At 42.7% G+C, this 52,232-nt stretch overlaps 2 protein-coding genes across 2 annotated transcripts; one reads left to right on the top strand and one right to left on the bottom strand.

Annotated features, from left to right (window-relative positions):
• Nucleotides 1-13,198: 13,198 nt before the first annotated feature.
• Nucleotides 13,199-35,495, top strand: cybb (cytochrome b-245, beta polypeptide (chronic granulomatous disease)). Its single transcript, XM_075477342.1, has 13 exons — nt 13,199-13,334; nt 14,250-14,342; nt 16,884-16,994; nt 17,077-17,161; nt 17,622-17,770; nt 25,892-26,073; nt 27,093-27,225; nt 27,315-27,407; nt 28,757-29,010; nt 31,297-31,459; nt 31,993-32,139; nt 32,229-32,353; nt 34,460-35,495. Exons 1-13 carry the CDS (start codon nt 13,290-13,292, stop codon nt 34,575-34,577), a joined length of 1,698 nt encoding a protein of 565 aa, XP_075333457.1. The 5' UTR covers nt 13,199-13,289; the 3' UTR covers nt 34,578-35,495.
• A 3,959-nt stretch (nt 35,496-39,454) lies between these two features.
• LOC142391313 (dynein light chain Tctex-type 3-like) lies at nt 39,455-43,379 on the bottom strand. Its single transcript, XM_075477081.1, has 5 exons — nt 43,226-43,379; nt 42,648-42,689; nt 41,809-41,932; nt 40,771-40,848; nt 39,455-39,945 (listed from the first exon to the last, which is right to left on the bottom strand). Exons 1-5 carry the CDS (start codon nt 43,259-43,261, stop codon nt 39,872-39,874), a joined length of 354 nt encoding a protein of 117 aa, XP_075333196.1. The 5' UTR covers nt 43,262-43,379; the 3' UTR covers nt 39,455-39,871.
• Between the last annotated feature and the right edge of the window lie 8,853 nt (nt 43,380-52,232).

The raw sequence follows: 52,232 nt of genomic DNA, 5'->3' as shown, positions 1-52,232 counted from the left end.
GTAGTATGCAGTATGTAGTATGCAGTACGTAGTATGCAGTATGCAGTATGTAGTATGCAGTACGTAGTATGCAGTATGCAGTATGTAGTATGCAGTACGTAGTATGTAGTATGCAGTATGTAGTATGTAGTATGTAGTATGTAATATGTAGTATGCCGTATTGAAGTATGTAATATGTAGTATGCGGTTTCGAACACAGCCAATGTCTGGATTTATCAGGCTAAAATACTCCTGAAGTGGTTCAGACGGCCTCTTCACACCACTGGGGCTTTGACCCTGCTGAGGATCTTTGGGATGTACAGCGCGGAGAAGAGGCAGAAATAAACGTTAATCAGAGCTGAAGGTCGTCCAACAGTTTGACCTTTCCTTGTGCATCGTAGATTTTCCCGTCTAAGGACCATGGACAGCTCATGTTCATGCTTTGAGTCTTTAAAGCCCGACATGTTGTAAGAAAAAGAATGATAAAACTGTTTTGTGTCGTGGCAACTTTCCATTTCTCAGTTTTTTGTCACGCCCATGGGATTTTCCCCATGTTTTTAGTTTTGTGTTTTATCATGTTTTAGGTTGTTTCATGTCTTGGTTTTTGAGTTCACGTTTAGTTAGGTTTTTTCATTGTTTTTTCACTCACTCAGCTCATTAGTTTCACTCACTTCACCTGTGGTTTCCCCATCAGCTGCACTCATTCACAATCACCCAGTTCCCTTTTAAGTTTCCAGGCTCCCCTGTTTCTTTGCCAGATCCTACCCGTCAATATCCCTCATGCCATGCCACGACCCCACGTCCAAGTTAAGTATTTATCCATGCTATGTCAAGTCTTTTGTTTTGTTTTGTCGCAATTATTATTCCAGTATTTATTCCACAGTTTTTTGATATCCGGCTCAGCCGCGCTTTTTGTTTTGTGAATAAATCTCAGTTATTGCTTAACACCTTTTGGAGTCTGCGTCCGTGTCCTACCAGCCCACCCAAACCTGACATTGTTACACATATTCGACTCGTTTTCACTGAGCTTTTGAACGGCTCAGGGAAACTCTGAGACAAAAGTCAAATAAAAGGAGTTTAAAGAATCCAAATAACCCAATAATCTAATTAAAACAGCAATGGGTGTTTCTACAGGAAAAAGTGTTATTCATACGTATGATTCCTCATGATGCCTTTACATACAGCTGAGCGTTAGGGCTCATTTCAGACCTTAACGCCTGAATTTATATAGCTGTATATAAAAAAATGTTTTGTGTGTGTTTTAGCCTTTAAGTAGATGGTAAATAATGCTGAGATTATTATTATTATTTATTATTTGGTAGGCATCCTGGTCAGTTTGGTATGTTTGGTATGTAATTTGGTATGTTGCTTATTTGCGACACCAGGCATAATGGTCAATAATAAGATAACAACAACACAGTAATATAACAGTGAAAAAACAATGTTTTTTTATTCACTTTTTTTTTTTTTTTTACATATTTATTTATATAAAGGTTCCTAGGTCCGTAGTGAATGTGGACTAACCGGCATTGGGGGAATAAAGATTCTCTCTCAGCTGGTTGATTGAGTCGGTTTGTAGCATATATGCGACAATACGTTAAGGGGTTAAATCTCACCTCTGAATGTTGTATTTTTGGGTTTTCCCAGAGACTCAAACACTGGCGCAGTCCTTTTTCTGAAGCTGTTATTTGGCCATCTGTATGCTGGGTTAGGGCTGGGTTAGTTAGGGGTTAGACCCTCCAAAGCTGCACGGATCTGAAAGCGCTGCTCTCACTCGATGAGTTTTAATCATCCGGCTGTAAATCCCCTGTTCATGATGACCACTGCGATGTGTGAACTGTTACTATCAGTGCTCTGAGCTGCTGTCTGCCTGCCAACTGAGCATGAACCAGTGTTCATTCAGCTCGTGTGAAGAGTCACTTTGTGTTTTGCTGCTCAGCTCGAGGCCTAATGCAACTATTCCACTTGCTCAGCCCCCCAACTCTGCTTTCTTTGCTCTCAGCTCACAACACTGCAGAGTTTTTAAAGTTTAAAATTTAGCCATAAGTAAGATAGATAACGAGTTTTAATGGCCAAATTTACAAACTCACGCAGGATTTAAAGGTTTAAATGTGTGGTCCTCTTCATGTTGGTGCTGAGTCATTCTTGGATGTGTCTCTCGGGTGTCGGGGGGGCTGACGACAGAGAGCGGCGGACTCAAAGTTAGATCATGTTTTAGGTTCAGGTCTTGTTTAGTTTTCATGTCATGCCACCCTCTCCTGCCCTGCCATCAGCCTCACGTCCCTCACCTGTGTGTTCCCCATCAGCTGCACTCTATCCCTAATCACCCTCCACAGTATTTAGTTTCCAGGTTCCCTCATTGTTTTGTCAGATCCTTAACCGTCGTCCACACTCCAGGTCACAGTAAGATTGTATTTATCCATGCCAAGTCAAGTCTTTTGTTTTTTTGTCACAGTCTTGTTTTGTTCACAGTCATGTTAAGATTTTTGATATCCAGCTAAGCCGCGATTTTTGTTTAAACCTTTCTTGTGAAAATAAATTAAGTTTTGATTTCCAAGGATCTGCATCCGCATCCTTTCTCCTCACACCCACCCTCCTTTTGACAGAAAAACCAACAGTGTAAAAAAAAAAATCAATTTCTAAAAACAAAAATCAGTGGAAAAAAAAATCAACATCTAAACATTCAGTGGAAGTTGAATTTTTTTCCACAGAATTTTTGTTTTTAGAAATTGATTTTTTTTTTTTTTTTTTAACACTTGGTTTTTCAAATTCAAAGTCTGATTTTTGATGCTGTAAAAATTAAATATTAGAAATTCGTATTCACTGCACAATTCGTACATGGGTAATTTAAAGTGCCCCTTTGAATTACCTACCTAGTGGATGAGTCCACAAAGTCCCTGCCGTGGTGGAAAGGTCTCGGCTGCAGCGTCTCACACGTCTGAAGAAAAATCACTTTGTGATTACACGTTGGGAAATGGGCCGTGATGTCACAGCAGCAGATTTAATGTAATCTCCTTCCCTCAGATTAGGAGGGAAAAATCCCTGGAGGGCCTTTTGTCTAAATTACCCCCAAACTGAGTGTTGGTTTCCCCTTCAGGCTCTGAGGCAGGTTTCATTCAGCATATGCTGCTGTGCTCCGGGCTGAAGGTCGACCCGCTGTTCAGACTGCAGGAAATGCAGCGTGGAGCAGAGTGGGATGAATGATTTACCTCCCAGAAGCTCTGCACAGACTCCAGCATGATCCCATCAAACCGGGAGCAGCAGATTCATCACTATTCATGAGCGAATTCGTTAGTTTTCTGCACATCAACATTAAATATCTCTCCCACAGCTGAAAAACTCGACTCAGCTCACGTCTTCTGATGAAAACTCGAAGACGGTTTGCAGAATTTGATCAACTTTTAAAGTTAAAGTGTGTTTTTTTTGGATTGAAATTGGATTGTTTCTGTAAACGTTTCTCAAAACGGCTTGATTTTACATCAATAATTCAGAAACTAAATATGGATCATTTTCATGGTTTCACTGATTTTATGAACATTACTATCAACGCGAATTATAAGTAAATTGACTTGATAAAATGTGGTTTTATCAGTAAAACGTACTGCAACAAGATTGTGTTAGACGGATATTAAGAAGCATCACACGTCTGACGCGGCTCCCCGACCAGCTCATCCTCATTACAACCAAAGGGAAGTAAAGGTGGGACAGGAAATAAACTAAAGATGCTGAGACACAGAGTGATGAGTGTAGAAACTAGGGCTGCGCTACGATTAAAATGTTTAATCTAATTAATCACATGATTTCCCTGATTAATCACGATTAATTGCATTTGTACGCAGAATCCCAAAATGAATCCAAAAGTAGTGTATAGCTTTTAGCATTTAGCTTTATTTTAAATGTGCTGCCATATGAATGAAAGTGCCATAACATTTGTTGTGCAAACACACTTTTAACATCAGCATCTTTCTGTAGTTTTTATGTAGAAGCCTCGCTCCACTGTCTGTTTCCTTGAATGACTTGCTGCTATCAGTTGTGTGTTTTGCCTTTAAGTGATATTTTAGACTGGAACTACTACGCTGAGAAGACAATTCAACTTGGCTGTGTTTACAGATGACTTTGGTTCTGTCGACTCCGCCGTCTGGAAGAACTTTAACATGAAAACGGCCGAGTAAAAGTTCCGTACCCTTCTCCATGTTTGGTGGATCCGCCGATTACTTTCTTTTCCTGTTCCACAGCAGCAGACTTTTACTAAATAAAAGCCTGTGAGCAGCAGACTTTTACAATAATAAAACATGGGTGGTCCGTGGCGTAGTGGGCTGAGCAGGCGCCCCATGTACAGAGGCTACAGTCCTCGCTGCAGCTGGTTCGAGTCCCGCATCGGACGGCCCTGTGCTGCATGTTGTTCCCCCTCTCTCTGCCCCTGCTTCCTGTCTCTCTGAACTTTCCATTAAAGGCACAAAAGCCCCCAAAAAATAAATGAATAAAACCTGCGTTAATGCGCGATAAAATATTTATCGGCATTAAATAATTACCGAGTTAACGTGATAATAACGAGTTAACTCGCCCAGTAGAAATAGATCTACATGACGACGTCAGCCCTTCATGCTTTTTTGTTTCAGCTCACGGCAGGAAAAGTGTGAGTGTGTAGTATTGGACTCATTCTGTCACATCTCCTGTGTGCTGCTCTGCCATTAAACTTCAATCCTGTCCGGTCTGAATAAAACATTTATCCACTCTGGCTTCCTCAACCATCTGTCGCCGGGGTAACACACAACCATACGAGACGCGTGATTCGTGCATGTGGACAGCTCCGCAGGTCAGACATTTACAGAGTTTTCCCCTCTTTTTATGCTGTGAAATTAACTGATGGAGGTACAACGATCCGTCCATCTTTCATCCCGTGTGTGATGGAAGATTAAACAAAAATGTACAGGGTAAATATGGGTAATACAGGGGTAATACAGGGTAAATACAGGACAAATATAGGGGTAATACAGGGGTAATACAGGGTAAATACAGGGTAAATATGGGTAATACAGGGGTAATACAGGGTAAATACAGGGTAAATATGGGTAATACAGGGGTAATACAGGGTAAATACAGGACAAATATCACAGGTTTTTTATCTTAAGGTCACAGGGGCTGGCCGGTGCTGTGGTGGTTAGCAGCATCGTCTCACAGCAACAGGGTTCCTGGTTCAACTCCCACCTTTCTGTGGGAGTTTGCACGTTTCTCCCCGTGTGTGCGTTGGTTCTCTCCGGGTGCTTCCTCCCACCGCCCATAAACATGCATGACAGGTTAACTGGTGTTTCTACGTGGTCCCTTAAGCCCGATTCGCACGGGACTTGTATTACCTATGGACCCCCCGTAATTCGGAATAATTGCGGAAAATATGTCTGTGTCCTGTGCGAATGCGCAAGGTCCGTGATTTGTGGGGTAATAATTCCGCCGCAAATTACCTACTGTGTTTCTGCGAGCTTCGGGCTGGTGTCTATCCCAGCTGCCATTGGGCGACAGGGGCGCACCGTGGACAGGTCGCCATCACAGATTCCTGAGTATATGACAGTCTGGCACCAAGAAGCACGGGACATCTGCTGTGGGGGAATAACAACATCATCACTGCCCTAATAACAACTCTAAATCGGGCTTTAGAGTGTGTGGTTGTTTGTCTCCGTGTGGACCGGGTGATGGACCGGGTGATGGACCGGCGACCTGCTCAGGTGATGGACCGGCGACCTGCCCGGGTGATGGACCGGCGACCTGCTCAGGTGATGGACCGGCGACCTGCCCGGGTGATGGACCGGCGACCTGCTCAGGTGATGGACCGGCGACCTGCCCGGATGATGGACCGGCGACCTGCTCGGGTGATGGACCGGCGACCTGCTCGGGTGATGGACCGGCGACCTGCTCAGGTGATGGACCGGCGACCTGCCCGGGTGATGGACCGGCGACCTGCTCGGGTGATGGACCGGCGACTTGCTCGGGTGATGGACCGGCGACCTGCTCGGGTGATGGACCGGCGACCTGCTCGGGTGATGGACCGGCGACCTGCCCGGGTGATGGACCGGCGACCTGCTCTGGTGATGGACCGGCGACCTGCCCGGATGATGGACCGGCGACCTGCTCGGGTGGTGGACCGGCGACCTGCCCGGCTGATGGACCGGCGACCTGCCCGGGTGATGGACCGGCGACCTGCCCGGGTGATGGACCGGCGACCTGCCCGGATGATGGACCGGCGACCTGCTCGGGTGATGGACCGGCGACCTGCTCGGGTGATGGACCGGCGACCTGCCCGGGTGATGGACCGGCGACCTGCCCGGGTGATGGACCGGCGACCTGCCCGGGTGATGGACCGGCGACCTGCTCGGGTGATGGACCGGCGACCTGCCCGGGTGATGGACCGGCGACCTGCCCGGGTGATGGACCGGCGACCTGCCCGGGTGATGGACCGGCGACCTGCTCGGGTGATGGACCGGCGACCTGCCCGGCTGATGGACCGGCGACCTGCTCGGCTGGTGGACCGGCGACCTGCCCGGGTGGTGGACCGGCGACCTGCCCGGGTGATGGACCGGCGACCTGCTGGGGTGATGGACCGGCGACCTGCTCGGGTGATGGACCGGCGACCTGCTGGGGTGATGGACCGGCGACCTGCTCTGGTGATGGACCGGCGACCTGCCGGGGTGATGGACCGGCGACCTGCCCGGGTGATGGACCTGCGACCTGCCCGGGTGATGGACCGGCGACCTGCTCGGGTGATGGACCGGCGACTTGCTCGGGTGATGGACCGGCGACCTGCTCGGGTGATGGACCGGCAACCTGCCCGGATGATGGACCGGCGACCTGCTCGGGTGATGGACCGGCGACCTGCTCGGGTGATGGACCGGCGACCTGTTCAGGTGATGGACCGGCGACCTGCCCGGGTGATGGACCGGCGACCTGCTCGGGTGATGGACCGGCGACCTGCCCGGGTGATGGACCCGCCTCTCGTCCGATGACAGCTGGGAGAGGCTCCGCCCCCCCGCAGCCTCACAGTAGGATTAAGCGGGTACAGAAGACGGATCATATCATAGATGGCATGTGAGGCCCCTGAACCAAACACAGTGACATAGATAGAAATAGAAAACATAAAATTTAAGCTGACACACCAAAGAATGGTGATGCATAAAGTTAATTTCTGAAGGATGTTCAGCAACTTTTTCTGTGAGGAAGTTCATCATAGATACTAGCGGTGGAGCTTTAGAATGTTAAAACAAAGGAAAACAAAGTGCGTGCCGGACATAATTCTTTGTTTGCACGGCTTAATTTGAGAATAAAACACACATTGTGTATTCTAACAATCCCATTTACTGTGACCCCGGGCTCTCTAAGATCAGCCAGATGTGCAGCGTGCATCACAGTCTGGGCACTGAAAGTGAGTCAGACAGTAAGGTTTTCAGTGATTCATACATCTGAGAGGTCTCCTTTAATGAAAAGAGTCCTGATTAATCTCCTTCCACCGTTCATGAGCGGTGCTTCTGGCAGTTTTTCTGTGCCATCAGAGTTTGAATACGAATTTCTAATATTGAATTTTTACAGCATCAAAATCAGACTTTGAATTTGAAAAACCAACAGTGTAAAAAAATCAACATCTAAAAAAATTTTTCCACAGAATTTTCTTTTAGATGTTGCATTTTTTTACACTGATTTTTGTTTTTAGAAATTGAGTTTTTTTACACTGTTGGTTTTTCAAATTCAAAGTCTGATTTTGATGCTGTAAAAATTCAATATTAGAAATTCGTATTCAAACTGATTCAAACTTTGTTTTTAAATTGATTTAAATGATTTTACTTGTTTCTCTTTATATTCTTTTATGTATTTTAATGCTTCTTCCACTCCCTGCTGCAATGCTTTTATTTTATGTAAAGCACTTTGAACTGTTTGTACATGAAATGTGCTACAGATAAATTTGATTTGATTTGATTTGATTTTGATTTGATGGCACAGAAAAACTTCCATAGCTGCTGTTCTGCTTCTGCTGGCTTTGTCTTCGGTCAGATGACGTGCTGCTTCCTGCTAGGTGGCAGTAACACACCAAAATAGCTTCTGATTAGCACATGCACTTTGAGGTTTAATCCTCTTTTAGTTGGGACAATACAGAACTGAGTGCAGTGTGTGGAACGTGCACCAGAATGAAAACAACAGGTTCCACAACAGGTTCAACAGAAGCTGCCCATCTCGCTGTCATTTCTGTGCTCATTTCCAGTGGAAAGGAGAGCTTTTTCTAATTCCTACCCCATGCCCGGCATTTCAGACTTATCTCCAGCCACAGTGATGTAAGCCCCATTGTTAAATCCCAGAGACAATCTGCAGTGATCTGATGGTCGATAATCCTGAGTGGCAGCCCCGGCTCTGAAGTGCTGGCAGTCTTCTTAAAGCCAGATAAAAACTTATGAAACGTATGGCTTTGATTGCACTTTAATACTTCTGTGAATGTTGTGGAGGGGTTTTTATCAGAAATGTTTTCTACTGTCCTCAATGAGAGCTCAACAGTCCTTTTAGGCTTATTTAGACAACTCTGACCATGTTTAAATCCAGGCTGAAAACAGTTCTGTTTAGCTGTGCATATGACACCTGAAAGTATTTTATCTACACTCTCCATTTTTAAATGAATAAATAAATTTTTTTATGTTTTTTTATTTTTATTTATTTATTAAAAAAATTACTATTATTTTTTTATGTAGCTGTGAAGTACTTTGAATGACCTTGTGTACGAATTGTGCTCTACAAATAAAATTGCCTTGCCTGATTTGGCTTTAAACTTTAGGTTAAAGGTGTGTAACTGCCAACCAGAAATAGCTTTTCTAATGATCATTTCTTTCAAATTAAATGTAGTAAAATGTCCAAAAACAGGTCTTTACTTCCATCCATCCATTTTCCATACCCGCTTAATCCAGTGTAGGGCGACGGGGGGGGCTGGAGCCTATCCCAGCTGCCACTGGGCGGCAGGTCGCCATCACAGATTCCTGAGTATATCACAGTCTGGCACCAAGAAGCACGGGACATCTGTCGCGGGGGAATAACAACATCAGCACTGCCCTAATAAAAAAACAGGGCCACACAGCCATGCTCACTCCTAGAGTCAAGTTAGAGTCACCAGTTAAGCTGACAGGCGTGTTTTTGGATGTTCGGAGGAGGCCGGAGAGAAGCCACGCATACACGGGCAGAACATGCACACAGAAAGGAATCGAACCCGGAAACCTTTTGCTGTGATATTTGCATCCACTCTCTGTGACCAAACCCTCGTCAGGACCCCAGTTATCATCATCTCCATGTCCAAAAAGAGCCCAAAAACCTTCGTCAAACATTTGCTCTTTGAAGGTGGCTCAGGCGACCTGATTCCTCCAAAAAGACCAACGGGCCTCTCCAAAGGCTTAAAGAAACCGTTAGAAATCATTTAAAGATTGGACCTCCTAACAGGCACCAACAGCCTTGGTTTGGCTTTGCTCAAGAGCCCCCAGAGGAGTGCTGTGTGGCCCCCAGAGAGTCCCTACAAAGCCTTTTATAAAGGAGCCAACGCTGCCCTGACAAAGAGAAAAACTTCTAAAGTCAGTCCAACACGCCAAACCATGAAAACAATTAAAGAACATGAATAAAAGCTCCTCGAGCCCCTGAGAGCATCCTCTAACACCCCTCCTGATGCCCATCACGTCCCCTGAAGAAGACCATGTGATGCACCAGTGACTTAGCATGAAAAATGCCGCGTCAGCAGGTATTTCACTGTCACTTTCCCTAAAACATAAGATCATCAGACAGTCTAGCTCAGAGATACTCACTGTGCGGCTCCTCAAGCTCTAACCGGCGGCTCGCACTCGCATAGCAGCTTATAACAATATGCTAACAATAACAATACATTTTTTCAAATAACCTACAGCGAATACTGCACAGTATTGGGTATTTTTATTAAGTTTGCATTTTTGAAGTATTAAAGGTGATAGAGAATGGTTGAATGGGGCATTAATCCTTGTTGGTTGGGTCTGTAATGGCTCAGAACCTCCCTAAAAGGCTCTCTGAAACAGCTGTTACTGCTGGGTTTAGAATGCGTCGTTTGCCCTTATTGGTGTCGTTTCAGAGCTTATCTGGCAACCTCATTATGAAATGCAGGTAGGTGTTGGCGCTATTCGGTTGCCGTTGCTTGATTGGCTGCCCTTGCTCTCACTGAAAACAGAGCTATAGAGTAATACACTGACTGGAAAGAAAGCTCATTCCCTTTAGATGAACAAGCCAGAGCTAACGTGCAATTCTTACAACAGGAATATGGCACAACACACATTTAAAACAAAATAAAATGTGATACTTACAGGCTGTACTGATTGCTGGGGTTGATTTTGTTCAGAATCAGAATCAGAATTTGTTTTATTGCCATTGTTAGTGAACAGTGTTCACTAACTAGGAATTTGCTGCGGCGTAAGGTGCAAACATGTAACATAGGATATAATGATAAAAAATAAAGAATAAAAATATATGAATATAAAATGTACAAGGTGTGTACAACACCGACAGCCGCGCCTGTTACGGTGTTTGCTGCTCGGTCTACACAGCAGGCAGTGATACGAAGGGAGAGAAAATAGGGCCAAGAGATTGTGAGGTCTGACTTTTTCCTGGAGAACCATTTTGTGATGCAAATGTATTACTCTGTTGAACGCATATTGTTTTGAGAAGCTAAACGCTTTATTTTTTAAACCCCAGCCAACTAGCTGGACTACCTTCATCAACACCAAAACGAGGCTGGAACTCTGCTCACAGGACGCAGCAGGGGGTAAGAACATGTTCAGAAATGATGCTGCTGATATGGGATGTCACACAGCTTCATGTCAAAAGAGGTGAACTGTCCCTTTAAGGTAAATGTGGTCTTAATTGAAAATGTATTGGCTGTGTTGTTTCTTTTTTTGTGGGATGTTTTATATGTAGAAATGCATATTTGCAAAGGGGACTTTAGTATGTTGTGGTAAAAGTGGGTCTAACCTTGATTTTGCTGCCAATCTTGTGAAAAGAATTTCCAGCCACTTTTGAAGGCACAGAAAGCTTTAATTCGGAGGCAGCCGCCGCCGCCTTGCTGGTCGGAGCTTTTCTACCCTGTGATTCTCGCTCTTTTCTGACAGAATTACATCACTTTTCAGGTGTTTCCCTTTCTGCAATCTGACTTGAAACAGGAAGCATGTAGAAATAAATCTTCTGCTTCGCTTCACATTTAGAAATGTGCCACTTCCTCTGCTGAAATTCACAATGTCCCCATCGACTCTGTAGTTCCTCCTCGCGGGTCACCTGGCCTCAGCGAGCACTTCCGGGCGCCGCCGCCGCTCTGCACAGCTCAGAACAGTCAGACGTCAGACTCTTTCAGCCCCTCTGACTTTAAAACAGAGGCTGTCTCTATCTTAAGGCTCACACTTAGAAATACATCCATTTAAAAGTTAGAATAGCAGGTAGATGACCACACAAAGCCTGGAAATAACTCTGATTTAAAGCCAACACACTGGAAAAAATCTGAATCTTACCAAGTATATTTGTCTCATTGAGTATCTCATTACACTTAATATAAGACACAACTGCCTAACAAGCACCATTTCAGCCAGATATAGGGACTTGTTTTAATACAATACATCTGGAATATCTTGTTAAATGAAAAAGTCTTGAAAACAAATTGTTTTGAGTCACTTATCATATGAAACATTTTCATTTGAAGAAGTTTTTAAGCTAATTTCAAGATCACTTTTATCTCAAAAGTCCTAAATATCACATCTTATTTCAAGAAATCTTGACAAGCCGATTTTCACTAGTTCCATTGGCAGATTTTTTTGCTTATTTCAAGCAAAAACTTCTTTTATTTGTTGTTATTTTACTTATTTTTGGAGGGGCATTCTTTCCAGTGTAGATCCTTCCCTGATGTCAGATCTCTGTTAAAAGTAGTCCTGGCATGAAAACAGCTCTCACACTAACAAGGAAAATGCACCAGCTGCTAAACTGTACATTATGCATTTGCTCATCATGATTATATAACTTTAACATTCTGCACAGCTTTCTTTTTTCGGCTTTTTGTCCTGTGATGTTACTCAGTGTGACAGCGGCCTTCTACTCTTATCCTAATCCTCACCGTGGGGCCCAATGACAATGTAAAATAACACTATTAAAGCTTAAAATACGTATAAGTGACAAATAAAAAGTCTCAGAAAGAGCATTAAAGCGCGATTAAATTGGACGGCCGTGAGATCATGGTGGAAATGTCAATTATTTGACTGATTTCATCTTTTCCTTTCCTCACTGTTACGTAAATGCATTTATTATATAATATTATTATTATTATTATATATTTATTAAGATGTATGCACGGACATTTCTGCAGGTATTTAGATGCACTGAAAAAAACAACTCATAAGATTTATTTAAAAAACCCTCTGTAAGTATTTGCACTCAAATGATTTAAGTTATATTTAATGCTGCAATATCAAGTAAATTTTACTTACCATAAAACATAACAGTTTTGAAGATATTAAGTAACATTAACTTAATTACATCTAAGTTTTAAGTTATATTTATTTAAACAAATGAAGTAAAGTCTACTTGTTTTTCACAGGCAGGAACATCATTTTACTCCAAATTTTAAGTACATTTTATATATCTGTAGTATTTGCTGTTATGAAGTCACTTAGTAGATTTTAACGATTCAGAGTAAAGTTTATGTAGTATTTCTAGGTTTATGTACATACAACTATTAAACATTTAAATTGTATGAGGAAACCAAAGTAAAACTTACTCTTCCCCCATAATTCATGTGTTACGTTAATAAAATGTTTAATTTTACTTAAGAAGCTCGAGTTCTTACTGAATATTAAAAATACAAGGCAGAAATTATGACAGTTACTCTAATAGAGTTTACTTTTTTCAGTGTGGATGTATGGAAACATGTGCACACGGTATATAAATGGATGGATGGATGCCAGATAAAATGCCAGTTTTCCTCACTAAGGGAGTCAGCGTGATCACATTTAAGCTTCACTTCCATTTAGCTGAGTCTTAAATAAACTATAAATAAACATTAAGCGTCTCATTTACACCCAGAGTCTGATTATAGGCTCACATGTGCGCAACCTGGTGAATTATGGAGGCGGAACCATCGACCCTCCCATGAATAAAGCATGAAAAACCACTTCCTCGTTGGCTCCTGACAAAGGCTTTAAAACAAGTGATGCTGTCCTTACCGCCACTCTTCACTGTCCTCCTTCACATCCTCTTTCTCATCACAGCGACCCGCTCGGCTTTCAGGAGCTCTTCTCATCATGGGGAACTTTGTTGCCAACGAGGGGCTCTCCATCTTTGTCATTGTGAGTACTGTCGTGCTTCAGTTCTTCACTTCTTTATCGCCGTACGAAACGTGGCTGTAGATCCAACTTCTGTTTATTTAACTCAAAAGTCCATTCTTTACAGCCTGCTTCTTGTTTTACTCTGACTGTAGGAGCTAATTGTAAAGTTAGTTTTTGTTTTTTTGGTTCTAGTTGTAAATTTAATTTGCTAATTATGAGTAACTTTATTTGATTAATTCAGTGCTTTATTTAGATTAGATTTTTTGCTAATATTCTTTGTTAGTTATTTATTTAGAATATTTTTGGTAATTGGGTCACACTGGGCACCTGGAGTCCCAGCATGCACCTGGGTGGGCCGATGGTTTGTTACCAGGGAAAAGGAGAGAGCAGCAGGTTTTCTTTGTTCTTTCGTTTGTTTTATTGTCTTGAAATAAATCATCAGAAAACGCAAGAATTCATTTTGGACATTCGTCTTCTTCTGCCTGCATTAAACCACATCCCCCATGGTGCATCAGGGGCCTTTTGATTTAGTTTGGTTTAAAGTTTAATTGTTTTTTTTATGGATAAATGCCACTACACTGACATCATTGTGGGTTTTACCTGCATTATAGAGGACTGTCTCCCTTTTAAACACTTTTATTGCACCTGGATCATTTTTAGGGTTTTTTCCAAAAGAAATAAAGTCAGACGTACTTTGCTTTAAACTGTTAAACATGCTGCGCTCAGCAGAAAGTTCACTTTGAGGGTGAGGAGGCAGAAACCTTCAGTTTGGCCTCAATAGGCAGGTAAAAACACACGCTGATTTAGACTATTTGCTGCTGGTATGGCTGGTATTACTTCACATTAAGATGTTATTTTGTCCGCTCTGGACTGATGCTGTGTCCTGAGTCACATCTTTAAAGCAGAACCTGCGTGTGTTTTGGCTGTTTTCCACAGCTGGTGTGGCTGGGAATCAACGCGTTCCTGTTTGTTCATTTCTACATGGCCTTCCTGGTGGAGAGGTGGTTCTACACCCGGGTGCTGCTCGGGGTGAGTCCAACCTGCACCTTCACTTGTACCGACGGAGGGAAGAAATCTTTTGCTCAGAAGCACATGAAACGTGTGAAAAAGTGGCTTTTTCGTTTCCTGACTCCCGCACACCGACAGAATGAATCTGCAGCCCGTCCACTTCTTCACCTCCTTCCTCTTTTATCAAACTCAAAGCAGACACCAGTTCTGAGCCAGGCACGAGGGTATTTCAGGGTTTTGTTGATTTTGTTGGCTCCACGAAATGAGAGATTTAACACTTCTCTTCAAAATAATCATCAGTAATTTGCCTGCTTGTGTTCATCTCTGGACTCCAGATGTTACAAGCTCTCATGAACACCTGCAGGCATGGGCGTCTTACCCGCTTTTACAGCAAGATGATTTCACCCCACGGTTTGCCCACCCTCTTAGTGCACCAACATACAAAATGGAGCGCACCTCAGCCCCCGTTACGCTGCACGAAAAGGCCTTTGGTCAAACTGAACGGACATTCGTGCTGAACAATTAAGCCCATATGTAATTATATTTCATACAGGTTCTGGTTTTGGATGGTCCAAATGAAAATAAAAAAGAAAGAAGAAAGAACTCTTTAGAATAATTCTTTCCAGATTTGAGCAGTATAAGTAATGTAGTTTCCATACAGGACCTAGTTTAGGGTGATCAGAATACCAAAAATGCAGTAAAATGGCCCTGTTCTGCATTTTCACAAATCAGAAAAAAGTTCAACAATTCCAAACAAGGTTTTAATGAATCTACAGCCTCTTTAGAATAATTCCATCCAGATTTGAGCAGGATAAGTATTGTAGTTTCCATACAGGACCCAGTTTAGGGTGATCAAAATGCAAAAAATGCAGTGAAATGGCCCTTTATGCCCATCCATTTAATTTGTGAATCGGATGCCAACTTCAGTGTCGTGTCTCTGGGCTTGATGTGGCGCTCATGTGCCCCCCCCCCCACATTTAAAATCACTGCCCCCCCCCTGCCTGCAGGACAACAGGCAGCACGCCACATGACTAACTTTATATTCCTGTAAACACAGCTTCTGGTATGAAACGAGTCGGTTAAGAACGATTACCATCGTAAATACTCCTTCTTTTCTATTCACCGTGATTCTCGCTTGTTTTTGCTTTAAACAGAAGCTCAGACAGATATCTTCATCCCACTCAGATCCTGCGTCTGTGAGGCGGGTTTCACAAATCAAAGGGAAGTCGGCCTGATGTGAAAGGTCGAAGCGGCGGCCACAGCTGGCTGCACCCGCTCCGCACCAGCAGCTGCACATCTGGCCCTTAGATTTAGCAGAAGTGAAACATTTCAGCTGCTTTGCTTTTCCTTAATTCAGATGCGATTAGATTAAAAGTAGAGAGGAACAACGTGTGTCAGGGTTCAGGTGTGAGGTCAAAGATAAACCCTGGTGTTAGTGTGTGAGCTGTGGCCAGGACAGACGGTGAGGCGCAGGCTCAAAGAGGGAGTCAGAACCTGCAGACGTCTGCGGTGCACACACGGACCCAAACAAAGTGTAAAAGAAGGAATAAGTCGGCTTTAACTGGCCTGAAATAAACAATAACTGGAAATTTGCTGTTCCTGCGAAACAGCAGTGAGAATGCTTATGAGCTGAATGGGGATAGCTGATTTTTGTGTACTACCAAACTTAACATTGGAGTTAGTCAGAGAATTTGAGAGGTTGATCTCGGTTCAAGGCTCATAGCTGAAATTCTGTAAATGTGAGCTCTTTAGTAGTTACATTGGCTGAAAGAGGACAAATGTTCCTACATTTTAAGGTTTAATTTGTTTCTCTAAGTTAAACTGTATGAAAGTTAGAGGAATTTGTTCGAAAAAATGAAAAATTTTAAACTTATCAGCACGCACTCAACTGTGTGCTCATTCATAAAAACCAAGAAGGAGCAAAATGTTCATGTTTTTGAAACTGTCATATTTAAAAAATTGGCTGAAGGTTTGAAAAAGCTGAAACAGTTGGTAGTAGCTGAATGTCTTGTGACCCATTTAAAGTTTGAATGGTGTCTCCAGCTGAAAGCATGCAGAAGTAGTTAGGTTGGAAAGAGGAAGATGATTTGGAAGAGCTGAAAGCAGTTTCCATTCATTTGAATGACGGGAAAATTTGAATAAAAGTTGAATATATTAAAAAGTGTAAAAGTTAAAAACACCAAAAATGATAGCAGGAATCTGCTGACAGAGCTGAATGTTTTGATACCAAAATCGTGGAAACAGCTGAAAGTATGCAGGAGTAGTTAGGTGCCGAAAACTGGGGGAATAATAATAATAAAGAGAAGCAGGAACTTAATAGTGAGAATACCTTAAAGCATTCTCACAAAAAGCCACCGTTACAGTTACAAAAAGGAGACAGAAATCCCTGTTCTACACCCAGCTGATTGCTCCTTTTCTGACTGAAATGATCTTAATCTGCAGGGTACATTTACCCTCTCTGCCTCTGTTAAACTCTGCTGATGGTTACGCTTCCATTTGATAGAAAGCGGTGAGGAAATGTCCGACCACATTAACACACACTGCTTTTTTTGGGCCCCGCAGCATGCTCTCTCCTGGGCCAGAGCTCCTGCTGCCTGCCTCAACTTCAACTGCATGCTGATCCTGCTGCCGGTCTGCCGCAACCTGCTCTCCTTCCTCCGGGGCTCCATCCAGGTATCCATGGAGACGCCTTCATCTGCTGCTTTGGTTGCCCACAGCTCTCCGATTTAAGAACGAATCCTTTTTTTATGTTCAGTACTGCAGCAGGACGGCGGCTCGACAGCTGGATCGAAACATCACTTTTCACAAACTGGTGGCCTACATGATCGCCTTCCACACAGGTACACTGGAAGAAAAGCCCCTCCAAAAATAAGTAAAAAAACAACAAATAAAAGACGTTTTTGCTTGAAATAAGCAAAAAAATCTGCCAATGGAACTAGTCAAAATTGGATATTTAAGACTTTTGAGTTAAAAGTGATCTTGAAATTAGCTTAAAAACCTCTTCAAATGAAAAAAAAAAAAGCTTGTTTCATGTGAAATATGACTCAAAACAATTTGTTTTCAAGACTTTTTCACTTAACAAGATATTCCAGATGTATTGTCATCAAACAAGTCCCTATATCTGGCTGAAATAGTACTTATTAGGCAGTTGTGTCTTATATTAAGTGTAATGAGATACTCAATGAGACAAATATACTTGGTGAGATTTAGAGTTTTTCCAGTGTACCGAGCTCTGATGAGACCAGGCTGCCTGGGTTAGTGTGAGAGTCTTAACCGTGTCTTTTTCCCTCGCTCGTGCAGCCGTGCACATCGTTGCACACTTGTTCAACTTTGAGTACTTCATGGACGCGCAGCTGAATGGCAACAGCAGCCATCTGCCCTTCGTCCTATCTGAGATCGGCACCGGGGACGGGGCCTCCTTCCTGAACCCCATCAGGAGCAACGAGACGGTGAGCCGAGGCTGAACTTCTCCTGTTGCTAAACTTTGTGAAATCCCAACTGCTTATTGCTAAATGCGGCTTCTATGAGAAGTAATACTGAACTACTGTGGAGTAATACTTCCCCTTTTTGTCTTAATTCAGGGTTGTTTTCTTTTGAGTAACTTCTCTGCAGACACATAACTTCCATATAACAGCTTTCTTTGAAATTCACAGCACATGAATGAGATAAATGGATCTTTTTCTGCCATAAAACCATTAAAACTCGCAGATTCTAATCTTTAACATTTAATAACGCTGAGCAGCAGCTTTGGGTGAAACTGTTTTCTGAAGTTTTTCTGATTTTAAAGCCAAAAAATTAGGGCTGGGCAACGATTAAAATGTTTAATCTAATTAATCACATGATTTCCCTGATTAATCACGATTAATCGCATTTGTACGCAGAATCCAAAAATGAATCCAAAAGTAGTGTATAGCTTTTAGCATTTAGCTTTATTTTAAATGTGCTGCCATATGAATGAAAGTGCCATAACATTTGTTGTGCAAACACACTTTTAACATCAGCATCTTTCTGTAGTTTTTATGTAGAAGCCTCGCTCCACTGTCTGTTTCCTTGAATGACTTGCTGCTATCAGTTGTGTGTTTTGCCTTTAAGTGATATTTTAGACTGGAACTACTACGCTGAGAAGACAATTCAACTTGGCAGAGTTTACAGATGACTTTGGTTCTGTCGACTCCGCCGTCTGGAAGAACTTTAACATGAAAATGGCCGAGTAAAAGTTCCGTACCCTTCTCCATGTTTGGTGGATCCGCCGATTACTTTCTTTTCCTGTTCCACAGCAGACAGCAGCAGACTTTTACAAAATAAAAGCCTGTGAGCAACAGACTTTTACAAAATAAAAGCCTGTGAGCAGCAGACTTTTACAAAATAAAAGCCTGTGAGCAACAGACTTTTACAAAATAAAAGCCTGTGAGCAACAGACTTTTACAAAATAAAAGCCTGTGAGCAACCGACTTTTACAAAATAAAAGCCTGTGAGCAGCCGACTTTTACAAAATAAAAGCCTGTGAGCAACAGACTTTTACAAAATAAAAGCCTGTGAGCAACCGACTTTTACAAAATAAAAGCCTGTGAGCAGCCGACTTTTACAAAATAAAAGCCTGTGAGCAACAGACTTTTACAAAGTAAAAGCCTGTGAGCAGCAGACTTTTACAATAATAAAATAGATAATAAAACAGGGGTGGTTTGTGGTGTAGTGGGTTGAGCAGGCGCCCCATGAACAGAGGCTATAGTCGTTCCCCCTCTCTCGGCCCCCTGCTTCCTGTCTCTCTGAACTTTCCTATCCATTAAAAGGCACGAAAGCACAAAAAAATTATTTAAAAAAATAATTAAAAAAAAAATGCATTAGAATGCGTGGTAAAATATGTATTGGCGTTAAATTATTGACAAATTAACGCGATAATAACGAGTTAACTCGCCCAGCCCTACAAAAAACTTCTTCATGAGATCTTTTTTATGTTTCACTGTGAATGCAATGGATGTTATGGATGTTATGGATGTTATGAATGTTATGGATGCTATGGATGCTATGGATGTTATGGATGTTATGGATGCTATGGATGTTATGGATGTTATGGATGTTATGGATGCTATGGATGCTATGGATGCTATGGATGTTATGGATGCTATGGATGCTATGGATGTTATGGATGCTATGGATGTTATGGATGTTATGGATGCTATGGATGTTATGGATGCTATGGATGTTATGGATGCTATGGATGTTATGGAAAATGGCCGAGTAAAAGTTCCGTACCCTTCTCCATGTTTGGTGGATCCGCCGATTACTTTCTTTTCCTGTTCCACAGCAGACAGCAGCAGACTTTTACAAAATAAAAGCCTGTGAGCAACAGACTTTTACAAAATAAAAGCCTGTGAGCAGCAGACTTTTACAAAATAAAAGCCTGTGAGCAACAGACTTTTACAAAATAAAAGCCTGTGAGCAACAGACTTTTACAAAATAAAAGCCTGTGAGCAACCGACTTTTACAAAATAAAAGCCTGTGAGCAGCCGACTTTTACAAAATAAAAGCCTGTGAGCAACAGACTTTTACAAAATAAAAGCCTGTGAGCAACCGACTTTTACAAAATAAAAGCCTGTGAGCAGCCGACTTTTACAAAATAAAAGCCTGTGAGCAACAGACTTTTACAAAGTAAAAGCCTGTGAGCAGCAGACTTTTACAATAATAAAATAGATAATAAAACAGGGGTGGTTTGTGGTGTAGTGGGTTGAGCAGGCGCCCCATGAACAGAGGCTATAGTCGTTCCCCCTCTCTCGGCCCCCTGCTTCCTGTCTCTCTGAACTTTCCTATCCATTAAAAGGCACGAAAGCACAAAAAAATTATTTAAAAAAATAATTTAAAAAAAAATGCATTAGAATGCGTGGTAAAATATGTATTGGCGTTAAATTATTGACAAATTAACGCGATAATAACGAGTTAACTCGCCCAGCCCTACAAAAAACTTCTTCATGAGATCTTTTTTATGTTTCACTGTGAATGCAATGGATGTTATGGATGTTATGGATGTTATGAATGTTATGGATGCTATGGATGCTATGGATGTTATGGATGTTATGGATGCTATGGATGCTATGGATGTTATGGATGTTATGGATGCTATGGATGTTATGGATGTTATGGATGTTATGGATGCTATGGATGTTATGGATGCTATGGATGTTATGGATGTTATGGATGCTATGGATGCTGTGGATGTTATGGATGTTATGGATGCTATGGATGTTATGGATGCTATGGATGCTATGGATGCTATGGATGTTATGGATGTTATGGATGCTATGGATGTTATGGATGCTATGGATGTTATGGATGCTATGGATGTTATGGATGTTATGGATGCTATGGATGCTATGGATGTTATGGATGTTATGGATGTCATGGATGCTATGGATGCTATGGATGTTATGGATGCTATGGATGTTATGGATGTTATGGATGTCATGGATGCTATGGATGCTATGGATGTTATGGATGTTATGGATGCTATGGATGTTATGGATGTTATGGATGCTATGGATGTTATGGATGCTATGGATGCTATGGATGTTATGGATGCTATGGATGTTATGGATGTTATGGATGCTATGGATGTTATGGATGTTATGGATGCTATGGATGCTATGGATGTTATGGATGCTATGAATGCTATGGATGCTATGGATGCTATGGATGCTATGGATGCTATGGATGCTATGGATGTTATGGATGTTATGGATGTCATGGATGCTATGGATGCTATGGATGCTATGGATGTTATGGATGCTATGGATGCTATGGATGTTATGGATGCTATGGATGTTATGGATGTTATGGATGCTATGGATGTTATGGATGTTATGGATGCTATGGATGCTATGGATGTTATGGATGCTATGAATGCTATGGATGTTATGGATGCTATGGATGCTATGGATGTTATGGATGCTATGAATGCTATGGATGCTATGGATGCTATGGATGTTATGGATGCTATGGATGCTATGGATGTTATGGATGTTATGGATGCTATGGATGCTATGGATGTTATGGATGTTATGGATGCTATGGATGCTATGGATGTTATGGATGCTATGAATGCTATGGATGCTATGAATGCTATGGATGCTATGGATGCTATGGATGTTATGGATGCTATGGATGTTATGGATGTTATGGATGTTATGGATGCTATGGATGTTATGGATGCTATGGATGTTATGGATGCTATGGATGTTATGGATGCTATGGATGTTATGGATGTTATGGATGCTATGGATGTTATGGATGCTATGGATGCTATGGATGTTATGGATGCTATGGATGCTATGGATGTTATGGATGTTATGGATGCTGTGGATGTTATGGATGTTATGGATGCTATGGATGCTGTGGATGCTGTGGATGTTATGGATGCTATGGATGTTATGGATGTTATGGATGCTATGGATGTTATGGATGTTATGGATGCTATGAATGCTATGGATGCTATGGATGTTATGGATGTTATGGATGCTATGGATGTTATGGATGCTATGGATGCTATGGATGCTATGGATGCTGTGGATGTTATGGATGTTATGGATGTTATGGATGCTATGGATGGTATGGATGTTATGGATGTTATGGATGTTATGGATGCTATGGATGCTATGGATGCTGTGGATGTTATGGATGTTATGGATGCTATGGATGCTGTGGATGCTGTGGATGTTATGGATGCTATGGATGTTATGGATGTTGTGGATGCTATGGATGCTATGGATGTTATGGATGTTATGGATGCTATGGATGCTATGGATGTTGTGGATGTTGTGGATGTTGTGGATGTTATGGATGCTATGGATGCTATGGATGCTATGGATGTTGTGGATGTTATGGATGTTATGGATGCTATGGATGCTATGGATGTTATGGATGTTATGGATGCTATGGATGTTATGGATGCTATGGATGTTATGGATGCTATGGATGCTATGGATGCTATGGATGTTATGGATGCTATGGATGTTATGGATGCTATGGATGCTGTGGATGCTGTGGATGTTATGGATGCTATGGATGTTATGGATGTTGTGGATGCTATGGATGTTGTGGATGTTGTGGATGTTATGGATGCTATGGATGCTATGGATGTTGTGGATGTTGTGGATGTTATGGATGTCATGGATGCTATGGATGCTATGGATGTTATGGATGTTATGGATGCTGTGGATGTTATGGATGCTATGGATGCTATGGATGTTATGGATGTTATGGATGTTATGGATGCTGTGGATGTTATGGATGTTATGGATGTTATGGATGCTGTGGATGTTATGGATGTTATGGATGTTATGGATGCTATGGATGTTATGGATGTTATGGATGTTATGGATGTTATGGATGCTGTGGATGTTATGGATGTTATGGATGTTATGGATGCTATGGATGTTATGGATGCTATGGATGCTATGGATGCTATGGATGCTATGGATGCTATGGATGTTATGGATGCTATGGATGTTATGGATGCTATGGATGCTGTGGATGCTGTGGATGTTATGGATGCTATGGATGTTATGGATGTTGTGGATGCTATGGATGCTATGGATGCTATGGATGTTATGGATGTTATGGATGCTATGGATGCTATGGATGCTATGGATGTTGTGGATGTTATGGATGCTATGGATGCTATGGATGCTATGGATGTTGTGGATGTTATGGATGTTATGGATGCTATGGATGCTATGGATGCTGTGGATGTTATGGATGTTATGGATGTTATGGATGTTATGGATGTTATGGATGCTGTGGATGTTATGGATGTTATAGATGTTATGGATGCTGTGAGCTCAGGCTCAGAGACGACAGCTCCAGATATCTTTGTTTTTAACTCACATGCTTGAGTTTTACTTGCACCTGTGTATGACGTGCGTGTTCCTCGGCCTGAAGATAAACATTTGATATTAGTTTTCAGCCTCGTCTCTTGAGCTCAGAGATTTCTCAGATTATCCGAATTGTTTAATGGAGATATGATGAAATCCTTTGTTGAGCTTTTCCCCCTCACAGTCTGTCCCCTCATCTCTCCGGGACGCTCTTTTTTAAATCCAATCACGCTGCTAACCGGCTGTCCGTTCACCACCATCTCTTTCTTTTCCATCTTTCTTTTTCAGCTTTTCTCAAACATTTCAAATCAAATCGAACCCAAACTGAACTGATATGAAAATATCTATATATATCTATATATATATGTATATATCTGTGTTTTTAAATTAGTTTGTACTCGCACTTAAAATGACGCTTTATCTCTTTCCAGACCTAAAGTCTTCCACTTTAAGCCATTTTCCCATGTTTGAGTTCCTCTGTGGCTGAGAAATACAAAGATTTTAAAGGACAGTTTTCACCAATCCTCAGGTTTTAGAAGCTTGTTTTAACTGAATAAAAGGCTGCCAGTTGCGCTCCTACTCCAGAAATGAAGCCCCACCCCTGATCCGACTGAAAGCTTTCTCCTAACACGACTCTTTATCTTATTTTACTGCTTGCATAGAGTATTTCTTCTTCACCTTACGGCCAGCAGTCGGCCTACTCTTAGTTTCAGGAACTACTGTGTGACAAAACATTTGTTTAGTGTATGAGGAAAGCTGGTCAACTGCCAGCAGAGTGAGATTAAACAATAATAATAATAATAATGATAATAATAACTTGGACTTATATAGCGCCTTTCAGGGGTACCCAAGGTCGCTTAACAAGAGAAAAGAAGGGGGAAGGGTAGGGCCGGAGGGGTGGGTTTAAGAAGAGTAGGACATGGAGAAGAGATGTGTTTTTAGATTATTTTTGAACTGTAGTAGAGAGGGGGCAGAACGGATGTGAAGTGGCAGATTGTTCCATAGGGTAGGGGCAGCTGAACAGAAGGCCCTATCTCCACATGTTGTAAGTCTGGTACGAGGAACAGAAAGTAGGTCCTTGTCTGAGGAGTGCAGAAGCAGCGACTGGGAGTAGGGGTGGAGGAGATCAGAGATGTACTTAGGTGCGAGTGAGTGGAGAGATTTGTAGGTCAACAGAAGGATTTTATAGGTGACGCGTGCTTTGACTGGGAGCCAGTGAAGTTGCTTTAGGATGGGGGTGATGTTCTGCCAGGGCTTGGTGTGAGTTAGCACCCTGGCAGCTGAGTTTTGGACATACTGCAACCTGTCAAGGGCCTTACTGGGTAGCCCAGACAGGACACCGCTGCAGTAGTCCAGGCGGGAGGAGATAAATGAGTGGATGAGGGTCTCTGTTACTGAGTCAGATAATGAGGGCCGGAGTCTTGAGATGTTTCTGAGGTGAAAAAAGAAAGATTTAGTGATGCTCTTGATGTGGGACCGAAATGAGAGAGTGGAGTCCAGGATGACCCCCAGGTTCCGCACCTCTGGTGGTGGAGAGATGGAACAGCCATCTATGACCAGTAGGGATGGGAATTGATAAGATTTTTACGATTCCAATTCCATTTTCGATTCTGTTTAACGATTCGGTTCTTTATCGGTTCCTTTATCGATTCTCATTTGGAGAAAAAGGACAACAAACCGGTCGATTAGCATCAACTTTGTTTAGTTTAGAAGTAACACGAGTCATGACCTCACAAACCCAACAACGGTGAGGTCCACATTGGTCTATCCTGGCCTGGGTAATTTAACTCTTCCCTGCTCTGGTGAAAGGAGAAGCTGGAGGTAGAGGTGAACTGGGGGTAGTACCACCAGCCTCTGGCTCTGAGCCAGTCAGGCTCTGTCTCTCATGATTTCATCTAAATGTAATGCCTGAGAAGGCTTTCATTTAACCTTAACCGTTACTAACAGCAGCTTTTACAATCAGGCAAATGGCGCTAACATGATAGGCAGTGTTTGTTAGTTAGTTAGTTACCTGCAGTGTTAGCCGGGGACATGCTAACGTTGCTAACGTTGCTGGGTTCAGATTCACCGACGTTAATCATTCATTCATAGTTATTGCATGTTGGTAGTATTTCCTCCCTTTGGTGAAATATTCACTTTGCAAGTTGCCCTGTTGTCGTCTTTTTTAGGGATGTGTAACCAAACTTTCGAGCATTTGTACCGCTTGGGCGCCATGTTTACTGTTGGCTGCTGGCTGCACTGGACTCATTGACGTCATTCGCGCCCACTGGAATCGATAAGGGAATCGTTTGCAAAATCGCCAAACGATTCCAAGGAATTGAAACACTGGGAACCGGTTCTCAACAAGAACCGGTTCTCGATTCCCATCCCTAATGACCAGGGCCAGATCACCAACCTTCTTCAGCAGGGGTGCCGGGGCCACCACCATGAGCTCCGTTTTGCTGCTGTTAAGTTTGAGAAGGTTAGAGGTCAACCAGGCTTTGATTTGCTGCAGGCAGTTGTTGAGTTGCGTGGGTGGGAGCTGAGAGGAGGGGTTTGTGCTGATGTACATCTGAGCGTCATCAGCATAGCAGTGAAAACTGATTAAAGGGGAAACATGAGGAACTAAGCTGCCAACACAACCCACAGACTGTGTGGCCTCTCTGAAGGGACGATGTGAGACATAAAGGTTCTGACATGGCGTCCGTTGCCTGTGTTTCGCTGCAGAACCCGACCATCGTCATGTTCACCACCATCGCCGGCCTGACGGGCGTGGCCATCACGCTGGCCCTCATCCTCATCATCACCTCCTCCATGGAGGTCATCCGCAGGTCGTATTTCGAGGTGTTCTGGTACACACATCATCTGTTCGTTATCTTCTTCATCGGCCTGGTGCTCCACGGCTTCGGGTAAGAGGAAAACAAAAGCAGCTTCTTTCTGTTAAACACCTGCTCAATGATTGTTGGAGCTGTCGCTGTGGACGAAGGCACCTGGAAGGAAGATCTGAAGATCAGATAAAATCAAATCAAATTTATTTATATAGCACATTTCATGTACAAAACCATTCAAAGTGCTTCACATAAAATAAAAGCATTGCAGCAGGGAGTGGAAGAAGCATTAAAAATACATAAAAGAACATAAAGAGAAACAAATAAAATCATTTAAATGCATTTAAAAACAAGCAACAGTCCAGATAAGTTCAAAGATTTTATAGCAGAATGACCCAAAGTTCTCACAGAGTAGAGGGCGCTTCCTCTAATAGCTCCAGTGGAGAAAACACCTTAAATTTGACTCAAACAACTCAAAGAGCAGAATGGGACTTTCCAAAATCTGCTTTTCGATCTTTCTTGGAAGTCTGGTTCCGATGATCTATATTTTGACATTTAAAGTAAAAAAATTGGCGTTAAAGGGACAGTTCGCCTCTTTTGACATGAAGCTGTATGACATCCCATATCAGCAACATCATTTCTGAACATCTTCTTACCCCCTGCTGCGTCCTGTGAGCAGAGTTCCAGCCTCGTTTTGGTGTTGATGAAGGTAGTCCGGCTAGTTGGCTGGGGTTTAAAAAATAAAGCGTTTTGCTTCTCAAAACAATATGCGTTCAAAAGAGTAATACATTTGCATCACAAAATCGTTCTCCAGGAAAAAGTCAGACCTCACAATCGCTTGGCCCTATTTTCTCTCCCTTTGTATCACTGCCTGCTGTGCAGAGCGAGCAGCAAACACAGTAACAGGCACGGCTGTCGGCAGGCGGCAGCAGGCAGTGATATGAAGGGAGAGAAAATGGGATGTCATACAGCTTCATGTCAAAAGAGGCGAACTATCCCTTTAAAGCACCAGAGACACAATGTTTAACTTTTTTATTTTTACCAGTTTCCTGCTGGTTTTACAGGTAATAAACGGCAGATCTGTGTTTTCCCACCTGCAGGCGTATTGTGCGAGGACAGACGGCTGCCAGCCTGCAGACCAACAAGCCCGACGCCTGCGCTGACCGGTTTGAAGACTGGGGAAGAAACCAGTCGGGCTGTGCCGTGCCCGAGTTTGCTGGAAACCCTCCGATGGTGAGCTTTCACTCTGAGATTTAGCTGCTGATGTCATTTCTAGTTTCATTTCCTGAGGCGCTTTCCAACATCGGCCTTTTTCTCCTCAGACGTGGAAGTGGGTGCTGGCCCCCATGATCCTCTACCTGTGTGAGAGGCTTGTTCGCATCTATCGCTCCCATCAAAAAGTGGTCATCACCAAGGTGCGTTTGTATTTCATTCAAGTTTTTCTTTTTTTTAACAAAACAAGCCGTTTATACACAGGAAAAAATCAAAGTCTTACCAAGTACATTTGTCTCATTTCTAGTCAAAATATCTCATTACACTTAATATCAGACACAACTGCCTAACAAGTACCATTTCAGCCAGATATAGGGACTTGTTTTAATACAATACATCTTGAATATCTTGTTGAAAAAGTCTTGAAAACAAATTGTTTTGAGTCGGATTTCATATGAAACAAGCCTTTTTTTTTCATTTGAAGAGGTTTTTAAGCTAATTTCAAGATCACTTTTATCTCAAAAGTCCTAAATATCACATTTTATTTCAAGAAATCTGGACAAGCCAATTTTCACTAGTTCCATTGGCAGATTTTTTTGATTATTTCAAGCAAAACGTCTTTTATTTGTTGTTTTTCTTACTTATTTTTGGAGGGGCATTTTTTCCAGTGTAGGCTTCAGTTTAAGCTGAGGACATATTTATAGATTCTAAAAAATCAAAGTCTTACCAAGTATATATTTGTCTCATTTCTAGTCAAAATATCTCATTACACTTAATATAAGACACAACTGGCTAACAAGCACCATTTCAGCCAGATATAGGGACTTGTTTTAATACAATACATCTGGAATATCTTGTTGAAAAAGTCTTGAAGACAAATTGTTTTGAGTCACATATCACATGAAACAAGCTTTTATTTTTCATTTGAAGCTAATATCAAGATCACTTTTAACTCAAAAGTCCTAAATATCACATCTTATTTCCAGAAATCTGGACAAGCCGATTGTCACTAGTTCCATTGGCAGATTTATTTGCTTATTTCAAGCAAAAAGTCTTTTATTTGTTGTTTTTTTACTTATTTTTGGAGGGGCATTTTTTCCAGAGTTCAAACAAGTCCCTATATCTGGCTGAAATAGTACTTGTTAGGCAGTTGTGTCTTATATTAAGTGTAATGAGATAGTCAATGAGACAAATATACTTGGTAAGACTTTCATTTTTTTTCCAGATATAGGGACTTGTTTGAAGACAATACATCTGGAATATCTTGTTAAATGAAAAAGTCTTGAAAACAAATTGCTTTGAGTTATATCATATGAAACAAGCTTTTTTTCCATTTGAAGAGGTTTTTAAGTTAATTTCAAGATAACTTTTATCTCAAAAGTCCCAAATATCACATCTTATTTCAAGAAATCTGGACAATTTTTTGCTTATTTCAAGCAAAAACGTCTTTTATTTGTTGTTTTTCTTACTGATGTTTGGAGGGGCATTTTTTACAGTGTATTCCTCACTTGAATGAGTTAAATGAATGATAAAAGCTTCACCGTCCCCGCAGGTGGTGATGCACCCGTCCAAGACTCTGGAGCTGCAGATGAAGCGGAAAGGCTTCCACATGGAGGTGGGACAGTACGTCTCCATCCAGTGTCCGTCTGTTTCCCGGCTGGAGTGGCACCCGTTCACCCTGACCTCGGCCCCAGAGGAGGACTACTTCAGCGCCCACATCCGCATCGTGGGCGACTGGACTCAGGCGCTGTACGAGGCCTGCGTCGGAGACAAATCTGAGCCACAGGAGGCCTGGAAACTGCCCAAGTACGACGCTGGGAAAATGGGTTGAGGAAAAAAAAGAAGCTTTGTGTTTGAAACTGCTGGAGATTTGAGTGCTTCCCCACTGATTTAGGCAAACAGGATGTGGTTCAGAGCAGCGGGTGGTCGGCTGTGTGCGTCTCCCTCGTCTCAGGAGAAAGCAGAAATCATAGAAAACTATTATACGATCGGCGGGACATCGAATCTTTTCTTCTCCTGAACGATGAAAGGCCAACGCCTGCATTCAGAGTGATGAAACTGCCTCCTGGACAGCTCGTCCCTGCTTGCTTCGGTTCTCTGTCACCATGTTTGTTGGATAACAGAGCAAGACAGGGTTCGAACCTTCAAACGTGCTCCAAAAACTGCTGTAAAAATGCTAAATTTTGGTTGTTTTTTTTACTGATTGGAGCCAAAGCAAGCGAACAATTGAATCTCGCAGTAAAAAACAAGCATAAGAAAAACGCAGGGTTGTTAGAGCCATGAAAAATGTTAAATTTACATTTAACATAGGTTCGGGTAGCCCGTCCCACTCTTTAATGCAGCCCAGAGTGTTAAAGCTTTGGTTTATTCAGCATTTCAGATCTTTTCCAGCTCCTCGGGGTTGTGAGGAACCAGTTGGTATAATAACAAGAACATTAAGTTCTTTTCTGATTATCAGTATTTATACTGTCAGACGCCTTTTAAAGGCCTCGGTATGCTTCTCCGTCACTTTCCGTCAATCCGACTCCGTAGTCTGGCTTTCGAAGTTCTCCTTCAGGATGTCGGATACCCAAGGCAGTTCACCTCCCGATCAGTAGGCGGCGCTACGCTAGACGACCCAATCTGGCGACGTCTATGGTGAAAGTGGCTGATTGGTTGTTCACCTTCCGGCTCGTTCCACTCCTCACGGCGAACGATGGCGACCGAGAGAGAAAGACTGTTGTTGGAGTTGGAGCTTGTTGATGTTGAAATGCAAATAATTTTGACCAAATGTTGACCGGTGTAGGTACCAGATCGGCTCGGGGGCCGTCGTCTGCTGAACACGTCACACAACATGGCTGCAACCTGGAATGGGAGTGCATTGTGATTGGCTCGTTTTTTCTTTCATCTTATAGATAGATCGATGACATTTCTTTAAGCTAATTTTTCAGTGTGTGTATTTGTCTTATTTACCTAGACTGTATGTATATCTATCTATCTATCTATCTATATATATATCTATATATATATAGATATATATATGTAGTGTATGTATATACACACATATCCAACAGAATTTTTACAAGTTTTATGTACATTTATATGCAGGAGTCCACTCGCATATAGTCAAAGAGGTTATTGCTGCTCAGCACACAAAACTGAAACTGAAGCTTCTCTTCAGAGTGAACCAAAGTGGCCAAAATGATTAAACAAAACAAACTAGATTTTAAAGCGTTGGGGCTGGTGGGGGTCGAGGTGTGGTACACAGTATTTTGTAGGAAATATTGAATTTCTTCGTAAAAGCTCTCCGTAGCTGCTGCCGATCACCGAAAGACCGAGAAAAAAACTCTCTGACGCACAGCGCCTAGTTACGGTTACTATGGCTACTACAGCCAATCAGAATGTACTCCCATTCAAGCGGACAGCCATACTGTGTGACGTAATCAGACGACGACGGAACCCGAGTCGATCTGGTACCTACAGCGGCAGTAAACTCTTTAAAAAATGGCGGCGTTGTTGTTCTGAGAGGAAGGAGCTAAACCGGAAAAGTGATTCCGGAAATGATGTCGTTAGCCGACCAATCACAGCCCTTGCGGTCTCCGTCTCCTCGACGGATAGATAGAAATGTTGGCCGACGCACGCAAGCTACGGAGAGCGTCTCCGGGAGGGTCTCCGTAGACGGAGAGGGCTCTGCGTAGGCGACCATAACTCGGGCTTTACGCCTCAGCGCCGGCGAGGGAAGCAGCGACAGAGGCGAAGCAACCCGCCGCCTCGTGTGCGTTCACACCTTAAGCCTGCGGTCGCTCAGCAAAGCGTTAGCAAAACCAGTGAGGTGCAACACGTGTGGAGGAGGCTGCAGCCAGCACAGCTCACTGGATGCTGCCCCCCGACAGGCTGCCAGAAGCTGGCCAATCAGGCCAAAGAGGCCGTTTGGGAGGCGGGGCTTAAAGTACAGGAGCCAGAACAGATCTTTTCTAAGGTCCAGCTAGTTCTTTTCAAACGATTTAGAATACATGTAGAAAGAACCCTTTTTAAAAGCTGAGAAACTGATTGAATCTGGCAACATAAAGCTGGGTAACACGAGCGTCTCCCCCCCGTTTACCTCGTTCTCAGGGTGGCCATCGATGGCCCGTTCGGGACCGCCAGCGAGGACGTGTTCCGCTACGAGGTGGTCATGTTGGTGGGGGCAGGAATTGGAGTGACTCCCTTCGCTTCCATCCTGAAGTCGGTGTGGTACAAACACATCCAGAACAACCAGGACGTGTTCACCAAGAAGGTAGCAAGCACAAACACCTCCCTCAATTTCTAAAAACAAAAATCAGTGTAAAAAATTCAACATCTAAAAAAATTTTTAAAAAAAATTAAAAAAAATAAAAAAAAATCAACAAAAAACTTCAGTGGAAAAAAATAAATTCAGTGGAAAAAAATAAATTCAGTGGAAAAAATAAAATCAGTGGAAAAAAATAAAATCAGTGAAAAAAAAATCTATGGAAAAAAATTCAACTTAAAAAATAAAATGGAAAAAAAATTCAACAAAAATTCATTGAAATTTTTTTTTTTTTTACAAATAGATTTTTTTTACACTGTTGGTTTTTCAAATTCAAAGTCTGATTTTGATGCTGTAAAAATTCAATATTAGAAATTCGTATTCAAACTCTGATGGGCACAGAAAAACTTCCATACACATGAGGTTTAGCCGGATCTGTTGCATTTTTAAGTTAAAATAACCTCCTTACCCCTCCTCCACAGACTGGTTGAGCGGCTTTTTAACAGCAGGGAAACCTCAGCCTAAAAGTGTCTCCATTACAGATCTACTTCTACTGGTTGTGTCCCGAGACGGAAGCCTTCGAGTGGTTCGCCGACCTGCTGCAGACTCTGGAGCGTCAGATGACAGAAAAGGACATGGCCGACTTCCTCAGCTACAACATCTACCTCACCCGCTGGAAGGAGACCGAGGTACCAAAGCTGGTCACGATGTTTGGGGAGCAGAAAGTGTTCCCACTTCGTACGAACGTCTGACAGTCTTCTGGCTCTTCCTCCACCAGGCGGCTCATTTCCGCGTCCACCACGAGGCGGAGAACGATCCCATCACCGGCCTCAAACAGAAGACTCTTTACGGGAAACCCAACTGGGACAGCGAGTTCACCAACATCGCATCGAAGCACCCGGGGTCAGTCTCTGCCTTCAGCTCACCGTCTCTTCAATAACCAACGCAGAACGGGCCAGGAAGGCCCGAGTCCAGCCAGTGTTCATGAGCCAGTTAGGTTTTCAGAGCGGAAAGGTGTATCAGGGAAGTGAACTTCCCAAAACCAGGAGAGCCGGAGACAGAACGCACAGATTAGATCAGAACAAACCTTTCTATTCACCCTCATCTGTATGTCAGCGGTCATCTTTTAGAAGATGAGGGTACATAAAGATCAAAACTACTGCAACACAAAAATAGGAAGCGTGTACACACTGGAAAAAATCAAAGTTTTACCAAGTATATTTGTCTCATTTGTAGTCAAAATATCTCATTACACTTAATATCAGACACAACTGCCTAACAAGTACCATTTCAGCCAGATATAGGGACTTGTTTGAAGACAATACATCTGGAATATCTTGTTAAATGAAAAAGTCTTGAAAACAAATTGTTTTGAGTCACATTTCACATGAAACAAGCTTTTTTTTTACATTTGAAGAGGTTTTTAAGCTAATTTCAAGATCACTTTTATCTCAAAAGTCCTAAATATCACATCTTATTTCAAGAAATCTGGACAAGCCGATTTTCACTAGTTCCATTGGCAGATTTTTTTGCTTATTTCAAGCAAAAACGTCTTTTATTTGTTGTTTTTTTTACTTATTTTTGGAGGGGCATTTTTTCCAGTGTAGGAAGTTATTCACTGGAAAAAAATCTAAATCTTACCAAGTATATTAGTCTCATTGAGTATCTCATTACATTTAATATCAGACACAACTGCCTAACAAGTACCATTTCAGCCAGATATAGGGACTCGTTTTAATACAATACATCTGGAATAACTTGTTAAAGGAGAACTGCGGTATTTTCAACATTAAGCCTCTTTTCTGAGTCGTCTGCAATGTTTTAGAACCCCCCTCACCGCTTTTTTGATGGTTACTGCTGTCTCCGTTATTTGCCTAATTTTGATTCATCTCAACCTGCTTCAGAACGGCAAGTCATGTGCATGTCCAGAAAGGTCCGTAAAAGCACCATAAACGTCCGTTTTCAAAATAATCAACTCACCGGAGTGGTTACTGGTGTGCACTGGTAATCCATATCAAATTTCGTGGCGAAAAGTTGCTTCTGTCATGTTTTATTTGACATTTTGTACTGGATGTTCGTTGATATTACTCCGCCACCGCTAAGAAAATAGTGCGAGCATGACCGAGCTGCCAAATAAAACACGACAGAAGCAACTTTTCGCAACGAAATTTGATCTGGATTACCAGTGCACACCAGTAACCACTCCGGTGAGTTGATGATTTTGAAAACGGACGTTTATGGGGCTTTTACGGACCTTTCTGGACATGCGCATGACTTGCCATTCTGAAGCAGGTTGAGAAGAATCAAAATTAGGCAAATACCGGAGACAGCAGTAAACATCAAAAAAGAGGTGACGGGGGTTCTAAAACATTGCAGACGACTCAGAAACGAGGCTTAATGTTGAAAATACCGCAGTTCCCCTTTAAAAGAAAAAGTCTTGAAAACAAATTGTCGGATTTCATATGAAACAAGCTTTTTTTTTTTTTTTTTTTGAAGAGGTTTTTAAGCTAATTTCAAGATCACTTTTAACTCAAAAGTCCTAAATATCACATTTTATTTCAAGAAATCTGGACAAGCCGATTTTCACTAGTTCCATTGGCAGATTTTTTTGCTTATTTCAAGCAAAAACGTCTTTTATTTGTTGTTTTTTTTACTTATTTTTGGAGGGGCATTTTTTCCAGTGTAAGAACAGGAAAGCAGCACGTCTGCAGGTCATGTGGCACATTACAGCGCGCTATAGTCTGTTTTCAGTCAACAGGGGCCTCATGATTTGGGCTACTCCCAGAGGCTGGAGTCTCTTGGCTCTAAGCATCAGTATGTGAAGAGTTGCCAATAAGAATATAAGAATGTGTTGCTCAAACAGGTTCAAACGTACATTTTCAGTGTTTTCACTGTTGCATGAAGTAAAGTCTTCTTCAGACGGGCGAGGGTCCGGCGCTGAAATAAGGGAGGCTGAGCGGCCCCCCCACCGCAGCGATGGGCAGTAAATGAGTGTTTCTGTGCCTGCAGGACCAAAGTCGGTGTGTTCCTGTGCGGCCCCCCTCAGCTGGGGAAATCTCTGGAGACGCAGTGTCTGTCCCACTCCGAGGCCGACGTCAAGTTCATCTTCAACAAAGAGAATTTCTGAAGAAGAAAAGAGTCCCACGCAAAGATGCTCTTACTCAAAGTGTGGTTTTTCCACTTCTTCTCTTTTTCTGTTGCACCAGCCCATTTCAAAACTTCTCCCTTTTTCTTTTACTTTTTTTTTGTCAGATGGTGGAGATAAACCTCAAGCGAACAAAAAGATATTAATAAATATAGATCAGCAGGCACCAAAACGAGCTCTTTAGTGCGTTTTCTGCGCACGGACGTAGAAGCGTGGATGAAGAGATTTGGAAAGATGAGCAGTTCTCTGGCTCTGACTCATCTGAAATAATCGGGCTGAAACATTCACCCGCACACGTCGATGAGCAGGCCAGTAACGACATTAAATTAGAAGTTAAATCGATGGTAACAGTCGGGAGATCTTTCTGCACATGAGATCTGCAGCAAACACAGAAATGATTGTTCAGTCGTTATAATTCAGAAAAGCGTCTTTTACTTCTTTCGGTTTTATATTAACTCTTCGAACTTTTCCAGCTCAGAACTTAGAGTTCGTTCTTCGTTCTGAACTCAATCAGCAAAAAACTGGTCAGAGATTCAAAGAGCTTCCTCCCGGATTCTCAGTTTGTCCTGTTGTCATGGAGATGGTTCCATTGTGAGGCTCCCGTCTCCATGACAACCGGCATAACAGCGTTTACTGACGACGACTGATGGGATGTGGCTGAAAGCCGTTTGAGTTTTTTGTCAGATCACTTATCAAAGCCCAGATCGGCTCAAGTTTCTCAGAAAACCCAACTTTCTGAAATCTTTGTTTTCATTTCAACCACTCCTGAGCGGCTCCTGAGCGGCTCCTGAGCGGCTCCTGAGCAGTTCCTGAGCGGCTCCTTTTTGTCTGTCTGTGAGGAACATTTTAAACATGTTGTATCTGCTGATGTGCTATGAAAATAAAGCTAAATTAAAACTCTCTGCATTGGCCTTCATATCTCTCCCTCTGAAACAGCCTCTCAAGCATCACGTTAAGGATGCTGCAGATCAAACCCTTATTTTCCATATTTTCAATGAGACCTGAACGCATCTTTTACTGGTCGCGGTTTACATCCCACCCACCAACAACAGCAGTGATAGAGATTCGGCACTTTGTGAACTGTACCAGGTTCAACCACGCCAATCTCAAGACTCCGGCCTCTATTTATGGCTGTCTGTCTGTCTTTGCACTTTTATTGTGACCGTTACTTTCATTTTATTTTAGTATGACGAGGATAAGCCTGTCCTCATTTGCTGTCTCCTGTGCACTTTAATGTTTACTGTCATGTGTTACTTGTTGGTAAATGTCTTGTCCTGTCTTCACTGTGGGATAGTTAGGAACGCAATTTCGATCTCTCTGTATGTCTTGTATATATGAAGAAATTGACAATAAACCTGAATTTCACTTGATCTTTGTCACTTCAACAGAGGAGGATGAAAACGTCCAACACGTGTCACATGTTTACAGACCTACAGCGTGATATAACCTGTAGGCAGCAGAGTAACACAGCAGGTAACAGGGACAGAAACTCACATCTGGGGCGCAGAGCTTCAGGATTACAGGATCATCCTCCTGTTCTGTTAGCGCCCTGTCTGCAGGCTCTATCTGCAGTCTCTGTCTGCAGTCTCTGTCTGCAGGCTCTGTCTGCAGGCTATGTCTGCAGTCTCTGTCTGCGGTCTCTGTCTGCAGTCTGCGGGCTCTGTCTGCGGGCTCTGTCTGCAGGCTCTGTCTGCAGGCTCTGTCTGCAGGCTCTGTCTGCGGTCTCTGTCTGCGGTCTCTGTCTGCAGTCTCTGTCTGCGGTCTCTGTCTGCAGTCTGCGGGCTCTGTCTGCGGGCTCTGTCTGCAGGCTCTGTCTGCAGGCTCTGTCTGCGGGCTCTGTCTGCGGTCTCTGTCTGCGGTCTCTGTCTGCGGTCTCTGTCTGCGGTCTCTGTCTGCAGGCTCTGTCTGCAGGCTCTGTCTGCAGGCTCTGTCTGCCCGGATAGTCTTAGAGCTGAGCAGAGAGCTGTTAGAGCTGTTCCTGCAGCCAGGTCTCTGCCTGATGTTCCAGCTGTGTCCTCATCAGCAAGGCCGGATTAACCATATGGGCAATTGGGCAATTGTCCAGGGGCCCTCAACCTCTAAGGGGCCCCAGCGCAGTGAGGGGCACAAGCAAAATATCTGATTATCTCTGGCTTATATGTTAAACTGTAGCTGCACAGAATCTCTGCCCCTGGCTTCCTGTGACCCTCTACCATTGGTCGGCCCGCATGAGGCGGGGTCAAAGGTGACGCCAATCAACGGGTTGTGTGATGTCAAGCGTCTGTACACAATTCAAAAAATGCAAACATGGAGAAGCTAAGTGGGAGCGCTAAATGGAAATTAAAAAAGGAGAAAAATGGAATGTATATCCTGAAAATAGGTAATTTCTTCACTATAACTTGATTGTCCCTGTCTTGTCTGTGGTCTTTCCTCTGTGACGTCTCTATCAGTTCAACACATTTGTGTTGGGAATAGGTGTTATTAAACACATATCAGATGCTTTGAAAGTAGTTGCTCATTCCTTTTTTTGTGAAAATGGAGGACACTTCCTTCCCTCTCTATGCAGTGGGTCAGTTTATCCAGATTATACTGATGCTGATGGGTTTTGTTCTCATAACATCACATGTGAGGGAGTGGCCTTGATAAGAGGACATAGTGGTGCATTTCTAGTTCTATGAGCATTTGCACATCTGTACATCAAAATGCACTTGATGACAGTCAGTTATTGAAGTATTGAGTATATTTACTGTATATTACTGTGATTTTTCTGTATTTTACCAGATTGTGGTGATCATGGGGCCCTTGAATATTGTTGCCCAGGTACAGCAAAGTGTTAATCTGGCCCTGCTCATCAGGGATCCGAGCTCGTCCATTTCATCCACCAGAGATCTCACATTTCCCCACCATGATCAAGAGAAAAAATGGTTTCAACTATCCTTTGATCCTGCCCGACAACAGACCTCTGATTTAGGGTCTGATTCCAGGCATTATTGGTGCTTTCCAAAGGTTCATCAGCTTCTCCAACATGATCCATGAGAAATGAGAAGAAAATCCCCCAAAAGAGCAACAGAAAAAAAAAATCATTCTCAACAAACAATAAAAGACTAAGGCTGTGTTCGAAACCGCCTACTATATACTACAAACTACATACTACATACTGCATACTACATACTACATACTGCATACTACATACTGCATACTGCATACTACATACTGCATACTGCATACCGCCTACTACATACTGCATACTACATACTGCATACTACATACTGCATACTACATACTGCATACTACATACTACATACTGCATACTACATACTGCATACTGCATACTACATACTGCATACTGCATACCGCCTACTACATACTGCATACTACATACTGCATACTACATACTGCATACTACATACTGCATACTACATACTGCATACCGCATACTGCATACTACATACTGCATACTGCATACTACATACTGCATACTGCATACTACATACTGCATACTGCATACTACATACTACATACTGCATACTGCATACTGCATACTACATACTGCATACTACATACTGCATACCGCATACTGCATACTACATACTGCATACTGCATACTACATACTACATACTGCATACTACATACTACATACCGCATACTACATACTCCATACTGCATACTACATACTACATACTGCATACTACATACTGCATACCGCATACTACATACCGCATACTACATACCGCATACTGCATACTCCATACCGCATACTCCATACTACATACTCCATACTGCATACTCCATACCGCATACTGCATACTGCATACTCCATACCGCATACTCCATACTGCATACTCCATACTACATACTGCATACTACATACCGCATACTACATACTGCATACTGCAAACTACATACTGCAAACTACATACTACATACTACATACTACATACCGCATACTACATACTGCATACTCCATACTGCATACTACATACCGCATACTACATACTACATACTGCATACTACATACTGCATACTCCATACTGCAAACTACATACTACATACTGATCGATCAGACAGTATGCATAGCATTTACCCACAATGCATTTCGCTCCTGCCCGAGCCGAAATCAGCCGGCCTGAAGCTGATTTCTCTTAAGCTCTAAACTCTGTAAACTTTAGCAACATTTGAAACATTTTCAGGTGAGAAAGTAGTCGTTTAGATCCCCAACGTGTTGAAAACCTGACAAAATACCGGCTGTTTACAATTTTGTTCCCACGAATTCGGCGCTACTAAAGCTAGCCGCAGTAAGCTAACGCACTTCCGGTTATTTTCACAAAAATAAAATACCCGTTGCCTTTTATCATAGGGAAATCCATTACCATACAATTGGTGCTTTTGTTTTGAAAACAGGAAGTAAACCTACCCTCGTTGTAGCTAGCTTGAAACTGCCGTTTTGACAGGAAATGACGATCGGCGACGTCACGTTACGTTGCATCTTGGGTAGTTTGAGTACGAGTAGTAACCTCATGATGCATACCCAACATTTCGGAGAATCTAGTATGCATCCGGGAACTTAAAAAAAGTTAAAGTTAGTATGAGTAGTGGGAGAAGTATACGGTTTCGAACACAGCCTAAATGTATGAAGGACAGGAGATGCTAACGGCTAATTCAGCCGCTTTCCTTACGAAAGTGAACCTGCACGAGCTAAAGTTCAGCTCAACATGTGTCCAAAGTTAAGGACTGAGCAGGTTCTTCAGCACAGGGGTCAGGGGTCGACACACCGAGTTAGAAACTCACAGTTAGAAACTATAAAGAGAGAAAACGGTGGCCGATTAAAACATAAAAGCTGCTTTTATTTATCCGAAAAGGAAACAAGTGAATGCTCATGTTTGTTCATACATCTCCTCGTTTATTACAAAAAGTCTCTCACTGACACGATACATGTGTTGAACAAAGGTAATCAGATTACACGTGTTGAACAAAGGTAATCAGATTACACGTGTTGAACAAAGGTAATCAGATTACACGTGGTGAACAAAGGTAATCAGATTACACGTGGTGAACAAAGGTAATCAGATTACACGTGTTGAACAAAGGTAATCAGATTACACGTGGTGAACAAAGGTAATCAGATTACATGTGGTGAACAAAGGTAATCAGATTACATGTGTGGCATGCAGCTGGACAGCATGAGCACATTAAGACGTGGGTGTTCCAAGCACATAAAGGCTGCCACGCAGCCGGAGGGGGGGAGGACTCTGTGGCACCTGGTGCCCCCTGCTGGTCAGAGGACCACACTGCGCTCCTACGCCATGGCCACAGCAAACACGCTGACCACGCAGTACATGGTGCGGCTCTCCCACCTCACCGTGCAGCTACCTGAGGACACAGCAGAGCAGCGTGAGACCGGAGGCTTTCACTTCATCACCGGGGTGAACAAGATGGTCGTGGGTGTCTGTGTGCTCCAATCAGCAGAGACGACGACACTTCTCACAGAGTCTGTTGCACTCGAGCTACAAGAGAGGACACAACTCAGCTTTTATTCACCTGAGATCACATTTACGGACTGCAGCGTCTCACACGGAGGCTCAAAAACTCACAGAAACAGCTGATGGGTCGTTTTCCAAAGCAGAGTCCTGCTTTTTTAGCCTCGTTCCCACTATGCAGTCCGGTAAGGGTCGGTTCAGAACGGTACCGGACTGCATAGAAACGCAGCTTCAGAGAGTTCAGGGAAGCGGTGCCAGTACACCTTTGGGGATTATTCTTTCGGTCTTTAAACGTGCTCGTAAGTGTGCACAGTGGTGACGCTTTTATTTAGCATCTATATCTTTTTTTAAAGAATTAAGCAGCTTCCAGGTTAAAAAAAAAAGATGTTAAAAAGAACTCCAATCAGGCTCTTCTTCAGGTTTTTGTTGTACTCACAGTAAAAAGTGGAGGTGTTATCGGCTTTATGGAAACATGGAATAAAAGCTTCGTAGTGTAATTTTTAGTGTACATGAAATGTGCTAAAAAATAAATTTGATTTGATTTGATTTAATAGTAACAAGGTGAGATAATCTGTTGGATTTCTGACGCTCGAGGTCATCGAGGGTGGAAAATGTTTTCAGTGAGTGAGAAACTCTGCGTCTGCTGGTGTACGAATGACTTGGGGAAGGCCTGAAGGCCCCCGTGAAACATGGAGCGCAGCCCAAAGCGAACACTCACCGTCCATGCTGGTGTCCCAGTAGCAGGAGTTGGCTGTGTGGAGTCCGGCTCCTGTTTTCTGCATCACGGCACACGTCACTGCAGACAGAAGCTCACAGTTAAAGGGACAGTTCGCCTCTTCTGACATGAAGCTGTATGACATCCCATACTAGCAATATTATTTATGAACATCTTCTTACCCCCTGCTGCGTCCTGTGAGCAGAGTTCCAGCCTCGTTTTGGTGTTGATGAAGGTAGTCCGGCTAGTTGGCTGGGGTTTAAAAAATAAAGCGTTTTGCTTCTCAGAACAATATGCGTTCAACAGAGTAATACATTTGCATCACAAAATCGTTCTCCAGGAAAAAGTCAGACCTCACAATCGCTTGGCCCTATTTTCTCTCCCTTCGTATCACTGCCTGCTGTGCAGACCGAAGTGCAGACCGAGCAGCGAACACTGTAACAGCTTACAAATACTTTGTAAATACTTTGTACATGTATTTTTAAATTTTTTACATTTATTACTTTATTTTATTATTATTAATATATTTTTCGTTTTTATGGCACCAAACAGACCAGGCCAAATTCCTCGTGATGTAAAAATTACTTGGCAATAAAACCTTTTCTGATTCTGATTCTGATTCTGAACAGGCGTGGCTGTCAGCAGGCGGCAGCAGACTTGATACGAAGGGAGAGAAAATAGGGCCAAGAGATTGTGAGGTCTGACTTTTTCCTGGAGAACTATTTTGTGATGCAAATGTATTACTCTGTTGAACGCATATTGTTCTGAGAAGCAAAACGCTTTATTTTTTAAACCCCAGCCAACTAGCCGGACTACCTTCATCAGCACCAAAACGAGGCTGGAACTCTGCTCACAGGACGCAGCAGGGGGTAAGAAGATGTTCATAAATGATGTTGCTGATATGGGATGTCATACAGCTTCATGTCAAAAGAGGCGAACTGTCCCTTTAACATCTGTGCAGATTCTCACTGCTGCTTTTTTACCCACAAAGTAAAGTAAAGTTTTGCTCAGAAATGTGAATCTGAGGTGTTGCGAACGCACCGATGTACTTGTAGGCTTTCCCCAGTTTGACCAGCTGCATCAGGCAGCGCTCCACGATGCTGGCGGTCCATTTGTTCACCTGATTCTGGCTGTAGTCGTCAGCGCCCACCACGCTCTCAATGCACTGGGACACACACACACACACACACACACACACACGCACACACACACACACACACACACACACACACACACAGTCAGTGTGCAGTCATGTGGGAGTCAGCGGGTGCTGTTTCACCGCAGGGAGCCGACACGCAGAGCAACACTGCTCTGATACAAACCTGCTCAAAGCCGAGTGCCAGAGGATAAAACTCTTAAATTAAACCATTAAAGGAGGTTAATAACAGTTACAGTTTAATAACAGATCCAGCACTCACAGGGAAATGCACAACAGCCTCCAGGTTTTTAATCAAAGAGCAGCTTTCTGTTCATACCCTGTCAGTTTCTGTTCCAAAGTTTCTAAAAACCAACTTTAAATCCTTCAATGCATCCATTTTACAGCAGTTCACAGCAGCTAACTACGAGCCAAAGAAGGCAGCAGAGATGCGGGAGTAATGATGCACCTTTCAGCCTGAAATGACATTACAAAAAGCCCAGACTTTTAACCCTGCACACCTTACTGACCGCATTAAAAAAAGAAATAACAGCACGGAAACAGCCATTTATAGCATTCAAACAAGGCAAACTAATGTTCAATAAGGTGACTTTAACGGCCTTAGAGCTACTTAGTGAACACATAAAATAAAAGTGAGAAAACACTGTTAATACACATAAAATAAAAGTGAGAAAACACTGTTAATACACATAAAATAAAAGTGAGAAAACACTGTTAATAGTACCTCTTTGACGACGCTGTCAGCTTCTTCGGAGTTGAATGAGCCCTGAAATGGAAACGGGTCATTTTAACACCGGGGAAAGTGGATTTTTCTACCAAAACTACTGAAACTAATGAAAATCTACACCTTTATGCAATTTCACTGAGCTGTTACAGGTGGCATCACCCAAAGACTCGATACAAGGTGAGGCTGCGTTTCAGTTTTATGCTCCTAACATCTGGAACAGCCTTCCAGAAGATGTGAGACAGGCCTCAACTCTGACAATGTTTAAATCCAGGCTGAAAACAGTTCCGTTTAGCTGTGCATATGACACCTGAAAGTATTTTATCTGCACTCTTCACTTTTAAATTAATTAATTATTTTTTTTATTATTATTATTATTTTTTTTTTTTTTTAATGATTTTATTGCCTTCTTGTGATTTTATGTAGCTGTGAAGTACTTTGAATTGCCTTGTGTATGAATTGTGCTCTATAAATAAAATTGCCTTACAGAAAACACAGCTTTAGCCAGTTTAGCTGGTTAGCTTTCGGCTAGCTAACATCTACCGCAGAATGGAACCGGAAGTCGGTTCAGGACGAACCTCGTTGCCGTTCTGAAATTCCTCCATCCCGGGCATCTGTGGCTGGTTCACGCTGTTTAAGATCTTCGTTTACGGGACAAAAGTCGAAGCAGAAAACCTGCGCGGAGGAGCGAACAGGGGCTGGTCCGGGCTTCCTGTGAGCTGTCAACAAGAGCCAACGACGCCCGGAAAGAGCGACAAGAGCCGCGGCGGTGAGCTGACGGCTGCCCCCTGCTGGGCGCCCCGCGGTACTACACCTGCTGAGGGCGGAAACTGAGCAGAAACTGGGCTGCTCCGCTTATCTCTGACAGTTTTACAGCAGCAAAGCAGCAAAAGCTCCAGTTATCCTCAACTCTTTTAGCTTACAGCAAGAAGTACAGAACAGAAGGGAAATCCTGCCTTTCATGCTCTTCTGAGGAGTAAAAAAAAAAAAACAACGATTCACGTCCGGGTTCATATCAAAACTCTTTATTTTATCTCAGTTTAAACAGGATTCATCATGTCAGGATAGAAAACTTCAAAAGTGCAAATGTGCTCCGGGACCACGTCACAATAAATAAGCATCCACACGGTTACACAACACACACACACACACACACACACACACACAGGTTGAGGCTCAGCTGCTGGAAAACACAGAACATTTAAAGTAAAAGCACTCAGCTGGTCATGGAGGATTTAAAGCTCCCTGGTGGCTCAAGATAAAAGATAAAAAACAGGCATCTTAAAGGGACATTCCACATGATTTACAGAGAACCTTCTCCTCAGTTCAGACATGTTGTTCCTCAGCAGTTATGATTAATAAATCCGTCTGTTTTCAGCTAAAATTTACAGGTTTTCTAAAGCCGACTTTCGGCTTTGGGATAATTCTTCCCTTTGAATTATTTTACATATAAAAGAATATAATCCTTTTTTTGGACTAATTGCTCGAGGTTGACCACAGATCGGCTCAACATCAGCTGATTTTCTGCTCACGGCTGAATGTTTTAGTGAAGTTTTTCTCTCTTAGTGACTTTATTCTATCGGGCTCAGATTAGCTCTGAAGGAACTGAGCTGTGGACTGAACTGGTAAGAATGTGGAGCGGTTTCCAACGTTGAACTGGGAGCTGATGGTCGGCTGATTGGAGGAAATGCTCGATCTGGGTCTCTTTTGAAAGGAAACACTTTAAATCTTAAAGTCTAAGTGGTGTCGTCTCCTTAAAGGGATAGTTCGTCTCTTTTGACATGAAGCTGTGTAACATCCCATATCAGCAACATCATTTCTGAACATCTTCTTACCCCCTGCTGCGTCCTGTGAGCAGAGTTCCAGCCTCGTTTTGGTGTTGATGAAGGTAGTCCAGCTAGTTGGCTGGGGTTTAAAAAATAAAGCGTTTTGCTTCTGAAAACAATATGCGTTCAAAAGAGTAATACATTTGCGTTTTCTGTCATTTTGTCCACATAAAACTCAGTAAAATGTCTTCAGTCGGATCTTTTTCATGTTTTTCTGTCATTTTATCCACATAAAACTCAGTAAAATGTCTTTCAGTCGGATCTTTTTCATGTTTTTCTGTCATTTTATCCACATAAAACTCAGTAAAATGTCTTTCAGTCGGATCTTTTTCACGTTTTTCTGTCATTTTATCCACATAAAACTCAGTAAAATGTCTTCAGTCGGATCTTTTTCATGTTTTTCTGTCCTTTTATCCACATAAAACTCAGTAAAATGTCTTCAGTCGGATCTTTTTCATGTTTTTCTGTCATTTTATCCACATAAAACTCAGTAAAATGTCTTCAGTCGGATCTTTTTCATGTTTTTCTGTCATTTTATCCACATAAAACTCAATAAAATGTCTTCAGTCGGATCTTTTTCACGTTTTTCTGTCATTTTATCCACATAAAACTCAGTAAAATGTCTTCAGTCGGATCTTTTTCACGTTTTTCTGTCATTTTATCCACATAAAACTCAGTAAAATGTCTTTCAGTCGGATCTTTTTCATGTTTTTCTGTCATTTTATCCACATAAAACTCAGTAAAATGTCTTTCAGTCGGATCTTTTTCATGTTTTTCTGTCATTTTATCCACATAAAACTCAGTAAAATGCAGACCGAAGTGCAGACCGAGCAGCAAACAGCGTAACAGGCGCGGCTGTCGGCAGGCGGCAGCAGGCAGTGATACGAAGGGAGAGAAAATAGGGCCAAGAGATTGTGAGGTCTGACTTTTTCCTGGAGAACAATTTTGTGATGCAAATGTTTTACTCTGTTGAACGCATATTGTTTTGAGAAGCAAAACGCTTTATTTTTTAAACCCCAGCCAACTAGCCGGACTACCTTCATCAACACCAAAACGAGGCTGGAACTCTGCTCACAGGACGCAGCAGGGGGGAAGAAGATGTTCAGAAATGATGTTGCTGATATGGGATGTTACACAGCTTCATGTCAGAAGAAGCGAACTGTCCCTTTAAAGTGGACAGAGCGGCTACTTTTAATGTTTTTGTGGATTAAACATATAACTGGATCAGATCATCTCGGCTTTGTCTCTGTAACATTGATCAGTGATCTTTGGAAGAACTTTATCACCATTTTTTCTCCTTCTGAGTCTCTGAATAGTTGCCCTGCGGCTCAGGTCTGATTAATAAAGGACTGAAAATGGGTCCCGGTCGTAACTTAGGTCAAACTGCTTGTTTTTCACTCGTATGTGATCTCTACAGGCAGATGGTGAAGTCTCAGCAGAAAGTGCACGGATAACAACGGGAAAATAAAAGCTTTTCAGACTCCCCCGCTGCTCCACCGCCTTAAAGCAAGCAGCGGTCCAGCTTTTTATTGAACACCTGGAGTCAGTTCAGCCGACATGATGAGCAGTGAGTGCTTCCGGCTGCTCTCACGCCACTCAGACCTTTGCACAAAACGAGTCCGCCTGAGGGTCCGGTTCCCGGGCTCACAGCACACTGCAGGCTCCAGAACGGGGCCCTCTGGATCCAGGCTGCTGCTGACTCCCAGCGCCCAGAGGCGGGGGCTCCCCCTGGCCGGCTCCGTCCCCGCCGGCAGAGCCCTCGGCCGGGGCGTCGTTGGGCTGCTTCGACCTGGAGGAGGACAGCCGTCTGAAGAGGGAGAGCTGGGGACAGAGGAGACATTTTCCTGACTGATTCCTGCAGTTCATTCTAAATCTGGGCCTTTTCTCAGCTGTCTTTTATCCCTTTAAAATCTAAATTCAGTCTTTAGATTTTGTGGTATGCGGCCCTTGTTGTAAATACTTTTAACCCCTTAACGCCTATTGTCGCATATATGCTACAAACCTTTGACTCAATCAACCAGCTGAGATAGCATCTTTATTCCCCCAATGCCAAAAATTCTATTTATTTTTTGTGCGAAAGTGAAATTAATAATCTCAGCATTATTTATCATCTACTTAAAGGCTAAAACACACACAAAACATTTTTTTATACACAGCTATATAAATTCAGACGTTAAGGGGTTAAAGCACGATGGTCATCTGTCCACTCGTCAGATGAAACATCACAACTGTAGTGGCTATTTGTCTATGAAAATAATAATAAAATAAAAAAAAATAAAAAACTTTTGACTTAAAGGTTATCAAACTAAAATTAAACTCAAATAGTCACTTGAGGCACTTCAGGGTTTCTGGTTTACGGAATAAGAAGGTCCAAAAATGTCAAAATGTAGTTCATCGTGGGTTTTATTCCGACTTTGCAGGCAAAACAGAACATGACAGCTTTACCAGATCCCTTCCTGCCTCTGCTGTTCTCCCACTGATTGACGAACCGACAACTGAAAACTGCGAACTGGTAAAAAAAAAACATGTGACCACCCAAGTGGCCCCCGAGCTCCCTAAAACCCAAGTATCTATGTGTGAAACGCCCACTTCCACAAACAAAAAATCCTAAACAACTCAAATTAAACAAAAATGCTAATTATCAACCACAAACTAAGCAAATACTATGAAATAAATCTAAATTCTATGGCTTAACTAGACTTCTGTGTTCACAGACGATAGAACGAGCAAAGAAAGGAGGCATGATGATCCACCACAAGGACGGGCCTTTTCTTTCCCATGTTTTCAAATGCAAAAGGAAAAGAGGAATAATGAACCTTAGATCTGGAATCAGAAGGGAAAAGTTGGTAAAACTCTGCCCCCTTGTGGTGACAATGCTTCACAATCAAAGCCACAAAATTCTCCTTTAAAGTGGAACTCCGGGGCATTTGAAGCGTAATCCCATTGCTAGAGGTTGTCATACTGACAGTAGGACACAGACTGGTGCAAATCTGCGCTCCCTGTGTGGAGATCGCGCTGTTCGCACACCCTGTCATGCGAGGCTAATATGTGGTGGCTAGGGGCAAAAGCTAAACCTTCCACGTAAAACAACAACTTGCACACTGCAGAAACGTCACACCACTTTATAAACCATCCGACAATAAAGTCACAAGCCTCACCATCAAAACCATATGCATGGTTCTCACATTACTGGCATGGGGACGTTACAAAACAACTTTATAAACAGCATGTAACTCACCGGCTGGTTGTAGGCTCGCGCATGTGAAAGCCCAAAAGAGTCAATGGACGATAATCCCATATACAAAACAATAATCTTCTCTAGAAAAACTGCGTTCAAGTATTTAAAACATTACAACAATATTACTGGGCATGTATTGTTGTAATGTTTTAAATACTTGAACTCTTCTGTATACTCTTCTGAATACTCCAGCTCTTCTGGGGGACCTCGAGGCGTTCCCAGGCACGTTTACATACACATGTCTAATAAAAGTGTTTGTGATGATCCCATTTTATCATGTCATTTTATTTGACAAGGTTTTTGCTTGTAAAACTGTAAGTGGATTTGGTTTATTATTGAATAGAAATCAAACCGTGAGTGAGGTCAATTAAACCTATTCACCAACACTCGTGAATAAACTTTCTAGTCCCATGATGCAATCTGGAGATCAAAAAAAGCATCACTGGCATTTTAAAAGTGGCGGTACCTTCTTGCTGGAGCCTGATTGGCTCCGGGAGTTGCCGTCTGCTTCCCCATTGGCCGGCTTAGTGCCGCCCTCCGTCTGTCCTCGGCCCGTCGTGTCCGCCCGCTCCCTGATGTCAGCTGCTGCTGACAGGATGATTCCCACTGTCTCTGTGAATAATCCCGCCTCCAGTTTCTGAGCATCAGATGCGTTTGATTCTGCTTTAACTCACCTCTCTGCTCCCCATCAGGTGCAGACTCTTCTTTCAGCTCTTCCGGCTACAGGGGAGACCACATGTTCCACGTTAGTGCCGACACGATGCTGCCTTTCACAGAACAAACCAGATGTTTAACTCAGCACATTTACAGGAGCGTCCTCCTCTGCCGACGAGTCGATCTCCTCCTCTTCTACATCGTCGTCGATCTCCTCCTCTTCTACATCGTCGTCGTTCTCCTCCTCTTTTCCCTCTTCATCATCTTTTCTCCATGTCTCCACCATGTCCTGACATCCATACACGAAACGAAAAGCATCTTCAGAGTCACTTTACAAGGATTAAGAAGGGTTTGGGTGAATTAAAGTTTGGTAAAAAAGGAGCGTTACACTTAAAACTCAGACAGGAAAAGCACAAAAAAAGGGTAAATGAGCTGAGATTCTCCAAACTACAGCAGGGGATAATGGGTGATAAGCACAAAGACGACGCTACAGGAGGAAGAAAATGTGTCAAACCTGATCCGGAAAGAGCCAAATCAAACAAAGAAATCCTGGAGCAGCGGCAGCACATTGCAGGAAAAGTTCCTCACAGAAGACTTTTCAGGGACAGACTTTCTTCTATCGACCCAGAAGACTCCGATTGCTGCCGATTTGTTCCCATTTTGGGAAAATCAAGACGTTTAAAGACCCAATCTTTGGTTCTGGGACGATCTTACAGTTGAGATTTATTGTTTTTCTGACATTTGAAGATCAAAAAGCAGAATTTATCCCTCTTAGTTTAATCAAAACCTACAATAACAGCCACAAAAATGTACTAACTTCCAATCAGAACTTTGCAATCTTCAACGTTTACCACGAGGGAGGCGTTAAGGACCACCGATATTTTCATGAATTGATCTTTCTCTTGTGGATACAAAGATGCATGCAGATGACAAACCACTGAATTTAGCAAGTGTGCTAACTGTTCAACTGTCTGGTGTTCAGGAAAATAAAGATGTAGAAAAACTACAAGCAGCCCAGAAGTGTTACGGGAACTGTAGCCGACATCACCAAATGCAAACAATCTCAGGTGCTGGGTGGTGAGGAACTGGATGGCTTGTATCGTGAGGATACATTAGAAATGACCATAACACCACAAATCCATCAAAATGTTGCTTTTTCACAGCATTTCACATTCCTATCAACAGTTACTGAGAAGTTTGGGTCTGTGCTGCTGAAACTGAGAATCAGGAATGTTTTCCTTTGGGGCCAGGCGATTAATTAATCATTTAAAGGAGCCATGGCATGAAATTTTCACTTTATAAGGTTGTCTAACGTTAATATGAGTTCCCCTAGCCTGCCTGCGGTCCCCCAGTGGCTAAAAATGACGATAGACCTGAACCATTAGGGATGGGAATTGATAAGATTTTTACGATTCCAATTCCGTTTTCGATTCTGCGTAATGATTCGGTTCTTTATCGGTTCCCTTATCGATTCTCATTTGGAGAAAAAGGACAACAAACCGGTCGATTAGCATCAACTTTGTTTAGTTTAGCCGAGGACATGCTAACGTTGCTAACGTTGCTAACGTTGCTGGGTTCAGATTCACCGACGTTAATCATTCATTCATAGTTATTGCATGTTGGTAGTATTTCCTCCCTTTGGTGAAATATTCACTTTGCAAGTTGCCCTGTTGTCGTCTTTTTCAGGGATGTGGAACCAAACTTTCGAGCGTTTGTACCGCTTGGGCGCCATGTTTACTGTTGGCTGCTGGCTGCACTGGACTCGCCACGCAACGTTACGTGGTGACATCATTCGCGCCCACTGGAATCGATAAGGGAATCGTTTGCAAAATTGCCAAACGATTACAAGGAATTGAAACACTGGGAACCGGTTCTCAACAGGAACTGGTTTTCGATTCCCATCCCTATAAACCAGGGCTACCCAAATCCGGTCCTCGAGGGCCGACGTCCTGCAGGTTTTGGATGTTTCCCTGCTCCATCACACCTATCCGCCTGTCAACCTCCTGCTCCATTCGACCCTCACTCGGGGAAGGATCTCATTCCCGAGAGTAAGTAATTTAACGCTCTATAATTGTGTTGCTTTCCTGTATGTACAGTATAGTTACATAGCTTGTTACCACAATAAAGGGTTTGTATCGTTAGCTATGCAGCTAATAGCATCTGCAAGCACTTATCTCTGCCAACTGGGCTGTTGGAGGTGTTTGCATGCCCGTGAGATGGTTAGCTCGCTCATTTTAGACCAAAACCCCCGACTTCAAGCTTCCTGAAGAACAATGAATCGGCAAATTCAGTGCATTTCATCAGGATAATGATGAAATGATAATGGGGAAACACAGGGGAAACACAGGGGAAACACAGGGGAAACACAGGGGAAACACAGGGGAAACACTGGGGAAACACTGGGGAAACACTGGGGAAACAAAAACTCAAAAACCGCTTAAGGTAGATAAAACACAATCATTTATTACAAACCCAAATAAGAACTGAAACAAGAGGCTGCATATAATAACTTTAGTTTATATAATTAAACTATCCATCTTTTAATTTTCCCAAAATTAAGGCAGAATGTGTGAAGAATAAAAGTTTAAGTCCCTGACTGAAAGTAAAGACAGATAACACACACTGACATGTTAAATGAATGTTACTATTGAAACTGTGAGGTGAACATGAAAGAAAAGAGGCACAGTGACAGTTACAGGATTAAAAACACTGAAAACTTTGGGCAGGAGATCAAAGAAGCACACAAATGAGTGAAAAGACAAGTGAAAAAACAGCAGATAAAGAAGTAATACAACAATAATAAGCACTGAAAACCTTTCAAATATCCCAAATAAATGTGTGAATAAAACACCGGTGCATGTTGTTGCTTCAAATTAGTTTAAAATTAGAACTTTTGTGACTTAAACCCGACTTAAAATGTGGTGACACTTTTCACCAGGCAAACTTCCTTCGGACTGGAAGTGTAGAAAATTCAAATAAAAACACAGATGTGCGAATCAAAGTCTTTAAATGTGTGAGGAAGACTCCGGAAGGCTGCCTGAGAATCAGAAAACATGGCCCCAGAACTCCTCTTCCTCACCTGTTACTTCAGATTCAGGTATCAGGGGTAAAACATGGCCCCAGAACTCCTCTTCCTCGCCTGTTACTTCAGATTCACGTATCAGGGGTAAAATATGGCCCCAGAACTCCTCTTCCTCGCCTGTTACTTCAGATTCAGGTATCAGGGGTAAAACATGGCCCCAGAACTCCTCTTCCTCACATGTTACTTCAGATTCAGGTATCAGGGGTAAAACATGGCCCCAGAACTCCTCTTCCTCACATGTTACTTCAGATTCAGGTATCAGGGGTAAAACATGGCCCCAGAACTCCTCTCCCTCGCCTGTTACTTCAGATTCAGGTATCAGGGGTAAAACATGGCCCCAGAACTCCTCTTCCTCGCCTGTTACTTCAGATTCAGGTATCAGGGGTAAAACATGGCCCCAGAACTCCTCTTCCTCGCCTGTTACTTCAGATTCACGTATCAGGGGTAAAACATGGCCCCAGAACTCCTCTTCCTCGCCTGTTACTTCAGATTCAGGTATCAGGGGTAAAACATGGCCCCAGAACTCCTCTTCCTCGCCTGTTACTTCAGATTCACGTATCAGGGGTAAAATATGGCCCCAGAACTCCTCTTCCTCGCCTGTTACTTCAGATTCAGGTATCAGGGGTAAAACATGGCCCCAGAACTCCTCTTCCTCACATGTTACTTCAGATTCAGGTATCAGGGGTAAAACATGGCCCCAGAACTCCTCTTCCTCGCCTGTTACTTCAGATTCAGGTATCAGGGGTAAAACATGGCCCCAGAACTCCTCTTCCTCACATGTTACT

The sequence above is a fragment of the Odontesthes bonariensis genome, chromosome 11 (genome assembly GCF_027942865.1).
Source record: "Odontesthes bonariensis isolate fOdoBon6 chromosome 11, fOdoBon6.hap1, whole genome shotgun sequence".
NCBI lineage: Eukaryota > Metazoa > Chordata > Actinopteri > Atheriniformes > Atherinopsidae > Odontesthes > Odontesthes bonariensis.
Note: the sequence above shows the minus strand (reverse complement) of the source record. Positions and strands in the feature narration are given on the sequence as shown.

Coding starts and splice junctions, on each gene's coding strand:
- cybb (XM_075477342.1), top strand. CDS start 13,290: ATGGGGAACTTTGTTGCCAACGAGGGGCTCTCCATCTTTGTCATT. Junction 27,226..27,314: donor TTGCTGGAAACCCTCCGATG/GTGAGCTTTCAC, acceptor TTTTCTCCTCAG/ACGTGGAAGTGGGTGCTGGC. Junction 32,140..32,228: donor CCCGCTGGAAGGAGACCGAG/GTACCAAAGCTG, acceptor TTCCTCCACCAG/GCGGCTCATTTCCGCGTCCA.
- LOC142391313 (XM_075477081.1), bottom strand. CDS start 43,261: ATGCCCGGGATGGAGGAATTTCAGAACGGCAACGAG. Junction 42,690..43,225: donor AATTTCAGAACGGCAACGAG/GTTCGTCCTGAA, acceptor TTTCCATTTCAG/GGCTCATTCAACTCCGAAGA. Junction 41,933..42,647: donor CTGACAGCGTCGTCAAAGAG/GTACTATTAACA, acceptor TGTGTGTCCCAG/TGCATTGAGAGCGTGGTGGG.